General features: G+C 37.7%; 5 protein-coding genes across 5 annotated transcripts in view; 4 read left to right on the plus strand and 1 right to left on the minus strand.

The window, feature by feature from the left end:
* The window catches only part of Smim10l1 (small integral membrane protein 10 like 1), a 4,978-nt gene extending 4,484 nt beyond the window's left edge, over positions 1–494 (minus strand). Inside the window, exon 1 of the mRNA XM_028894472.2 lies at positions 1–494. This exon is cut by the window's left edge and continues 4,484 nt beyond it. Within this exon, the coding sequence (XP_028750305.1) occupies positions 113–316 (204 nt within the window). The 5' untranslated portion in view covers positions 317–494 and the 3' untranslated portion in view covers positions 1–112.
* A 7,410-nt stretch (positions 495–7,904) lies between these two features.
* Positions 7,905–8,843, plus strand: LOC114710342 (taste receptor type 2 member 140-like). The gene has a single exon (XM_028894465.1). It carries the CDS (start codon positions 7,905–7,907, stop codon positions 8,841–8,843), a length of 939 nt encoding a protein of 312 aa, XP_028750298.1.
* Positions 8,844–14,242: 5,399 nt separating this feature from the next.
* Positions 14,243–15,181, plus strand: LOC114710343 (taste receptor type 2 member 140-like). The gene has a single exon (XM_028894466.1). The coding sequence runs from the start codon at positions 14,243–14,245 to the stop codon at positions 15,179–15,181; it is 939 nt and encodes a 312-aa protein (XP_028750299.1).
* Positions 15,182–32,315: 17,134 nt separating this feature from the next.
* LOC114710344 (taste receptor type 2 member 125-like) lies at positions 32,316–33,888 on the plus strand. Its single transcript, XM_028894467.1, has 3 exons — positions 32,316–32,507; positions 33,191–33,210; positions 33,540–33,888. The coding sequence occupies exons 1-3, from the start codon at positions 32,316–32,318 to the stop codon at positions 33,886–33,888; spliced, it is 561 nt and encodes a 186-aa protein (XP_028750300.1).
* A 37,123-nt stretch (positions 33,889–71,011) lies between these two features.
* Positions 71,012–72,089, plus strand: part of LOC114710345 (taste receptor type 2 member 140-like) — a 2,836-nt gene continuing 1,758 nt past the window's right edge. The window contains exons 1-2 of the mRNA XM_028894468.2: positions 71,012–71,264; positions 71,692–72,089. The exon at positions 71,692–72,089 is cut by the window's right edge and continues 1,758 nt beyond it. The gene's annotated coding sequence lies outside the window, so the exon portion shown is untranslated. The remainder of the gene's footprint in view (positions 71,265–71,691) is intronic.

The following is a 72,089-nucleotide window of genomic DNA, read 5'->3' on the forward strand; positions in this document are numbered from 1 at the left end:
CCTGAGCGCGCTCCCGCGAGTCTGCGCGCTCTTCTCGCGCGTCTCGGCGGCGCCGCGCGCGGGGCGGCCATCTTGCGGGGGCCCCCGGAGGCCCGGCCCGGCAGGCGCGGCCCTAAATGTGTACCTGCAGGCGGATGTTGAGGATCACCGAGCCCGCGATGTAGAAGTACGGGAAGTTCATGCGCAGCTGCCAGGCCAGCTCGAAGAAGGCCAGCAGGGTCCGGGAGAGCCCCTTGCAGAAGACACCGTACGGGGTGGCGGCCGCGGGGCCCACAGCGCTGAGCGCCAGGGCGGACGGGACGTCGGCGGGGACCATGGCGTTGTCCCACCCGGCCCAGGGTCTCCGCAGCTCCGCGCACTCCCGAGCCAGGTCGGGCCGTGCCGGGACGACGTGGCCACCCGCTCCCCCTTGCCCTGCCAGCGGCCACCGGCTGCCGCTCCCTCCCTCGCGGCGCGGGGCTGCGTGGGCTCCGCCCCTTCCTGTCCGCTTCCTGAGGAAGGTCTGCTGCCGGGAGTTATGTAATTTGTGGGGACAGCTGCGCACAGATCGCTGTCACTTTAAAGGAAAGAGCTCAGTGAGCTGATGTAATTTAGCCTACAGGACACATTTTGCAAGGTTCAAAGGTGGATTAAGATGAATTCGTCTGCCCCGTGATCCTGTAACATTTCACTTTGATACTAAGACAAGATGATCACCTTACAAACGCTTATACAGGCAGCGTCTGCATTTGTAACCCGCTATAACTGTGAAAAGTCACCTTATTAGGTTATGGATTTACCTGTGTATTAGGACTATTTAGATTGCAAAGTGACTTTCAGTGTGTGTGTGTGTGTGTGTGTGTGTGTGTGTGTGTGTATCTATATGTGTGTAACCACACTTAATATAAACCCATATAAATACAGCTTTTTGCACGTAAATGCACTAGTGAAAAAAAAAAAAACCAAGGTAGTCTCTAAGGATGAGAGCACTACTATTATCTATTTTCATATCCTTAGTTCCCTTATAGAAATAGGAGTCTCCATTAGTCACAATGCTTTTTTGGCATTTATGTGATGCACTTTCATTTTTCCCCCCAGTAATCTCCCCCGTTTAGCTACATGCATGTATAATGTATGTATGTTAGTTGCTGGTCATGACTTTCAGAATACGGTGTTGTTTTACATGCCACTGTTAAAATGCTCCATATCTAACCCTTAACTGCATGTATGTGTTACATATTCAAAGCATCTTTGTGAATTAAAAGTGTCAGACCAAAAAGACACATCGATCCCCCAAACTTCAAAGGGAAGTCCAAATGTCCAAATATGAACTCAACCTGGACTGTAGGAGGATTTCTGGCTGTTTGGTAAAAACCAGCATTTTTCCAGAAACTTGTGAAGTGGGTTCCTTTCTGACAAAAGGTGTTACTGCCCTTACTTCTGGCCAGGAGGACATAGGGCTCCCTTGTTCACACATACTCATGGGCCCTATCAGCATACCAGGGTCCTTAGCCTCCAGAGTCCCGGTCCTACTCACAGTAATTACTATACATTTCAAAGCCCACATGCCCATCTCCTGGCTCTTCCCTCCCTCCATCTACTTACTCTCTGTAGCTATTGCTGTTCTCACTATACCTTATAACCAATACTTCTTAAATTGTTAAGAAAAAGAAACACAGTAACACTTTCAAACTTTTTCTACAAAGCCAGTATTCTAATACAAAACCAGATAAAGACACATAAAAAAAACCAAAGAAAATTACAGGTCAATATCCATGATGAATATAGATGCTATAATACTTACAACAAGGTTTGATATATCAACAAGACCATCTACCACAACCAAGTTGGGTATATTCTGGAGATGCATGGATAATTCAATATATATGTCGATAATGTAATAAATCATATCGATGGACATAAAGACAACTATAAAATCCTCTCAATAGATATAGAAAAGGTTTTTGATGAAATCCAACATACCTTCCTGATAACAGTCCTGGAGAGGACAGCCCTGGAGAGAATTGCAAAGGAAGGAAGCACCTGTGCGTGTAGCACTGTGGATAAATTCCATCAACAAAATGCTGGTCAAGATGCTAAAGTGAGAAGAACATAATATATTATTATTATACAAGGCAGGCATAGTAGTACACACCTGTAACCATGGCTCTTGGGAGGCAGAGGCAGGAGGATTGCCACAAGTTTGGCTTAGAAATCTTTGCCTATTAGAAGTTGTTATAAAGTTGTATAAGGATGTTTTCTCACTTGTCTAGAATTATTATTACTCTTTTGTATTTAGGTTTGTGACCAACTCAAATTAACATTTTGTTTGGTTTGGAATTTGAGTTGAAGTTCATTTTTCCTTATTGTGATTTAGTTTTTCCAGTATGATTTATTGAATAAAATTTTGTTTTCAAATTGTTTGGTGTTTTCCTTGAAATTGTGTGGAGTGCATAAGTGAGTGTGTCACTAGATACTTTATTCTATTTCTTGGTTCATTTGTATAAGCAAGTTTAACTACTGTGTTCCTACAGGTTGAAACCACAGGAAAAGTTTAAATCTTGATGCTGTGAATTGCAGATTATTTTAAAAAATTATTTTAAAGCTGAATGGACCCAAACCAGTAACTTTATAAAAGCTCTAAACATGAAGAATATTTGTGACAAACATTGATAAAGGGCTGAAAAGCCTGAAAGGCATGAAAGGTGCTTTGAATTTTGATTATCTACAAGAGACGCACATTTGAGATGATAGAACAATAATTTTCCTATGAGACATGTGTGCACCTGTGTATAACTAATACTCCTTCAACAGCTAGTTACTATGTGTAACTTTGTTTAAATGTGTGTACTCATGTACACATAGTAACTAGCTGTTGAAGGAGTATTAGTTTTCCTGGGTGACCAAGAAAACTGAATAATCTACGTATTGAAGCTAGCATTTTATTAACAGAAAACTAAAATTGTTTAACACAAATAATGGGGAAATTAAACAAAAGTGATCACAAATGTTGAAACAGCATATGTACCTACTTTCATGACAGTAAACAAGAATGCAGCTTCAATCCAAAGTCAACTGTGATGTCCATTGGTTTATAGGAGGAACATAGACTATATGAACAAGAGTTCATTTGAGCAGTTATGGGAATGTACTGTTTGTAGAAAGACAAGATTGAGTTCACCTACTAGCACACTGTGGTGCTGTTTGCTTGACATTGGTCATGGAATTATAAAGAATAACTTCACTATACATCAACAATCCAGGAGCACATATAAAGTAGATATATTAAAGAGGAGGCAGGGAAGACGACTTAGCTGATAAGAGCATCTGGACAACTGTGGGGATCTAAGTTCAAATCCACAGAGCTGATAAAAGGCATGGCATGATCATGTGTGTCTGTAATACCAGTGCTGGGTGGACGGGAAGTGGAGAAGGGAGGATTACTGAAGTTTGCTGGCCACCATTTCTGCTCCAGGCTCAGTGAGAGATCCTAGCTCAAGGAAATAGAACAGAGTGATAGATGAAGACACCTGATATCCTCTTCTGGTCTTTGCTTTGTGGGGCATGTAGATGATCACACACAAGTATGTATAGACCACACACATCCGCCATACACAAATTTTGCTAGTTTTGATTTTATTTTTATGGTTGTGAACATAGAAAATACTGCTCTGCTGAGTGAGTATGAGAGCAATTTGACTTGAAAGACCAAAATGAAGGGCATAACAGCTTTTCACATGTGACTATTGTGGGGGTCCACAGAAGTTCTCTAGTGAGGCCTTACTCAGGGTCAGAGAATCTGAGCTTGCTTTACCCAGCAGGGCTGCATAATGGGATGATTTGGTCACAGGTGTGGTTGCCAGGTGTTTGAACTACACTTGGCTGTACATTGTGCTTAGATCTTGCAAAGGGAAAGTCTTTCGCCTCTCCCCTTAGCATTGTTTAAAAAGCCCTTTTGGATAAACAAAGGGGGCTGGATATTGACCCAGGGCACTCCTGAAGCTGTCCCCTGCCTCTGTCTTTCTTCTATGTCTATCTTTCTATCTGATATTTCCTCATTCCTCTCTCCTCCACCTAAGGACTCTTTGAAAATTCAAGACTGGTCCTCCCACAGACTTCCCCACAACTGTCCTCACTGTAAATACTTCACACTCTGCACTGCATTCCTGCTCTGTGCTCTGGCGTTAATCTACTTCCTGTGCAAGAAGGCCAGGAAGATGTGACTCCACACAAAGGATGACAAGATCCAAGCATCATAGTCCACATGAAGGGCCTGAAAACTGTGAGCTCCTGTCTCTTTGAATAGGAGCGTTATGAAATCTTATCATTATTATGTAAAAATAAAGGCAGATGATCTCAGAAACAGAATTATTCATGTTCACCATTCATCTCCTCAAATACATAAAAAGCATCTTGGGAGGGGAAGTCATGTCAGTTGTTTGCTGATTACTCTTAGTACCTAAAAATCAAAACAAAATAGTTGTCAAAATATTTTACAGAATTAATAAACACATGAATGAATAAATGAATTATGTGGAGGTGGTCAAGATGACAACAAATAAAACACATTATGAAATATGCATGTAGAATAAATTTTTTGATTCTGTTTTCATTTTTAGGTTGCAAGCTTATACAGACAGAAACATTTCTCAGAGCAGAACACTGGCTATTGTACAATTTTAAGTGAAATATTAGTAGATTATTAAATTGCCAGAACCATGAACTGCAGCATGTTTGAATACCCAAGTAGATGGCATTTGTGATAATATGGTAGTTTTTGAAAATGATGTAAAAGATTTTAATAAAATCTAATATATTTTTCAACTGTGAGAGATGTTACTATCATTTTATTTTCTTATTATTTATTTTATATGCAAAATGCCATTTAGCATTATAAAATCTATCTAGTAAGCAGATTCCTTTCCTTATTTTTTTTTTATTTTTATGGCAGTTGAATTAAACCCAGGCTCTCATACTTGACTGACAAATATTCTTCCACTGAGCTATACTGAAGGCCTACCTTCAGTGGTAATATATTGTGTACCCCAATAAAGCTTACCTGGGGATCAGAGGACAGAGCCAGCCACTAAACTAGACATAGAGGTCAGGCAGTGGTGACACACACCTTTAATCCTATCACTCAGAAGGCACAGATCTGTCTGGATCTCCGTGAGTTCAAGGCCATACTGGGCTACATGAGAGAAACAGAACCAGGCAGTGGTGACACACACCTTTAATCCCAGGAAGTAATATGGCAGGACACAGAAAGGCGCGAGGAAACAGGAACCTGTCTCTTGAGGCTGAGGATTTTGTAGAGGTAAGTTAGTGGCTGGCTGTTCTGCTTCTCTGATCTTTCAGCTTTTACTCCCCCTACCCAAATAAAAAAAAAAAAAAAAAAAAAAGAAAGAAAGAAAGAAAGGAAAAGGAAAAGGAAAAAGAGGATATAGATAAGAGGTAAATTATTGAATCTACTCTTTAAAAAATAAAAAGGTAGATTATTGAATCTACTCTGAAAAGAAAAAGGGGAGGATATAGATACAAGGTACAAAGGTAGATTATTGAATGGCTATATAAATGGCTACCAGCATCCTTTCTCGATTGTTACTTTTGTACATTTTCCCCCTAACATTTCTAAACTGTTTTCAGGTATGCATATCATAAGCTCATCAAAGCCAAGTAACAAAATCTGTAATTCAATGGATATTTCCCCTGCCACCATATAGCACCTTGATGGTCATTTACAAAATCAGATCTCATGCTCACAGTGTTTCATTATAGTTCAAAAATGGAAGGATATCCTTGATGATACAGTTTAGAAAATAGAAAACAAGATATTTGAGGGCTCACGCAGATTCATGTCCAACATATTCAATGGACTGTGCCACTCAAACAGTGACAGAATTTATAAATACATGACTTACGGCGCCTTTGCTGAGTGCCCTGTGTTTGGGGTGGGAGCCTAGGCTTCCTCTGTAGCTGCTTTTGCTACTTTGTCTCTTGGATGTGGATTACTCCTCTTGTGAAGGAGTTTGAGCTCTTCTTTTCCTGCAGCTTTGTCAGGGACTTGCACAGAAATCTTGCCACTATCAATATAGTTGAAGTTTTGAATTTGAACAAAGCAACTCGGACAACAGAGTGCAGTGGCTGTAGCTATTCAAGTGGAACCTCCACGTTTCCTATCCAGAGTGGAAGGTGGAGAAGAGGAGCTCAGGGAAGCTCCTGGGGTGGTGTTACTCCTTCCAATGATACAAGCTCTGTCACTTTTCCTAAAGGCCTTGAAGCTCTTGTACTAGCACATGCTCCACACAGCCCCTCCTCCAATGTGTTTTGCATTTGTCCTCGTCTTCTATCTTTCTTTTTTTTTTAAATAGGGAAAGAGCCATCCCATGAGGACCTTTCTGTGTTCAGGTATGTTAATGTTTCTGTTCTTAGAAATTTTGCCTAAAACTTTTCATATGTTGTTTGGATTTATCTTCCCAGTATGTTTCCCCCATATGTGTAGGGCATTTATGAGAAATTCAAGATATTTTTGTGTTACCTTCTTTGTTCAATATTGCTCTAGGTTCCAGTTGTAAGCTATCTTTCACATGGGATAACCTATGGCTTTTCTTTCAATCTTAACATTTTTCTTGGTGTTATGTTGATACAGGGTCTCACCAACTAGCTCAGTTTCCTTTAGTGCTGGGCCACATATACCAGTGTGCACCACTATGCAAAGTTTTTGATGAATGTTTTTCTGCTGCCTTATTTTGATACTTCCTTTTTGTGTTACAGCTTCTCTGACTACCTTTAGCTGGTGAACAACGTTATAGCTCGTTGCTCCATTCTCTGGCTTGCCCAGGCTGTGTATTGTTCTTTATATGCCTTGATGCCTATGACATTACAGGAGCAGATTTTGGTGCAAATTGGAGGGAAATGAATGGTGTCTAATGCCCATACTGGTGAAGGAGTCAGATGCATTAAGAAAGGCAGGAACCATCGACAATGAAGAGGATTCTTGTTGTACAAATGAATTTCTGTAAGCTCATTGTCTGCTTTTTAACAGAACAGGAATTTTTCCAAATTTATTTACATGTATGAATAAGATAGTACCAACTCTTTAGAATATTTACATTACCACTGCATCAATTACAAATGAAAGCAATTTTATAACATCTCCTAACAACTATCATTGCTAATCTTAAGTGAAATGCATAATAAATTATAAGTAAATGATAAACCTGAATTATTGAAGTCAGAAATAAAAGGGATTATGGTATAAATAAGCACACATTTATGAACTAGTATGTATTAGTATATGCATGTGTATGCATGCATATATATATTTATATATGATCTTATAAAAAGTAAAATTATGAGTCTTCTCAGTCCCAGGTATTTGAAGAATAACTTATGACATAAGATTATTAGATAATTGTTTGCTTATAGAAAGAACTTTGGAAAATGCATATAGGTGCCTATACTGGCATCATTTGGAAATATTTGGTGAAATTCTTATGTTACATAAAAGTTAACATACTGGTGCCTTTTATGTGAGCTAGAATTTTATAATTTTGCTTGTCAGAAATTAAATGGTTTCAATTTAATATGTAAGCAGTCAAAATAATGCAAATACATATATTTATTTTGATGACAGCACATGAGAATTCTGTTTTCTTCAGCATCAACTATGGAGGACTCCAGACCATTGTGTGTAAGGTAGGCAGCATCTGGTTGAAGCTCAGCTGGCTGCCTTGCAAAGTATAAAATTTTCGTGAAGAAAACTGTAAACCAACTCAGTAAATCTTGATATTTACTTGACATTGTATATAAGAGTTTATTAGATTAGTATGTTATGAATTCTCAAGAATCAGCTAGACATACATCAGAAGACTGCATTAACAAATATTTAGCACTCTAGTGGAATTTTGAGCATTTTGGAAACAATGAATGGTGTCATACGGTACATATTATTAACTACTTTAAATGTAGAATTTATAATGGGATATTTAGGCAATGCATTCACAGTACTAGTGAACATTATGGAGTGGGCAAAGAGGAGAAAGATATCTTTCATAGATCAGATTTTCACTACTCTGGCAATTTCCAGAATTGGTTTGCTCGTTTCACTAATTGAAAGTTTATTTGTGTCTGAATGGTATCCAGATACAATATTAACTAGAAGACGTGTGAAACAAATTATTATTTTCTGGGTGGTAACCAATCATTTCAGCATCTGGCTTGCTACATGTCTCAGCATCTTTTATTTTCTCAAGATATCCAATTTTTCAAACTCTATTTTTCTTCACCTAAAGTGCAGAGTAAAAAAAGTGGTTTCAGTGACAATATTGGCATCTCTGCTCCTCTTGTTTTTAAACATTCTAGTCACAAACACACATATTGATGTCTTAATTGATGAAATTCAAATAAATACGTTCTACAATGCTCTCTCAAGTAACTATACTCAAGTTTCTAGGCTTGTTTTACTCACCAACACTATATTCACACTCATCCCCTTCACTGTGAGCCTGACCATGTTTCTCCTGCTCATCTTCTCCCTGTGGAGACATCTGAAGAACATGCAGCGCAACGCCGAAGGCTCCAGAGATGTCAGCACCACAGCCCACGTAAAGGCCCTGCAAATGGTGGTCACCTTCCTGTTACTGTATACCGTTTTTTCTCTGTCATTTCTCGTGCAGGTTTTTAACATGGAATTTCAGCAGAAACATTCAGTTGCTCTGCTCTTGTGGACTACTGAAGTTGCTTTCCCTTCAGGCCACTCATATGTCTTGATTCTGGGAAACACCAGGCTTAGACAGGCCTTCCTTTCCATGGTGTGGTGGCTGAGGTGCAGGCTCAGTGGTGCAGAGCCCTCAGGTTCCTAAAACTTAAAGTGGATCATCTTTTGTCTTTCAGAGGAACATCAGTTTCTAAGCAATTATTTTTGTATAAATCTGTACCTTCTATACTTCACTTGTAGCATTGTAAATTTGGCAAAATTTTTTGTAGATTAGGTACTATCCAAACTATTACAGCCCTGGCAAAAAATATGGAATTATCTAGATTGTTCTATAAGGATAGATATGAATATGAACTAAATAAATATATGAAAACATAATATTAGCAAAGTATACTTTTCGATATAGAATTAACCTCTTTAACATTTTTAAATGATTCATGTTAATATGTAAAATACATGTGTGTATGTATTCATGTAGCTTGTGTTAAGTGATGTTAAATCTGTAGTAAGGATCCTGTGTATCATTAGAAATAAACCCTTCAGATTACTCAGTTTGCTTTGTCAATATTTTTCTCTTCTAACATTATTTATTTGTTCATTGGAAAATGTTGAGTATATTATCTTTATGTCTTTCAGAGACAATTAGATAGGGCCACACATTTTATAAAAGGTAGACATGTGCATTAGGTTGCTACTTGAAGGAGGATGTCATAGTACTTATATATGACTCATTGATATTTGAAATTTTCAGCCTATTTTTGAATATTGTGTGAATGAATTCATTTATTGAAAAGATATTAAATGACTGAATTGGAAAACAGGAAAATTGTGTGGTGAGTAGTTGTCTGTTATTCTGTTGCACAGAAAACAATAAGAAAAGAAAATATGTATATATTCAGGGCTGAGAGAAGTGACTCTGATTTATAAAAAAATCTGCAGTTGAATGAGTTCTTAGAGATGTAATCTATGAATGTGAAATACTAACAATTAAAGATGAAGTTCAGGATAACATAAAAATAGCTAAGGGTCAAAGTATGGATTTCTTAGTGAAAATAAGTAAATAGAGTAAATATCAATAAAAGGTTAAATACAAATTACATGATGGTAACATTTCAAACACAATACAATCCACAAGTCAATAAAAATAGAAGTACACAGCAGAATTATCACTACAAGAACAAATCTCAGAGAAATTGTACATTTTTAATATCAATACGGAAGCCTGTCCACTTACCTTCTCCTATGCTGCCAAGGTACTGGTGGCGCACAGAACACAGCATTCAGCAGGCTTTTTTAAAGCACTACTTCAAATAACTTTATACAGAATACTTCCAGCAAGAGGCCTGTTAGTAGCTTTCATTTCACCAACACACAAGATTACTGCCACACCTAGACAGTGATCAGAGCTATGTTTGCTTGAATGGTGTCTTGTTCTCAGTCTTGGATTGGTGTGTGTGTGTGTGTGTGTGTGTGTGTGTGTGTGTGTGTGTGTGTGTGCTTCTTGGCTGTATATAATGAAGCCATAAGACATTAATTATCAGCAGATAATTGTGGAGAAGAGGAATTTTCCAAGAAGGTCCCATAGACAACAAGACACTTTAGAAAGAAAAAAAACTCTTCTACATGAACCCAACTTATCTGCTGAAATAAACTCTTTTTTTTTTTTTTTTTGGTTTTTTGAGACAGGGTTTCTCTGTGTAGTTTTGGTGCCTGTCCTGGATCTTGCTATGTAGACCAGGCTGGCCTTGAATTCACAGAGATCTGCCTGGCTCTGCCTCCTGAGTGCTGGGATTAAAGGCATGCACCACCACTGCTCGGCTGAAATAAACTCTTGATGTTGAAGGGCCATTCATGATATTTCCTGAGGATTGAAGCTCACCCATCTCTGCATTTACCATTCATTCATTCATTCATTCATTCATTCATTCATTCATTCTTTTTTTTTATCTTTGTAACTTGAAAACATTTAAAGATTTGCTGCCTGACATCCATACTTCATGAACTCAAATTTCATAGAGGATAGACAAGGGGAAATGTTTGCAAAACAGTGAAATAGAGTATGCCTTTATTTGCATATTAGTAAATGAGAATTCAGCTTTAATTTCAGCACCAGCAGTTGAAGACCGGGGCTTGTGGTGAAGGTGTACAGTGCATGGTTACAGTTGTTTTAGGATAATAGTTTTTTTTTTCCATGAAACCAGCATTGAACTTGGAGTTTGTCTTAGTTAATGTTACTTTTCTCCTTAACATTGTCCATAGAATATAAAAGTCAGTAGAACATTATTCAGACTGAAGGGTTTTATATGTATTGTGTGTGCGTGCATGTGTGTGTGTGTGTGTGTGTGTGTGTGTGTGTGTGTGTAACAAAATTATGGAAAAAACAGGTCATTAATTTGAAAGGGAGCAAGGAGAAGAATATTGAAGAGTTCAGAGGGAGGAAAAGGGAAAGAGAAATGATGTAAATATACTAAAATCCCAAAGGCAAATGAAAAAAATTAAAAAGACAGTAGGTCTTTGCTGCCCACCCAGAAACCAGGTATTGCTAGGACTTTTTGTCAGTTATAAACAGCAATAGAGGCTTAGTTTATACTTTTTTCCCGACTCAATGTTACTCCTGAGCATATTTTCCATCCAGTTAGTGAGAGAATTTGGTTTTGGAAAATCTGCCAATGTCTTTATAGCATTTGAAAATGGTTCAGGTATTACTGGAAGAAAAAGATGTTCCTTGTGATAGAATTCTTACTTCTTGGGCTGTCTCCAAAATTGTTTCCTTAGGGAAAGTTAGCACACTGTATTCAACTGTAGTTCATCTGGGTTCAAATAATGGACAAGTGTAGAAGGGTGTCCTTATAGCCTGTGTTGGAAGTGATCCTTGTAGCACCTGGTGTACCAATAGCCTCAGCTTGTTTTGTTTGTTCAAGATAACTAAGTTCTCCAGTCCTACATTTCTCTACCTAAGAAGCTTAGAGAAGAATTTGCTCTGTTGATGTACAGGGGATTTTGGTTTTGTCTTTGAGTCTTTTATTTTAAGAATATTTGTATTCATTCTTTGAAGATTTTGTGCAATGTATGTGCAATGGACATATGAGCTCACTGCCCCAACTGCTCCCATAACCATCCACGCTCCTCTATTTTCACACCCAAACGTTGAGTCCTCTTCATTTCTCTTCCCTTTTTGTTGCTAAACTTGTCTTGAGGTGGGGCCTGCCCCAGTGTGTGGTTGACCACTGGGGGTCATATAATTAAAGAAAACCATTGACTCTTCTCCCAGCAGCTATCAATGCCTGTAGCTTCTCAGCTAGAGGTAGGATTTTTGTGTCCGCCTTCCTCCCTCTGTTGGGATTTTGTCTGGCTTGAGCTTTTTCAGGTTTTGTGCATGTTGTTACAATTGCTGTGAGTTGTCCTGTGCAAATGCCCTGTTTTATTAAAAACAAAACAAAACAAAAAACCTTTCCTTGCCTTCCATGAAAATCCCCGAGGCTTGAGATGAAGGGTGTGTTATGAATGTTCAGTTTAAAGTTGAGAACACCACAGTCTTTTGTTCTATATGTACTGGTAGGTGAGGGTCTCTGTATTCATTGTCATTTACTGCAAGGAGAAGCTTCTCTGATGGGAGTTGAAATATGTTATGATCTATGGATATAGTAACAAGTCACTAGGAGTCTTTAAATTTATTTGGTAGTTTTTTCAACGTTTAATACAAGATATTTTGATCATATTTACCTCTCTCCGATTCTTCTCAACTCCCCCTTATACCCTCTATTCCCCCCAACTATATATTCTTCCTCCTTTCTGAGGAAATGATTCATCATGTTGCTCTTGAGATGAAATATGTGGGAACTGTTCTTGGTGCTGTCTTCCGCAGAGCAGAAGATGCAGAGGAAGAGCTCAGGAGTGCTCACTAGGGTGGTATGTGCTACTCTCTCCTGGTGGACACAAGTTCTGTCACTTTTAAAAAGACCCTGCAGTTCCAGTAGTAGTACACGCTCCACACTGCCCACAGCTGCAGTGGAGTGTTTTGCATTCTCTTTGTCTCCTTTCTCTTTTTTGTTGTTTGGAAGGAGCCATGTCAGGAGGACATTTCTGTCTCTGCAATGATGGTATGTATGCTCATGCTTCTATTCTTAGCAACTTCTACTAAAACTTTTCATATGCTTATGTACTTTATCTTCCCAGTATAGCTGACATGTCATTGTTGGGCCTTTGCTGCAGGGGGCTGAGGCTGTGTTCCATTCTCTACACTGGAATACCTCACGTCTTGCCTGTAATTTCTAATGGCTTTTATTTTAAACAGTGTCTTATTTATCTCTCAGGCTTGTTTGGATTAGTCATCCTCCTGCATCCATCTCTCCACTGCTAGACTAAGGTTACTAGTGTGCACCACCACACCAATTTTATTGCAGCCTTTGCCATCTATTTTTCCTCTTTTTGTTAGTTCTATTGACTTTCAGTTATGGTTCTTTGACTGCACTTAGCTCCTTAAGAATTTTAATGCCATACTTCATTTCCTGCTTGTCTAGGTTGTGCATCATCCTTGTTGTGTGAGATGTTGGTAATGGGAAAGATATTGGTGCAAAGTGAAGAGAGATGGTTGCATCTGAAGGTCCTAGGTGCTAAAGGTGGCATATGTACTAACAAAGGGAGATACAGAGAATGGGAAAGATCCTTTGTGTGTGTATAAATTCATTTAAATTCTTTGCTTGATACCACGATGGGACAATCTCCAAATTTGCTCATATACAGAGATGAAAGAATTACAACTTTAGAGAATATTTATATTCTTATTACATCAGTTTTACTTGAAAACTATTTTATACAGCAACTTGATAACTATAGCAGTATAAGCATGAGTTAGATGCACAAAAACACTAATGTTAAAAAGTTTTATTAAAATGAGTCAATGGCATTTGTGTTTCTCTACTAATGGCTGGTAGTGTGTGCATGCATGACCCTGCAAAAAGTAAGATGAATATTATTCTTAGTATAGAATATCTGAGGAACAATGATATCTATAAGACTTTTAGGCAACTCTGATAGCTTGCTATAAGAACTTTCTGAAGCATAAATAGTTCCCTGTACAGACATCATTTTGATGTATTTAATGGTATTTTTCTTTTATATGTCAGTCTAGATTTTGTTGCTAGCTCTGAGTTCCCTAATGTTACTTGTCTAGAAATCAAATATCTAGAGTAAGTTATGTATAAAGAAAAACTAGTAAAAACAACACATGTAAGTATATCTTTATTTTGATGACAGCACATGAGAATTCAGTGTTTCTTCTACATCAACAAAAAAGACATCAGGGTGCCCTCTGTAAGGCACATAATATCTGGATAAAGTCTAACATAGTTGCCTTGGAAATTGAAAAATTTTGTGCAAAAAACTATGGACCAAATCATTGGTGAATCTATATTTGATTGGCACTGTCTATAGGGGTTCATGACAGTCAATGCTATGAGAGTTCCAGAATTTCACATCATTTTAGAAGACTGATTAACACATCTTCATCAGTCTACAAAGAACTAAAGAATCCTTCTAGTGACAATGAGTCATGTCCTACATGTCACATTAACATTTATTTTAAGTGTGGAATTCATAATAGGAAGTTTAGGAAATGGATTCATGGCACTGGTGAACATCATGGACTTGGTCAATAGAAGAAAGATCTCTTCAGTGGATCAGATCCTCACTGCTCTGGCCATCTCCAGAATCACTCTGCTCTGGTCATTAATTGCAAGTTTACTGGTTTCATACATCTACACAGCTTTAATGATAACTGCAAAAGTGATTAGAATTATCAAAATTTTCTGGACAGTGACCAATCATTTCAGCATCTGGCTTTCTACGTGCCTCAGTATCTTTTATTTTCTCAAGATAACCAATTTCTCAAACTGTATTTTTCTTTATCTGAAGTGGAGAGTAAAAAAAGTGGTATCAGTGACATTGCTGGTGTCTTTGCTCATTTTGTTTTTAAACATTTTAGTCATAAACAGATGTATTGATGTCTGGATTGATGGACACGAAGCAAATATGTCCTACAGTGCTATCTCAAGTAAGTCTGCTCAATTTTCTAGACTTGTTTTACTTGTCAACACTATGTTCACACTCATACCATTCACTGTGTCCTTGACAATGTTTCTCCTGCTCATCCTCTCCCTGTGGAGACATCTGAAGAACATGTGGCACAATGCAGAAGGCTCCAGAAATGTCAGCACCACAGCTCATGTAAAGGCCTTGCAAACTGTGGTCACCTTCCTGTTACTGTATACGGTTTTCTTTCTGTCTCTTCTTTCACTATGTTGGTTTGTTGACTTCAAGCAGAAAAGTCTCATAGTTTTGTTTTTACAGGCAATGGGAATTGGTTTTCCCTCAGTCCATTCATGTGTCCTGATTCTAGAGAACAAGAAGCTGAGTCAATCCTTGCTTTCCATGCTTCGGTGGATGAGGTACAGGCTCAAAGATACAAAATGCTCTATTCCCTAAAGCATATTGGGGATCAGCTTCCATATTCTAGAGAAAAATCAGTTCACAGTTTTCATGTGTTAGGGATGACCAGGGTGGAGATCCTCTTTCAGGAAAGGGGTCTGTTAGAGATGCAGACAATATGAAGGTTTCTATTAATATGGGAGACAGTACAAGCAAGGTCAAAATGTGGGTACCATCTCCGTCAGAAGAACAGAGATTTTTCCCCTCTTCTAAGCAAGTAGGGAATGGGAAAAGTATTGTACCATTGCCTCTGTGGACCTGAGATTAGCTGACACCATCTAACTAACTAGACAGACATTATGCTTTCCTGTATTTTTGGGTAAGTAGGAATAACATTCCTGGAAAAAGGACTTCCCTAAGAATATTAGTATGTGATTCAACAGTGGCTACTCATCTGGCCTGTACCTCTTCTAGGGTGTTACTAAAGGACTCTTCCCAGGAAATGGAGTGAACTGAGCTCTTACGAGAGCTGTGAGGAGAGAAAGAAAACCTGCAGGCTGTAGTCCCCACATGTGTTAGTCAGCAGTGCCCAAAGGAAACAGAGTCTGCAATGGGTGTGGGATATAAAATAAGTAAGCCTTTTATGTATAAGTTTGTAATTTCTAAATTATTCAGGTATATGTAACTATGGATTTAGAAGATTATATGTAGATTAAGCACCACTCAATCACATTATAGCTCTGCAGACAAGATACAAGCATGTTTATTATTATACAAAGATGTGAATGTGAACCACTTAAATATAAGAACTGGCATCACTTTTTATCATCATTAATCTTTTAAAGACTTTAAAATGATCAATGAATAATAACATGTGAGATATGTATGTGCATGCATTCAAGTGAGGCACTGAAAAAGGAAACCTGTAGTTGTGTCAATATAAAAATGATTTTGTTTTCTCTAAAAATGTCATAAAGTATAAAATACAGACTTGGACATAAGATATACTTAATCCATCTATTTTTTGTTTGTAAGATCAGTTTAGAAAACTTAAGAAATTCTGAGCCAGTGAGTGATTGCTTTTACCTTTTAAGCCAGTTTCTTCCACTTTTAGGTGGTTCTGGGGATGGGATTGATTCCAAAATTTTCCTGTCATCTTTATAAGCATGTAGTGGGAGAGTTGCAAGCTTCACACACACACACACACACACACACACACACACACACACACACACACACACACACTACAGTTAAAAAGCAAATATATTTTCAGTTTATCCCAAGTTTCCTATGTATATTATTTAACTTGGAAATCAAGAATTCTTGAAACATGTTTGTCAATGGGAATGCATTGAATTTTTTACTTAGTTCTTCTGTATGTAGTATAATACATTTTTTTATGCTCATAAATGCCAAATGTGCCTATGATAGTGTCTAGGTTAAATGCCACAGTAAGAATTTGGTGGTAGTATTTTTTTTATGTGATCATGTACCTGAATTTTTTTAAGGTGACAAAAAATCAGTTTAGCATAGGCATGAAAATTTAGACTAATGTAGAAGTCACTAACATTTAATTAACACAAATTTTGTTGTTCATGTATATTATTAGTATAGAAAGTAGGTAAAACACACACAAACTTAATCAAATAAATGAATTATTTAAAATAAACTGAGTCAAAGATGGGAAGCTTAGAGAGCTTAGCATGGCTGAGTGGTTGGTCACGTGTCCTGCATTCAGTGCTGCTTAACTCTTAGTAAGAGACCACTGAGGATGTTTAGAAAATGTAAGGTTCCTTATTCAATGCTTATTTTCATGAATAAATCTCTTCAGACTGCTGGGTTTATGTTTTGCCTAGATTTTAATCTTCAATAAAGCTTTTTAAACTTGTAAATTTAAAAAAATGAGTCTATTTCTGTAGGTTTTTTAGAGATAATTTCATGAGAAACAGATGCTTTCAAATGAGAATTGAGAAATAAGAATCCACCAAAAGAAGATGTTATGTTATTAATTTGTAGGTCATTTGTCCACTCATAGTGGTAGGACGCTGTTTCTCATGTATAGAAACCAACATTCCTTGAAGTTAATTTGAGCAATAATCTTTACAGAGGGAGGCTCTCCTACAAAATTCAGGTGAGGTATTCAGGGGAAGAAGCTGCTCACAGTCACACTTGAATTCTGGTGGGATAACACAGAAAAGAATGGGAAGTCTTCATGCTTAATTTAAGCCTTCTCGTTTCTATGATACTTGATAAATAATTTGCACAGGAAGCACAGGGATTGCTTCTGTTTGATACACCAGTAGCTGTGATGCTCATGTTTTCTTGTTTCTGTGACAAAATACCTGAAAAGGGCAATTTAGGGAAGAAATCAGGATTTTTTTGACAGCTTGAGGGTACACCTTATGGCAGGGAAGGAATGACCACAGGACTATGTCCTGAATTCAGGAAGCAGAGATAAATTCTGGTGCTCTTCTTGCCTTCTCATTTTTTATGTCAAGAACTCAAATGATGGATGTTCTGATTCACAAGAAGAGTGAGATTCCCTACCTCAGTTAACCTAATGTAGAATGTCTCTCTTACACAGGCCCAAAGGTTTGTCTTCTGGGTAATTCTAGATCCTGTCAAGATGACAAGATGACAGTCAGCATTAACCTTCACAGAAAAGTTCAGTAAAGTGTGAAAGGAGTTTTGTGCCTAAAGTTCACTGTCTTGTCTTCTGCTGATACAAAATCATACCACCTGCATATAATTACTTATATCAATTATTTAGCTAAATAATACCCTTATGTATTTATCTTTGTCATTTGGTTTATGTTATGAAGCAACTTATACATGCAAAATGCTAAGTACTTGTAAACAGTTGCTAAGAGCGAGAACTGCTTGAGTTGTCTGCAGGATGTGTGTGGAGCTTCAGTGATGCAAGTTATGAGTTGTCACCCAGGCTGGGTGCAGGGTGGGCTTTCAGGGATGAAGCTGCCCTTATGTCTCCATGCTCTTGTAAGAAGCTCTCACCCATGTCCCTGCAAGTAATCCTAATAAACGAATTGGTTCACTGAACTAGACTTGAGTGGAGTCATTTCTTTGTTCTGTTGTGGGTGGTTTACCTGGAGTAAATAGGCATCTGTTGACATCTCCCTAGGAAAAGTCAGAGAAGAGGCTATATTGCAAGACACTAAGACCACCAGAATTAAAGTCAAATTCACAAAATATCCACAAACTTGTGGTTGTAGAAAGTATATTCTCATGAGAAATATTTTTAGAAAGTTGCATACTGGAAGGTAACTGACAGATACTCCTAAAGTGCTGAAGAAGGTAACTATAAACCCAATTTGTAGACAAAAATTTGGTCTTATGCATTCAGTTAAGTAGTGTCATTCCATATTAAAATACAAAACAAAACCAGTATTATTTAATATGTACCTTCTACTTGTGAATGCTATTAGTGGGCCAAGCACAGAAAGAATATGAGGGACCAGTTTTCTTGTCCCCAAACTGCCAGTGTTGATGCTATACTGTTCAAGGTACTCAGACAAAATTTATTGATATCCTCAAGTATAAATCAAGTATAAATGATATCATAGGGTGAAACAGTAATCTAATGGGACCAGTGTTCATATAAGAAGGCAACAGACATGAGGAATCTGTAGACATAGAGGAAGGTGTGTTAACTCATAGAGGAAGGCCCTGTAAGGAGATGATTTTCACACCCCAGCAAGATAGTCATTGCCAAAATGCAACACCCATGGACACTTAACCCGGCCTTTCAGGCACCTGAACTTCGAGGAAATAAATGTCTGTCATTTAACAAATCTATGTAGTGGTTTTTAAGTGGATGCTTAAGAAAAGCAAAAGGGAAAGTGCAATATCCATTTAATAGAACATTAATATGCTGAGAAAATAAGTCTTAACTTTGTTTAATTAAGAATAAAGTTGATACTAAAGAAAAAATGAAGTGCAACTTATCACCTCTTATAAGTTACAGAAGGCCATTGACTTCTCTCGGAGTGGAGTTAGAGATGGTTGCTAGCCGACATGTCGGTGCTAGGTATTGAACACAGGTCCTCTGAAAGAGCAACATGTCTTCTTAACCACTGAGCCAACTCTCTGATCCCAAAATATGCATTTTCCATTTTATTTCACATACTATGCATTATATAGAAGTGTCCTATAACAGACAAAATCATGACAATAGTTGAAAATTGGTGAATAAAGTTGTACAAGAATAAAGAATACAAGCTGAGTCTGGTGATGCAGAAGTTCCAGTTTCTTAGGAGAAAGAAGCAGGAAGCTACGGACTTCAAAACCTACTTGGTCAACTTAGAGAGGTTCTCTAAAAATAGGTGTGGGATAAAGGTAAAAACAGACACAAATGGTCAAATGACTGCCAGACATGGTCCAATGCAGACAGAAATTTCTCCAGTCTTGCCTTGCCCAGCAGTCCTGACAAATCTCTCTCACCTGAGGTCCTGCAACTGTTTATGAAATAATCACTCAGAGGCTTATATTAATTACAAACTATATGGATTTCCTGCCTGGCTGTAAGCTTTCTTGCCATAGGCCCAAACAACTTTATTTATTATCCAATGGGAGCCGCACATATTCACAGCATACAGAAAGACATCCCACAGTGCTTCAATATCCACGCTTCCTTTCTTGGTTAATGACAGAACTTTGGGGATGTTGGTGACCACACTACAACATTTAGGGTCCTTTTGTCATAATAGAGGCATAAAATTTTCAAAGAACAAATTTACTGAGGCTTTAATAGTGTTTAAGCTTCTTTTAAATTTTAATTAGTATTTTGACAATTTCATAATACGATATTTACATTATTTACACCACCCTTCTCCTACTCTTCCCATGTCTCCTGTCCATCTTAAATTTCTGACTTTTAAAAAATAACTTTATTTTCTTTTAATAGTTATTCATATGTATATGAATATATATTATATATTCTGCTTCGTCCATTTAGTATTGCTCATATGCATATGTCTTTCAGAATGAACATTTGAAATTGGATAGCCTTGCATTGAGATGTTCCTAGAGAAGATTCATTCTCTCTCTCAGCAGTCATAAATTGCCTATAGCTCTTCATCTAAGGATGGACCCTTGTGAGATATCTAGAACCAGCATAATGTGTAGGTTAGTGTTATCACTGTACAGGTCCTATTTAGCTTCTTAATGAAGATGAGTTCGGAACTACTATAACAATGAACCAAAAGTTTATGGAATAGTTATATCAGATGAAATACTCTCAAATGTAAAAAATATGGAGTCAATTGAGACAGTTGGAAGCACTTACATGCAAGTATTGGATGCTGTGGCATGCATATTTAATCCTAGCATTTCTTAGGAGATATAAGATGAGGATACAGAAGAGTTACCTGAAGGTTCATAAGTCAGCCATCCCAGACAACCAGTGTAGTGGAGGAAACTACAAGAGAAAACTTGCCTCAGAACAAGCTGGAAGGAGAGTATCATCTCACAAAAGTTGTTCTCTGACCTTCACTGTGGCATATAAGTGCCTGCACACACACACACACACACACACACACACACACACACACACACACACACACACAATTGTAGTTAAAGTAATAAGTAAAAATTAAAAATATGAAGTGTATTTAGACAAAGATTATATTAATGAAGTAAATGAATAATAAGGCACAATAATTAAATCCATAATATCTCCTTCAAATTGATAAACTGATAACTAATACACAGTAAGAATTTTAAATATTTCACAAGGTTTGGTGAAATCTGTAAACAGGCACAAAGTAAAAATATAAAGTGATAACATTACAAACACAGTATGGTCCACTAGGGAGTAAAGAGAACTTGTAGGCACAGATTTTCAATAGAAATTACAAATAAACTGAACAGCCTGGTATCTAGATTCAGAGCTTGCCCAACTTCTTCCTCAGGACTTCCAAGGTACTGGTGGAGCACAGCACTATGCAGACTTAGTTTTTAAGAAGTTCCTTGTGATATTTTACACAGATCATCTCTGACAAGACATCTGTTGTGAGCAGTGTTCAATAACACAGAAGTAGGGTGGGAGCTGAACCTCTAACCTGGATTTCAATCTCTAGAACCCTCAGCTGGGTCTTGAATGATGTTGTTCTTAGCCTTTGAATATGTGTGTGTGTGTGTGTGTGAGAGAGAGAGAGAGAGGGGGGGGGAGGTTTGGTTGTGAATAATAGTGCTATCACACAAACTGATTATCTGTGGATCTCTGTAGGGAAGATGGATTTCTCATAGAAAATAAGGAGGTCTTGAAAGAGGAACTGTTCTTCATTTGCCCACACAGCTGCAATGTGCTAGCTGAAGAAGCTAACAATGTTGAGGATCACTCTTGTCATCTGAGGACTTTAGTTATTAGTCATTCTCTCACTTTACTTATTCTCTGCACCCCCCACACAATTTTTAAAGTTTTACCAGCTAACATCTAAGCCTGATGAATTCAAATTGTACAGAAGCTATGCAAGGCAAAACTTTGCAAAACAATGAAAGGGAATATGTCTTCCTTTGCATGCTAGCAAATGGGAATCCAGTAATTGAAGACTGCGGCTTGTGGTAAGAGCACACAGTACATGTTTAGAGTTATTTTGCACTTTTTTTTGGAATGATGTTTTCCATTAACAACAATTCACTTGTTCATTGTCCTACTTTATGCTGCATTCTTCCTTAACTCTAGCCAGGACTTCATTCCCTACCCATCTCCTGTTAAGATGTTGGCAGAACTTTGTCAGGAGACTGGTGATACTGGGCTTTTCTTTGCATTTCCCCCTGATTTAAGGCCAACGCTGGATACACTTTCTATGCAAATAGTTGAAGGATTCACTTTAAGTAAATTTGCCAGTGTCTCTATATCATTTGAAAACTGCTCTGACTTTTTTTTTCCAGGAGAAATTTTATGACCCCAGGTGATGGAAATCTCACTGCTCTGGCTCTTTTAAATTTAGTTTGCTTTGGCAAAGGAAGTGTTCTGGTATTCAACTGTAGTTCATTCAAGTTCATCCAGTGGGCAAGTGAAGCTGAATGTTCTTACTGTCAATCATGGAATTTATCATTTTTAAAAAACATAATAAGTTTTACACTTTTGAGAATTTCATGTGAGTAATAGTTAAATCATTTCCTCACTGCCTTTGCTCCAACTCCTCCCATGGCCTCCACTCCCTTTCAAATTCATTGCCTCTTATTCTTTAATTATTATTGTTACACATACACACATTTAAATTTATAAATACAATCTGATGAGTTCATTAATGCTGTTTGTGTGTATATGTATTTAGGGCTGACCATTGGGAATTGGATAACCTATGAAGGAGAAAGCTGGATTGTCTCTTTCTCAGCAACCATTAATTGCTCTTCATCTATGGCTGTGGCTTGTGAGATTTTCTCCCACTCACAATGGCATGTAACTTGGTGTCATTTTCAGGCCTTATTTAGGATATCATATTGCTGAGATTTCATGGGTGCCACTTCTCCTGTCATATACAGAAGACATTATCATGCATGTCCTGGTCACAGATCATACAATCTATCTGCTCCCCTTTTCCATGAAGTTCTTGGAGTATTAGGTGTAAAGGTTGTGCTGTAGATGTATCAAATGACATTGTTTACCACATGGGTGCTTGTTTTCTGCACTTTGGCCAGTTATAGTTTTCTCTGATTATCTCTATCAGCTGCAAAAAGAAGCTTCTTTGATGAGGGAGGAGCCACACTTACCTGTGGGTATAAGCATAAGTATTTAGTATGCAGTTAGAAATCATTCTGATTTGGGAAAGTGGCAGTGATAGGTTCTCCTCTAGGGTCCATGGTTTTCTCATACATGGCTAGCTTCTGGTTTCCAGTACAAAGGATTATTTCACTCCTGCTCATCATTCCTTAAGTCCAATTAGATGGCTTTGGGATATTATTTTGTTCTGGTCATTGTTTTTCACTAGTGTGATAGTTGGATAGGACTACTGATTACTTTTCTCTCTTGGCAGCTTTCAGAACTCCTTCTGTACTATGAGTCTCCCAGGTCAGAACCAGCTCGTTTCCTCCATATTCTGTGGACATCTACAGCTGCAGCAATAGGGTCTTACCTTCAGTTTCTGAGAGGCGACCAAGGGCAATGGCAATATCCCACATTTTTAAAAGGGGGATTTTGTAGATTTCCCTAACCAACAATCTGAGATGTTTCCCATTCTTGGCACTGGGGCTTTTCATACATACATACATGTATATGATGTATGTATGTATGAATATATATATATATATATGATGTGTGTATACTTATAACTTATACCTATGTATGTATATGTCTGCACATACCCTTATATTAGTATATGTAATTTTAAGTAAACATAAACCAATATGATTTGTAGCTAGAGATTTCCTGCCTTGCCCACAGTCAGGACAAATCTTTGTCACCTGCCACTCAGACCCAACCAAGTAAACACAGAGACTTATATTGCTTACAAACTGTATGGCCATGGCAGGCTTCTTGCTAACTGTTCTTATAGCTTAAATTAATCCATTTCCATAAATCTATACCTTGCCACGTGGTTTGTGGCTTACCGGCATCTTCACATGCTGCTTTTCCTGTCGGCAGCTGGCAGTGACTCTGACTCAGCCTTCCACTTCCCAGAATTCTTCTCCTCCTTGTCCTGCCTATACTTCCTCCTGCTTGACTACTGGCCAATCAGTGTTTTATTTACTAACCAATCAGAGCAACACATTTGCCATACAGAACATCCCACAGCACTTCCCCTTTTCTTTCCTTTTTTTTTTTTCCCAAAAGGAAGGTTTTAACCTTAACAAAGTAAAATTACATATAATTTGGGAATTTGGGCGTAGCTTCTCTTACTACTTCCTGCTGGAGGGGGGCGCTGTATCTTATGTGGACACAAAGAAAATTTTAGGATTATGGAATAGTCCATGAGGCTGTATTGTTTGAGCCAGTTGCCTTCAAACTATTCTGGATGTTAGATCATCTGGGCCATGGTGTCATTGGAGACCTTCCAGGGGGCTCTTGGCTGGTCAAAGCTGATGTATCTTAATCTGGAACAAATCCATAGCCTCTGGCTTTCTGTGGGAACAAAAGCAGAGCCTCCTTTCCAAAGCAGCACATCCTTATATCCAAGTTTTAAAGTCAATGAATCTTTAAAATATACACATTGGTTTAACTCAACATGTTTTGCAATCAAATGTTTTTCTGCAGTTAAAAATTCCAAAGACAACACAATCCAGATTCTCTGTGTAATATTCATCTTTACGTGGCTTATTTTTTATATTAATTTTACTGTCTCTTTAAAGACTTTATTTTTTAAAACTATGTATTTGTTTATATAACTGTATATATCACCTTTTTTGTCTCTTTCAAGCCTATGTATATTTTACACACATTGTAAACTATTACGTCTGAATCTGTCTTATTGTGAATCTATTGTTTTAAACTATAGCATTTGTAAGACTGAAATGGTACTATGGCTGCTGGCTCTGCTCACCTCAGCTTCCCAACATGGCGGTGGTGCGTTTACTGCCAGCTCTGGGAGCTATCGTGGGTTTATGCTTTTATCCAAGCAGCGTGTAGCCCAGAAACCTCTTTTTTTTTCTACTAGTAAAGGCTAAATTCACTATGCAGCTTAATGTGCCACTTGCAGAGGCCTCATTCCTGCCATACTGCAGGTCAAGCACTCACACCAGGAACCCACAAGAAGCTCAAACTGGCAGCTGCTACTCATTTGAGAGAGACAATTAGGAAGCTGTTTTTAGCTCTGTTTTAGAATCTTTTCTCAGGTTTTAGGTGGAAACTCTTGCCCCACATTGGGTGCCATATGTAGCTAGAGTTTTCCTGCCTGGCCCACAGTCAGGACAAATTTCTCTCACCTGCTAGTCCCACAGCCGCTCAGACCCAACCAAGTAAACACAGAGACTTATATTGCTTACAAACTGTATGGCCATGGCAGGCTTCTTGCTAACTGTTCTTATAGCTTAAATTAATCCATTTCCATAAATCTATACCTTGCCACATGGCTTGTGGCTTACTGGCATCTTCACATGCTGCTTGTCCTGGCTGCGGCTGGCAGTGACTCGTTCTGCCTTCCTGTTCTTTCTTTTCTCCTCTCTTTTAGTCCCGCCTATACTTTCTGCCTAGCCACTGGCCAATCAGTGTTTTATTTATTGACCAATCAGAGCAACACATTCGCCAAACAGAATATCCCACAGCAATGATTCCCTATAGCTTTTTGAACAGCCTTAGTGTGATTTCTCCCCACTCCCTCTCCCTCTATATTGTCCTCACTCTACCTTCTTGTTAAAGTCCCTCCCACCCTGTTTTATCCCATCTACCACTCCACAGAACTCCTTTTAGAGCTTCTTCCCAAGCCCCATTGTCACAGGTCATGACATAAATACAACAGATGGCAATTAATAATTCAGGCATCATCTACCTACCAGATGAATAACTCTTTGATGGAGGAATCTCATTAAGCAAGGCTTATGGGACCACAGACTATGAAAACCGGTTGCTTCTGCCTGTAATTTTTCTCATCTGCTGTCACAATTCCTCCCTAAAAAGAACAGTGGTGGGGTTCTTTCCACAGCCCATTAGTGGTGGGTTTTTTTGTACTCTTTGGGTACATATATCTGTGGATAGTCAGAGAGATGGTTTCTTCTTACGCTATGCTTTTGATGAATAGAAGTAATACTGGGGTATTTTCCCTAGATCTGACTGACATGAAAAAGTGGCAGTGCTCTCAGCTACAAAGATAGCTTTTTGCACATTTAGCTGATTTGAGACCTTAAAACAAATTCAAAACAGACTAGTTGCTCCTGCAAATGAAATGCTCAGGGACAGATTCCCAGGTGTCTGTTTGTAGAACCAAGGTCAGGCATGATGCAACTTTAGTAGACATAATTCTTTCAGCAACTGACTTTCTGCACATACTCCTAACCTCACTTTTATGACACAAGGCTCAAGGTTTAGTCAACTAACTGTTTAATGATTAGGTAGTGAAATTCAATATCAATCTCTGTGATGTCTCTGAGGCTATGTCCCTCCCACCTGCATGGCCAAGTGTTGCCATGATTAATCACTTCCAGCCAGCAGTGAGACTTCCCTAGCCTGAAAGAAACTGTGTGATCAGAATGGCTCTGTTTCTTATTGTTTATTCAAGAAATGCTTTGTGACCCTGAATATGTAATTCATGTATTGTCTAGAGTTTTCTGTTGGGAGCAAGATTTTTCAAGATGTGTGAATAGAGAGATGTAGAGAGATATGTAGAAGAGAGATGTATATTTCGAAGAGAGCCTTGTGTAAAAAAGATGTGTAGCTGTGCAGAAAGAGCTGTATGAGAGAGTTGTGTAGAGAAAAATGTATGAGAGAGCTGTGTGAGAGAGCTATGGAGAGAGCTGTGTAGAATAAATGTAGCTGTGTAAAGAAATGAAGCTATGTAGACACAGAGAGATCAGCAGAGAAGATTTTTTAAGATGAAGAAAAGAGAAAGTTACCAACAGAAAGTGTGTGTTTCCTTTTTTAGTATTCCCTAAGATAGAAAAGTGGATTTATTTTTTGCATACCTTGGATGCTTCCTGGAGGCTGGAACTCTGGGCAGTGATACTCATCATCCCTTTTTACTTTCCTTGATTTTAAGGCTGCTGCAGATTATATACTCATATTTAAATATTTGGTGATAGGAACCACAAGTTGAATGGCATATGGTATCTCTCTTTCTGGGTCTGGGTTGCCTCACCGAGGAATATGCCTTCTAGGTCCATTCTTTTTCATGCAAATTTCATAGTTTTATTTTTTTCTATGCCTGAATAGTATTTCATTATGTATATGCACCACATTTTCACTATCTATTCATCCGAGGATATTAAAGTTGTTTCCAGTATTCAACAATTATGAATAAACATTGTTGAGCAAGTATTTGTTGAGTAGGATGTTTCGTACTTTGGACATATGAGAAGGAGTGGTATAACTGGGCCATAGGGTGTATCTATTTTAGCATTTGAGAATTCTTCACAATGATTTCTATAGTAGCTATACTACTGCTCAGCCCTGCCACTTGTATGCCAACAATTGTTATCTGTTGTTTTCTTGATCTCAGCTATTCTGACTGGGGTCAGAGGAAATCTCAAAGTAGTTTTAATTTGCATTTTCCTAATTACTAGGGTTGCTGAACATTTTGAGACATTTCTTCTGAGAATTTTCTGTTCAGATACATAGCTCATTTTTAAATTGGGTCACTTATTTTCTTGATCCTTTGTTCTTTTTGAATTCATTATATTTTCTAGATACTAATCCTCTATCAGACATATAATTGGAAAAGATTCTATGCTACTCTGTGGGCTTCCTACTCACTTGATTGACTGCTTCCTTTTCTATCATTTAAAAATTTATACTTTCCCATTTATCAATAATAGTTATTATAAAATTAATATGGTAAATTAAAATATTACAAAATATCAAACTGATAGCTTGGAACACCCTAACATGCAACTGTGAGGTGAGCTACAGTTCTTATTAAATAAAAGCTCAACTATTTGATATTCCTCAATATTATAATACAACTGAAAATTATAGCCACATGAAAAATGATTTAGAGGTGATATTCTCATTCCAAGTGAAGATTCTGTGTCTCAAGAAGCACTTGCTAGTTCAGAGTAAGTATACAGCAATCTCCAGTCACCCTCTATTCCACCTGTCTATGGTGGAATCAAAATATATTTATTTAATAGTGATGAGGAAAGGACACAAGATATTTGTAATTTGCCATAGTAATTACTTTCTTTGCAGGAGAATGTGGGTATTACTATTTAGTCATTGTCTACCAGGAGTAAGAAGAGATCTGGAAGCCTGCCGTTAGTCTTGCTTGCAATAGTGTCCCTCATTGCACAGGACAAGAAGAAGCATGATTGTATTTGGTCAACTGCTACATTTATGAATTTCCATTATGTATTCAGTAGCAGATTAACACAAATCCACTAGATTTTCGGTGGTTTACATGAGCCAAAATTCTCAAGACCATTGGCATACAGAAATTGAATTTCTCCATGGAGCACAAGCTCTTTTGAGTCTCCATCATATAATTTTAGATTCCATTCCTGGAAGTCTAAGAGAGTATGACCATTTACCTTCCCAGGGAAATGTTTTCTTGTATATATCTAGATACAGATCTCTAGAACATCACAAGATAAATTCATGAACAGTCATTCATCACCACATTTGAAATATTTCTGTGGTTCATTTTCACCAAGGAGGTTTAGAATTCCTGAGGCTCTGAACTCTTTTTTTAAAAACAATATTAATATAATTTAATGTTTCATTACCTATTGTGAAGAAAATAAGAAATACATTAATTACATTAAAATATCATTTATATATTTTATACTTTAAATTTACTTCATAATTTGTCATGCAGAGTCAGATATGATTATATCTAATATTTAAGAAGCACCTCTTCTAGACAAGAGACATTTATTATAGCTGGAGGTAGCAAAATGCAGATCCCTTTGCATAACCTTAGACCAACTGTCATATTGAATTAAAATTACACACTATCCCAACCAATATATACACTAAATAGGTAGGCACACATAAGAGGCACAGAATTGATGATGTGCATCTTATCAGAGAATTGTGTAAGTAAGCACAGTTGGAGGCTTTAGACAAAGGTTTCTTTGTGGTTGAGGATAAAGCATTTAAATATTAAAACACAACAATTAGGGTAAGGGAGTTGATTTGTTTGGATGTGGAGATGGATATGTTCAGATACCAATTTGGTGCTCTGAGACAGAGAGTAATGTCAGGAAGCTATCAGTGACAGAAATGAATTTCACTGAAAATTTAAATTTCAGGTGACTTAAACATTATTTGAGGGTTTATATGTTGTTTATATATTTTAATGCTTTTTTTCAACACCACAATATATCCAAAATATTTCTTCTTGTAAAAATGCTGAGAAAATAATACCATTTGGAGTGTTAAATAAAAATGTAGAAACTGTCATACAGAAAAGCAGGAAAATTGTGGAGATCCATGGCTAGGCCCCAGGTGGAGCTCCGGGAGTCCAATTATCGAGAAAGAGGAGGGTTTATATGAGTGAGAATTATTGAGACCAAGTTTGGATAAAGCACAGGGACAAATAGCCAAACGAATGGAAACACATGAACTATGAACCAATGGCTGAGGGGCCCCCAACTGGATCAGGCCCTCTGAATAGGTGAGACAGTTGATTGGCTTGATCTGTTTGGGAGGCATCCAGGCAGTGGGACCAGGTCCTGTGCTCAGTGCATGAGCTGGCTGTTTGAAACCTGGGGCTTATGCAGGGACACTTGGCTCAGCCTGGGAGGAGGGGACTGGACCTGCCTGGACTGAGTCTACCAGGTTTATCTCAGTCCTTGGGGGAGACTTTGCCCTGGAGGAGGTGGGAATGGGGGGTGGGCTTGGGGGAAGAGGAGGGGGGTGGGAGGGGGGAGAACAAGGGAATTCGTGGCTGATATGTAGAACTAAATTATATTGTAAAATAAAATAAAAAACTCTGAAAAAAAAAAAGCAGGAAAATTACCGAGTTAACTGCTCCCTGTGTGTGATATATTTTGGTATCATCAGATCCCTTGGGCCATATCCTACATACAAAACTACCATTCCTCGTATAGCAGCTTAACTCTTTTTTTAAATTTTTGAAAAATTAGTTCTTTAAGAACAAAGCATACCATGTTTTGACCATATTCGTTTCTTCCTCCAACTCTTCCCCAAATCTACCCCTCTTCCCCACCACCCTTTATTTCCCTTTTATCTTTTTTTTTTATCTCCTTCAAGACCATTTTGCACCACCCAAATAGTCCCAGATGCGTGGTTTTTTCACTGGATCATAGTCAAATTACCAGGAGCTACACTCTTAGAGAAAACTGTCTCCCCATCTCTTGGAAGCTGGCAATCAGCCAATAGCTGCCAAGGTAGGAGTGGAATTGTGTCTGTTCTGGAATCACTGTTGAGGTGAAACTTACAGTTTCTATAAGGGGCCTAAGGTGCAGAGAAAGGATACAGGGAAGCTCCTCAGGGTGCGTCTCATTGGTTAAAGTTTGTCACTTCTCAGAAAGACCTTGATGTTCCTGCCGCAGCACCCATTCCGCACAAGCCCTCTCCAGGGTGTTTTGCATTCCTCCTTGCCTCCCTAGTTTTTTTTTTTTTCATTAAGTAAGGAGCCATGTCAGGAGGACCTTCCTGTCTCTGCGATGATGTTATGGTTATAATTCCCTTAATTCTTAACAGGTGGACTAATTTACCTTCCCACTGTATCTGTCCCCTCAATGTTGAACATTTCCTCCAGGATTATGAGATTGTGTTCCCTTCTTTACACTGGAATATACCATTTCTTTCCCCACTGTATCTAAGAATTTGTGCTTTTAGATAATATCTCACTTATATCACAGACTGGCTTTGGATGGTTAATATCCTGTGTCCACCTCTTCACTGGTGGGCTTGGTTTACCAGTGTGTACCACCATACCAGTTTTACTGAAGTCTTTGATAACTATTTTTATGTTCTGTTTGTTACTTTTGTTGCACTTGTATCTTTGATTTTCTGATGACCTTTAGCTCTTAAACAATGCTAATGTCATATTTCATGTCCTTCTTGTCTAGGTAATGCATTATCCTTTACCTGCCTTGATGCACGTAGTGAATGTAAATGGAGCCGATGTTGGTGCAAAGTGATAGGAAATAATCAATACCTTCAGCTCTTGGTGCTGAAGTGGGAAGTACATGTTCAAGCAAAAAGACATAGAGAATGGAAAGGATTCTTGGTGTGCAGATGAATTCATTTAAGCTCTTTGTTTTATAGCACAATAGGAAGACTTCAAAGTTGTTTACATACACGAATTACAGAATCATAGGTTTATAATACATGTACACATAATACACTGTACCTAGTGTTACATGGATTTTGAAAGGTCTTAAAATCTGGAGCTAGATATTGGGGTAAATGCTGAAAGATCAGAGGAAACAAGCCACAGCCATTTCTCATCTCACCAACTCCTCAGCTGATCCTGTCTCAGCAAATCCTGATACTGAATTCCTCTGAGTCCTTAACCAAAAGAACTTCTAATTCCTGTCTCCTCATGCCTTATATGCCTTTCTCTGCCCAGCCATTTCACTTCTCATCTCAACCTTCCTAGTGTAGGGATTAATGGCGTGTGTGCTTCCCAAATACTGGGGTTAAAGGTGTGTGCTACCACTGCCTGGCTCTCTTTCTTTCCTAGACAGGCTCAATCTCATGTAGCCCAGTGTGGCCTTGAACTCACAGTGATCCAGACTGATCTCTGTCTTCTGAGTGCCAAGATTAAAAGTGTTTACCACCACTGCCTGACCTCTGTGTTTAATCTAGTGGGTGGCTCTTTCCTCTGATCTTCAGTAAATTTCATTAGAGTACAACAAAATACCACCACAATCACTTATGTTTTAATGTAATTTTATACAGTGTCTTGAGAGCTATTATGTGAGTTAAATGCACAATAAATGCTGAGTAAAAAACAAAGCTATGTTATTTGAGGTGAAGAATGAAGAGGATTTCAATCTAAATAAGTGTTTGTTTCTGTGTTGGTGGGTATTTGGGTATGCAGAACCATGTAAAAAGTAAAATGATTAGAATTCTTAGTAGCAAGTATTTGAGAAATGAAGATGTCTAGGAAATTATTAGGTAGTTTGTTGGAAGATTTTTGAATAACATACAAACTCCCTATACAGAACTAATATTGATGTATTTAATGAAGTTCTTCTACATTTTGTTTGCTGAGTTACAACTTCCAAATGTTACTTGTCCAGAAGCCAGATGAAAATATGTAAAAGACAAAAGTAGAAAAATAATGCAGGTATATGCATCTTTATTTTGATGACAGCACATTAGAATCCTGTGGTTTTTTTCAACAATTAAAAAAGACTTCAGCTCACATGTAATGCACACAGCATCTGCATGAACTTCAACTGGCCTGCATTAGACTATGAAAATATTTATGGAGAAATACACAAACCATTTCACTAATGAATCTTGGTATTTGGTTGACATTATATATGGAAGTTCTTAAAAGTGAACGTGTTATGGATTTTCAAGAATCAGATACATCTAGACTTTAAAAGATTATAGTAACATATCTATAGTAGTGTAAAAGGAAACTGGAACATCATGTTGACAATGTGTGATTTCCTACAGTTCATGTTGACTGTCATTTTAAGCATAGAATCAATAAGAGAAAAGTTAAGAAATATATTTGTGGCTCTAGTGAACATTATGGACTGGATCAAGAGAAGAAAGATCTCTACAGTGGTTCAAATCCTCACTGTTCTGGCCATCTCTAGAATTTCTCTGTTCTGGTCACCCTACTCAGTCTTTACCCATCCTTACTTATAATTGGAAAAGTGGTGAGAATAATCAATATTTTCTGGATGGTGACCAATCATTTCAGCATCTGGCATGCTGAATGCCTGGCATTTTTTATTTTCTCACGATAGCCAATTTTTCAAACTCTTAATTTTCTTCACCTAAAGTGGAGAGTTAAAAAAGTTGTTTCAATGACATTGCTGGCATCTCTGCTTCTTTTGTCTTTCAACATTTTAGTCATAAATGAGCATATTTGTGTCTGGATTGATGGACACAAAGCCAATATGTCCTATAGTGCTATTCAACCAATTTTAGTCAATTTCTAGGCTTATATAATTCACCAACTATAGTGGTATTTTATTTGTACTAAAATGTGATTTGTATGTTAATAAATAAAGTTGCCTGGGGGTCAGAGCAACCCATAGCAAAAGCTGGGCAGGCGGTGGTGCATGCCTTTAATCCAAGCACTTGGTATGCAGAGCTAGGCAGATCTCTGTGTGTTCAAGGATACAGCCAGCATGGAGACACATGCCTTTAATCTCAATACCAACCATAGAAGACCTGGAGGTCTGTACAGACAGGCAGTGACAAGGTGGTCATGTGATTGGGTTTACAACCAATGAGAAGGCAGAACAGAAAGTCTTTATAAAGACAGACACACAGGAAGTGGGTCTCTTTGGGAGAGGTAGGACCACCGTGAGAGTGAACGGTAAGGTTTTTAGCTCTTAGCTATTGCTCTGACCTCTTGGCTTTCATCTCTGTATTGGCTTTGTGTTTCTTATTTAATAAGAGGGTTGGCTACATCTACATTTGGCAGAGACACTGCCAGCCGCCGTCATGACAAGCAGCATGTGAAGATGCTGGTAAGCCATGAGCCACATGGCAAGGTATAGATTTATAGAAATGGATTAATTTATGATGTAAGAATTAGATAGCTAGAAGCCTGAGCCATTAGGCCAAACAATTTAAATAATATAAGCATCTGTGTGTTTATTTTATAAGTGCACTGTCAGACTGCTGGGGATTGGTGGGACACAGAGAAAAAACTCCAGCTACAACCAACACTATGTTCACACTCATTTCCTTCACTGTGACCCTGATTGCTTTCCTCTTGCTCATCTTCCTCCTGTGGAGACATCTGAAGAACACACAGTTCATTGCCAAAGGCTCCAGAGACACCAGCACCACAGCCCACATAAAGGCCCTGAAAATGGTGGTCACCTTCCTGTCACTGTATACCACTTTCTTTCTGTTGCTTTTCCTACTGTTTTGTAACAGTAACTTTAAGCAGAAAAGTCCAATAATTTTGTTTTTACTAGCCCTGGGATTTGCTTTTCCCTCAGCCCATCCATGGGTCCTGATTCTAGAGAACAAGAAGATGAGATAGGTCCTCTTTCCATGCTCTTTGGCCTAAGGTATATATATAGGTTCAAAGATGAGAAATAGGCTGCTTTTTAAGATGTATTTTGATTCTAGGGAGTACTCAGTTCATAAGTATTATATTTTAGAGGTGACTCCAGGAATGGAGGGAGAGGGGAAGAGATGGGTTATTTTTCAGGCAAAGAGTTTATTAGAGTCAGGCAGAACAGTGGGGTTTGTTAACATGACCAGCTGCAGAGACAAGGTCAAAAGTACCAGCCTCTCAGGGAGAGCAGGTTTTCTATTTTTAAAGTTTTATTTTCTATTTGTGGGAGGGAGAGGGAATAGAGAAAGTGTTTGACCAGGATTTAATGGGTCTACTATTAGCCAATATCATCTAACATGGCTTAGAGATATTATACTTGCATTTATTTCTGCCTGAAATAGGTTTTAAAAGGGCACAATGACATAGCTGGATAAGGGGTCTCTGCAAGAACAGAGGGCTTAGTGAGTTAGTCCTGTATTAGTGGTCACTTTTCCTGTCTGAAGCACATCTCCTTCTAAGGTCTCGTTCTTTGGGAAGGCCTGTTCTCAGGTGGTGGGGAGAACTGGGCTCTTCTGGGTGCTGTGAGGCGGGAGGGAGAGACTGCAGGCTGGAGTCCCAAGTCTATGAGGAAGCACACCTGAACAAGATGGAGACTGCAGGGGCATGTCTAGCAGTAAGAAATTCCTGTATGTTTATATTTGTGATTTCTGAATGCTTTTTGCTTATATGTGACTTTATTAATTTTATAAAATTATATGTAAAATTAAGCACTCTCAAAACATATTGTTTTGGCAGAAAAGATGAAGAAATGTGTATTGCTATACAGAGAACAATGTGAATATTGACAACTTAAATATAAACATTAATATCAGTTTAATTTTGTATCAGTTCTTAATGATTTAAGAATTTAAGAATGATGGATGAATAGTATGTGAGATACATATCTGTACACAAGCATGTGAAATTTAAGACTTATATATCAGCATTAGAATAATTTTATAATAAGAACAATACTTTTTATGTACAATGGTGTTTTGCCTGTGTGTTTATCTGTGTGAAGGTGCCGGATCCTCTGGAACTGGAGTTACAGGCAGTTGTGAGCTGCCATGTGGATGCTGGGATTTGGACCACAGTCCTCTGGGAGAGAAGCCAGTGCTCTTAACTGCTGAGCCATCTCTCCAGCAGAAATAAAAAAAAACACTGATAAGAAAAGATGTATAAAATGTAGACTTAGAAGCTAATTTGCTATTTCAATATGATCAATTTAGAAATGTTAAAAAATTTTTTGGATTAGTGAGCAATTGCCTTACTCCACTGAGCCCTCTCCTTCTTCCTTCATGAAGCTTCTGAAGATGGAATCAGTTTCATAAAACTTGTCCTCTGATTTTTTACATCCCCTTTATGAGAGGGTCACACACATACACACACAAACAAACACACACACTTACATATATAATAATATGAAATAAAATTAAAAATATAATAATTTTGTTAATTTTACATTTTCTACCTACATTATTAAATGTGAGATTCAAGAATCTATGAAATATATTTATCACTAGGAAATACATTATATTGTTTTGTGGAGTTTTTAATGTATGAAGTGTAATTTTTATGTTAATCAATGTCAAATCATGTATAAGAGAGTGTCTTAATTAATTATTACAGTGGAGAGGTGATGTTTCTATTTTTCTTTTTGTAATCATGACTTTTTTATTTTTCTAAGGTGGAAAACAAACAAATACCACAGAAATCAAAATTTAGAGTAACTGAGAAACAACTAACATGTGATTAATATTGTACACATATATTATTAATATTGAAATAAAAGTAAAATACATAAATTTAATCAAATAAAGTATCAGTTTAAAATAGACTGGGTTGAAGATGAGAAGGGTGAGAGCTGAGCATGGCTGAGTGTAGCCAGCATCTTTAGTGAGACCAAACATTGTGAATGTTTTGAAAAGTAAGATTCTTTCTTCATAGTTATTTTGACAAATAAGCCCCTTCAGACTCCTGGGTTTAAGTTTATTCATTGAAAATATAAATGTTGAGAATATTCTTTCTATGGTTTTTTTGGTGGTAATTTGATGAGAAATGAATGCTATAAAAAGTGGGCATGTGTAGTTGGCTGTCACGAGAGGAAGGTGTTATACTGTGTTTACAGAAGAGCATGTGTGCACTTCACAGCTCTTATAGGTGTGATAATATTTCCTATATGCAGGAACAGAGTCTGTGGTATAATGAAAATGCTATGCTGTGTTTATAGAAGATCATCTGTGCCCCTCACAACTCTCACAGGTGTGATGTTATTTCATTTGTGCAGGATCAGAGACTGGTATGGTAGCCAGGCTCATAAGACCTACAAGAGGGATACTTTGCACCAAAATCAGATGAAACAATAAGAAGAAACTGCACACACAGCCTGGTGGAGAGAACACCTAAAAGTGTATGAAATGTTTATGTGAAAATGTACACGTTTCTTATTACATTTGATACCTGGGTAATGTGTACACAAGAATGTATAGGTGTTATTTTTATTTGTTTGAATCACTAGAAGCTGCAATGATTGCTTTTTTAGTTTATGTGACAAAATGCCTAAGAAAAAAATTTGAGGAATGAAGAATATTTTCCCACACTTTGAGAGTCTGCTATGGAAGGTAAAGGATGGCAGCAGGAGGTTCAGGCAATGAGTATGCATATTATGTGCACACATACATAACTCACATGTATACATATTGTATCTATAATCATGGAAGCAGAAATAAATGAATTCTGATACTGAGCTAGTTTTTATTCTCTCTCTCTCTCTCTCTCTCTCTCTCTCTCTCTCTCAATATCTTCGATCCTCACTGACTGAATGATGTGACTTACAGGATGAGTATCTCTACCTTAATTACTCTAATCTAGGGTGAATCTCTTAGACATACCTATATGTTTGTCTTCTAGGTAATTCTAGATACTATCAAGATGACAGTCAACATCAACCTTTACAAAAATACCTATTTAGAAAAGTATGAAAGGACTTTTGTGCCTAAAGCTCATTCTCTTGCCTTTTGCAGACACCAACTTGTACTACCTGCAAAAAGTTACTTGTGGGGTTTATTTAGCTAAGTAATACTCTTTTTAACCTTTTAGTTTGGTTGGTGCTATGAAATGGCTTAAACATGCAAATGTTAAATACTTGTAAAGTACTTGCTGAGGGGGAATTGCTTGAGCTGTCTTCAGGATGTGTAGGGAGCTGCAGTGATGCAATTTTTATGAATTGTCACCCTTGCTGGGAGACAGGCATTCAAGGATGAAGCTGCCTTTTTGTCTCTGTGCTTTCCTAAGTAATCCTTATTCATGACCCAGCAAGCAACACCAATAAACTCACTGATTTATATGGTAGTTTGAATATAATTGACCTCCATAAGCTCATAGGGAGTGGCACTATTAGGAGGTGTGGCTTGTTGGAGTGGGTGTGGAATTGTTGAAGGAAGTGTGTTACTTTGGGGGTGGGTTTTGAGATCTCATATATGCTCAAGCCACACCCAGTGTTTTAGACCACTTCCTATTGCCTGTGGGTCAAGATGTAGTACTCTCAGCTTCTACCTCAGCACCATGTCTGCCTGTCCTCAACCATACCCCCAGCTGCCATGCTCGCCACCATGATGATAATGAACTAAACCTCCAAACGGTAAGCTGCCACATCAATTAAATGTTTTCCTTTATAAGAGTTGCTGTGGTCATGGTGTCTCTACACAGCAATAGAAACTCTAAGATAGTTCACCAAACTAGACCCAAGTATATTCATTCATTCTGTTGTGGGTGCCTTCCCTGGAGTAAACAAGTATCTGTTGACATCTCCCTAGGAAAAATAAAGGAAGAACATATATTACAACAAACTGAGACCACCAGAATCAAAGTCAAATTCAGAAAGTATCTACAAAATGATGAATTTGTAGAACATGTGTTCTAGGGGTGAAATAATCAATTTGAGTCATTTGAAATATCTTTTAAAAAGCAAGATTACAGAAGGTAACTGACTCACACTCTCAAAGCACTGAAGACGCTGACTATAACTCCAATTATTGGAGAATATTACCACTGAGGTACTACTGAGGTACTGAATCCCATATTTAAACCATCTGATGTTATTTCATTTGTACCTTCTCACCATTAGTTCCACATTAAGAATATTAAGGACTCAGTGGCTTATTCCGAAATTCCAAATGTTGAAGATGCAATGCCCAGTGAAACTACTGGGCTTTTGCTAATGTGCAAGGGTAAATGAGGTGACAGTGTAGAACTGTAATCTAATGGGACCAATGGCAATATGGGAAAGGGTAACATAAAGAATTTGTGTATAGAGAGGAAGCCCACATGAGCTCACAGAGTAAAGTCTGTGACAGCATGCTCTTCACAACCTGGCAGAAGAGACCTCACTGAAATTCAACATGCTAGACACCTAAACTTGGACATCAGCCACCAGAGTTCTGAGGAAATCTCTCTGTTCTTTAACACATCTAGTATACAGTTGTTTTTTTATTATTTATTATTTATTTTAATTTTTTAATACAAGGTGATTTGTTCTGCCTCACAGTTTCAGGGTCCAAAAGTCCACCCTTGTGGGGGAAGTTACAGTTGCTGAGGTTGCTCTTTCTGTGACAGCGGGAACCTACACAGAACCTGTTCACATTTTGACAGACCAGGAGGCAAAAAGAGTCACTGGTAGGTATGCAATACCTCAAGGATCCACCACACTGACCTCCTTCTGCCAGTGAGGTCCTCCCTCCTAAATATTGAATAGTCTCTCAAAATTCATAAGCCAGCTGGGAAACGAGGTTCAAAATGTGAGCCCTTAGGGAACATCTCAGATTCATTTGTAACCATCCATTTCTGCCTCTAAAGGCTCATCACTGCTTTGTGTCCCACTTTAAGAAACTCAGTCTTACTCATTATAACAATGTTCAAAAGTCCAGAGGATTCATGCTCCCATGACGGGTAAGATTGGAGTGTTGTAAGGAAACACCTAAGACAGGCATGGTCATCTGAAAGACTCAGTGGAGTCTTAAAATAAATAAAGAGGGAGGAACTGTGGGAGCCCACAATTGACTCATTTTCCCAGTTTGAATCTGAAGTCTATTCTGAGTCAATAGAGTCCAAGCTTGCTGCTCCAGGGCTGTGAGGAAGTCCTGATTAGCCCACAGAGTCTCCTTGAAGGGCTGTGAGAAGGTTCTGATTAACCCACAGGAAGGAACACACTATCTAGCTGGATGTAGGCTGTTGATGCCAGCTGGAGGTACAACATTTATAGAAAATGAAACTGCTTGCTTCTTGATGCAAGGCAGGATAGATAGTGGCTGAATGACTGTGCTGTGCATTGTTCTTCTTCTGTCCTTCAAAACTATATATAAGTTGGCTGTGAAATAAACTCAGGGCTGTCCATCATTGACCAGCAGACCTCTCGACTCTTTTCTATCTTCTTCATTGTCTCTTCAGTCTACATGTTTCTACCCAGCTACCCAGCTGACTGTCAGCATGCACCAACAAATACCAACTCTTAGCAGTGAGCACATGGTCCTGAGGTTTCTTTAACCAGTGGATCAAAACTCTCCCATGTGCTTCTTGGAAAGCAGTGCCTGCCCCCTTTCTTTATTGAAGAAAAATGAATTTCCTTTTTGTTTCATGCACTTCAAAATATTTTTTCCTGCTCATGGCTTCCTAAAAGTTCATCTCTTACACATTGTTTTCTAGTCTCTCATGATGTTGCTTTTCTCTGCTTTTTTCACCCACAAACATTACCTCTCAAACTGCCAACCACTGTCTCACACTTTGTTTCCAGTTTCTAAACATTCTACATAACTGCTCTTTTCAAACCAGTCAGATAATCTTCCATCCCTAGGAGACTTTGGGCAAGCATTCTGGACATTTTCCTTTATTTCTTGGGGTGTTTCTTTTTCTTCTACATGGCCTTTCTCTGCTTTCTTTCTTTTGTCTATATTATTTTCTCTTTTCTTTCTGTTTTTCTGACACAAGATTTCTCTGTGTAGACCAGGCTGTTCTAAAACTCACCTATAGTTGTTTTTAAGTAGGGGACTGAGAGAAACATGAGGAACAGAATGATGTTTATTTAACAGAATATGATTATGTTAAAAAATATATAAGTATTAGCTTGGTCAGCAATATTAAAGTTGAAGTTTTGAAATAATTTCTTGTCTTTTGAGATATTATAATTACATAATCTTCTTCCCTTTCCAAACACTCCCACACACCTCTTTGCTCTCTTTCAATTAGTTACTTCCTTTACTTTAATTATTGCATACATACACACATACATATATACACATTCCTAAACATTTTAATATAATCTATCCAGTCTATATAATGTTACTTTGTTTTGCAAATGTTTTCATGTATGACCATTTGGTATTGGATAAAAAACATAGGGTAACTTTGTTGAGTCTATTAATATACAAAAAAGTACAGATGGATTCTATAAAGTTTCTGAGTAAAATACAATACCTATAATGTCCGTTGGATATGTGCTATTGTTTCTTATTTATTGAATAGTAAAATGGCTCACAGTATTCTTAGTATGATAAAAGGCTACAAGAAATTGTACCAGTCTAGCACAGGGCTGAAAATGAAAATTTTCAGATAAAAAAGAAAGCACAACTTAGAACCTCTGATAAGTCACAGAACTTTCTCAAACATAACAGAAGTTCATAAATGAGTTTCCTTAAGTCAAGACAAAGCTCACATTACAATTGTAGACTAGTACATATTTACTAAGCCTTGCATTCGTGTTATAAATAACATGGTATATTGAACAAAACTGCATATTTTGCACATTTTTGATTATATATATATATATATAATTTGTGGAGGCCCACAAAGGTTTCCTAGTAAGATCTGAGCTTGCTTTACCTAGTAGGGCTGCATTAGAGTATTGCTTGACCATGTGTGTGGTTACCAGGTGATTGGAAAGGGTCTGCACTTGGCTGTGCTAGGGGGAGGTCTTTTGCTCCACCCCTTGGCATTCCTATAAAAAGCCCTTTAGAAGAGACAGAAGGGGCTGGTGGATAAAGATCCAGGCCCTCCCAAGGCTATCCTGTGTTTCTGATTCTTTCCCCTCTATCTTTCTATCTAATATCTTTTATCCCTCACTCCTCAAGTGTACCCTGCCATAAAAGGTAGGAGCTGGTCTCCAAGCTGGGCTCCCACCTAACTATACATATATGTTATATAACTATACAAATTATAAATGTATGAATTATATAAACAAATTATATCTATAAAGCTATATACACATGTATATGTATATAGCTATAAAGTTCATTTACTATGTCATATGTAGAGATGTCCTATGGAAAAGAAAGAAATGAAAAATAGTTGAAAGTAGATGAATAAAGTTGTAATAAAATAAACTTGAGTCCAGTGGTGCAGGGACATAGTTCCAGTTTCTCAAGAGACAGAGACAGGTTTGTGCTTCTTCCAGGCAGCTGATCTGATATCAGAATTTGTTTTGCAGCTTAGCTTATCTAAGAGTTTTCTTTGCAGCATAGTTTGAGTTTTCTTGGCAGCTCATGCACAAAATGATAAATGCATTAGAGAAATTGTGCTAATGAATGAAATGAATAATAAGATACTACAATTAGCATCATAATTTCTTCATCTGATTCTTGAAACTGATAATATTTATAATTTTTGAAATTGATAATCAATATACAGTAATGATTTTAAATGTTTTATAGCCTTGATGAAAGTTAGTAAATAGATTAAAAAACAGCCAAATACAGATGAAAGTTAAAAAAAGTTGAAATAATGTTAAAGGCACAATGTAGTCTATGGGGAAATAAAAATAGAAGTACATAAGCATGACTTTTCAACAAAAGGTACAAAACTCAGATTATACTGTACATTTTTGGTGTCTAAAATAAGAACGTGTTCAGCTTTTCTATGCCTAGCTCTCAAGATCTTGGTGGACCAACCAGAGAACTTATATCAGTGGACTTTGTTTTAGTGGGTCCTACATAATCTACAAGGAACACCCTGACAAGACATATGTCTTTGAGCAGTGCTCACCAGTCCACAGCAGAATTTGTGGTCAGACCTTGAGAATAGATCTCTGTCTCAGTGAGCCACAGGCTTTGGTGTTTTGGACTGCTATATGTATATATGTGTGTTTCTTGACTGTAAATAGTAATGCTATAACATAAACTAATTATCTGCAGATCTCAGTAGGGAGAATGCAATATCCAGGGGGAATCTCAAATAAAACAAAGTGGCATTAGCAATGAAAATGATATAGTTCCTTTAAATTTATCCCAATAAGGGTAATACATTTGTTGAAATAAACTATAGATTTTGAAGAATCACTCATGTCATCTCTTGAGGATCAAGGCTTATCCATCACTTTAGTTATATCCTGTACCTCCATAAGCTAGGTTTTAAAATTTTACTAGCTGACTTCTAAGCTATAAATTCAAATAAAAAGGAAGCTAGGCAAGGCAAAACCTTGCAAAATAGTGTGAAAGAGAATATGTCCTTATTTGAATGCTAGCAAATGAAAATTAAGCTTCAACTTCAACACCAGCAATGGAAGAATATCATTTGTAGTAAGAGCATACAGTGCATGGTTTGGAGTTATTTTGCACTGTTTTGAGATAAAAAGTGTTTCTCCTAGCGGACACTGAACTTGCCGTTTGTCTTAGTTGGTATTCCTTTCCCCCTTATTCTTGGCCACAGACTGTAAAAGTGGCAGGAACTTCATATCCCTCCCAAACCAGATAATGGTAGAACTTGTTGGTCAGGAAATAGTAAATTACATCCAGTGATGTAGGGCTTTGCCTTATATTTTAAAGACTCAATGTTACTATTGAGCATGTTTTCCACCCAGTTAATGGCAGATTTTGGGTTTGGAATTTTTTCTTTCATCTCCATAACGTTTGGAAATTTCTCTGACTTTGTCAGAAGAAAAAAAAATGTGCTCCTAGATGGTGCTATTTTTACTGCTTTGTCTCTTTTCAGAATGGGTTTGCTTTGGGGGACCTCATACACTAATATTTAACTGTAGTTCATCCAGGTTGATATTATGGACAAGTGAAGATGAATGTTCTTGCAGCTTGTGATGGAAGGGACCTTGATAGCAATGTTTGCTACTAACCTTAACCTGCTTTATTTGTTCAAGATTCTGAAGTCTCAAGCTTTTTTCATCTGAAAGGAGAGATGAAAATGTTCTCTGGTGAAAATTGCCTCTTCATTTCAGTGTGTGTGTGTGTGTGTGTGTGTGTGTGTGTGTGTGTGTGTGTGTTATATGGGTTTGTGTATACAGAAACATGCCTATGGGTACACATGTGTGTCTGAGCTTGACTTTGAATGTTTTCATCTAGCTTCACACATTAATTTTTGAAACAGTGTCTTTCACTGAAACTTGAACTCACTAATTGGCTAGAGTGCATGGACATCAAGCTTCCAGAACCTCTTGTTCAGCTTCACAGGGATGGATTAAAGAGATTTCACTGTTCCTTTCTTTACTTTGGGTCCTGGGATATAAATGCAGGTCTTCATGCTTATACAGCAAGCACTTGATCCACTGAGTCACACCACAGTTCAACTTCCATATTTTCTTGCTGTGGATATTGTTCTATATAAATAAAACACTGATGGCCAATGACCAGGCAGGAGGTAGGTGGGACAAGGAGAGAGGAGAATTGTGGGAAGCGGAAGGCTGGGGGAGAGAGACTGCAGCCACCGCCAGGACAAGCAGCATGTAGAGACTCTGGTAAGCCACCAGCCACGTGGCAAGGTATAGATTTATAGAAATGGGTTAATTTAAGATAAAAGAACAGTTAGCAAGAAGCCTGCCACGGCCATACAGTTTATAAGTGATATAAGCGTCTGAGTGATTATTTTATAAGTGGATTGTGGGACTGTGGGGCTTGGGGAACCTGGAGAGAAGCCCTCCAGCTACAAATGGCGCCCAACGGCTCGAGTTTCCACCTTAAACCTGAGAATATTTAATAACCAATTCTAAACAGAGCCAAAACCAGGTTCCTGCTTCTTGTCTCATATGAGCAGCTAGATGCCGCAAAACGCAGGTTTGAACACTGGCGGGTTCCTGGCGAGTGCGTTTGACCGGCAGTATGGCAGGAATGAGGGGTCTGCCAGCGGCACATTATGCTGTGTAGTAGATTTAGTCTTTACTAGTATTTTTTTTAAAAAAAGGTTTCTGGGCTACATGCTGCTTTGATAAAAGCTTAGACCCACTATTTCTGAGACTTGATGACTCCCAGAGCTGGCGGAAAACATACCACTGCCATGTTGGGAAGCTGAAGTGGGCGGAGCCAGCAGCCACAGCGCTGTTTCAGGCTTAGAAGGATGCAGTTTAAAGCAATAGGCTCACAAAAAGACTGATTCAGATAACATCGTTTACAATGTGTGTAAAATATACGTAGGCTTGAAAGAGACAAAAAATTAATGTAAAAAGACACGTAAAGATGAATATTACACAGACAATCTGGATTGTGTTGTCTTTGGTATTTTTCACTGCAAAAAACCATAATAGACATGTATGAGACAATGCATGTAAAACCAAAATGTAGAGCATTGGAAATGTGTCAAATGTTACTGTATTTATTCTAAGAAACTCTATACCCTCATTACATCTCTGTTCTGTTACTTACTGCTAAGATATTCCCTGTGTAAATATTTTAGCTATATGAGGCTTCATTGCAAATAGTTTCAAGATCCTAGGGCTGTGGTCTAGGGTGAAGGCCTTGAAATCTGTGCGCTCCATCCTCTTGCTACTTGTCATATACTTTTGTGTGCAATCACATCATGTATGATTGATGAGTTGCAGAATGAACTGGGCAACTCAGTGCCAGGTAACCATCATTTTGTTTCTTTAAGCCATTTGTTGTCCTGATTTAGGAAACAAGAAGCAGAGAGAAGCCTGTCTATTATCTAAGTCACAGGTAAGGTTATTGAAACCTTCAAGTTTAAGGATCAATAAAACTACGAAGTACCTTCTAGTAGGAATCAGGCTGATGAAGCCAGATGAACTCTCTGCAGTTTTTTTCTGAAACTTCTCCAGTTAGGGTTTATTTTTATTTTTATTTTTAATGATTTCCTAAGCTTTACCTTGATTTTGTTTGCTTATTAAATAAAAGTATTGAATATATGTGTGTTTGTGGTTGTGTAAATCCGTAATAACATAGGGAATACCTGAGGCAACATATAATTATTTATTTCACACAAGCAATTAAAAATGTAAAACACTATAGGAAAAATTCACAATTACAAAGCTGTTGCTCTAACTCTAAGGGTATCCAATGCCTCTGACCTCTTTGGGTTCCTGTACTTATGTACATATATCTCCACACAGACATATGCACATAATTAAAAACAATAGAAATGTCTTTAAAATATTATATTACATTTTGTGATTCCTTAAGAATAACCAATGGCAAATATTAATTGGAAATTACTTAAATTACATTAAATTAATACAAGTAATTTGAAGAATTGTAGCTAGAGTTTTCCTGCCTTGCCCATAGTCAGGACAAATCTTTGTCACCCTCCAGTCCCACAGCCGCTCAGACCCAACCAAGTAAACACAGAGACTTATATTACATACAAACTGTATGGCTGTGGCAGGCTTCTTGCTAACTGTTCTTATAGCTTAAATTAATCCATTTCCATAAATCTACACCTTGCCACGTGGCTGGTGGCTTACCGGCGTCTTCACATGCTGCTGGTCATGGCGGCAGCTGCAGTGTCTCTCTGCCTCAGCCTTCTGCTTCCCAGAATTCTCCTCTCTCCTTGTCCCACCTACTTCCTGCCTGGCCACTGGCCAACCAGTGTTTTATTTATTGACCAATCAGAGCAATTTGACATATAGACCGTCCCACAGCACTTCCCCTTTCTTTTTTTTAAAAGGAAGGTTTTAACTTTTACACATCTCCAAAGTCAGCTTGGTATATTTGGGAACTTGGGCGTAGCTTCTCTTACTACTTCCTGCTGGAGGGGGGCGCTGTATCTTATGGGGACACAAAGAAAATTTTAGGATCATGGAGTAGTCCGTGAGACTGTATCGTCTGAGCCAGTTGCCTTGAAACGAATCTGGATGTTGGATCATCTGGGCCATGGTGTCATCGGAGACCTTTCAGGTGGTCTTGGCTGGTCAAACCTGATGTATCCTAATCTGGAACAAATCCATAGCCTCTGGCTTTCTGTGGAAACAAAAGCAGAGCCTCCTTTCCAAAGCAACATATCCTTACATCCAAATTTTGAAGTTAAGGTGCCTTTAAAATGCACATTTTGGCATAACTCAACAGCTTTTGCAATCAAATGTTTCTCTTCAGTTATGAATATCAAAGAGAACATAATCCAGATTCTCTGTGTGGTAGCCATCTTTATGTGGCTTATTTTTTATATTACCTTGAGCCTATTGCTTTAAACTGCAGCCTTCTAAGCCTGAAATGGCGCTGTGGCTGCTGGCTCCTCCCACTTCAGCTTCCCAACATGGCGGTGGTACGTTTTCTGCCAGCTCTGGGAGCCATCGTGGGTCTGTGCTTTTATCCAAGCAGCATGTAGCCCAGAAACCTCTTTTTGTTTTGTACTAGCAAAGGCTAAATCCACCACGCAGCTTAATGTGCCACTTTCAGAGGCCTCATTCCCGCCATACTGCAGACCCAGCTCGCACGCTAGGAACCCGCCAGTAGCTCAAACCAGCAGGCTGCCGCTTATTTGAGAGAGACAATTAGGAAGCTGTTTTTAGCTCCATTTTAGAATCTTTTCTCAGGTTTTAGGTAGAAACTTTTGCCAACACGTTGGGCGCCATTTTTTCGGGAAGCTGGGACACCGCAGGCGGAAGGGTGAGATTTTAGCTCTGAGCTCTGACCTCTCGGCTTTCTCTTTTACATTGTTTCTGTGTTTCTTATTTAATAAGATGGTTGGTTACATCTACAAAGAATATTCAATGCTCATTTTAAAGAACTTCATCAGGAAATAAGGCTTTATAAACTTCCACAGTATTATCTGTTATTTCTATCAGGAAGTTGATAGATTCTGTTTCTTCATGTTTTATGTTGAATACGACTAATTATATTCTCCTTTACTTGTTGAACTACATTAGATTTCAATGCATTCCTTTTCCTGGACCATGTCTCATAATTAAATTTGTACCCTTGTAGTCATACATTTGATGACAAATATGTGCCATGAAAATGTTTCCAATAAATACACTGAACTTAAAGAAAGAAGCTGTGCATACACATAATGTATAGTGCTCTCCATTCATGTTCCCTAATCTGTATTTACTGTGTATCTGTGTTGGCAGAGAACTGGAGAGAAGAGGATCTCTTAGTTTTAAAAGCCTACAGCCGTCCTCCATGTTCTGTGAGAGAACTCATCTTAAAGGAATAAGACAGAGAATGAAAGAACAGGACACTTGAGATCTTCCTCATGTCTACACATGTGTGCATCGGCACTTTTTCCTGAATACACATGTGCATATACCATATATGCAGGAACCATATTCATATTATACAAACACATTTACACCTAGAAACATAAAAAGTAAATTAGAAGAATCACATTTGGTAATGTTAGACAGGTCCTATTCCAATTCCCACTTCTTTAGTCAGCTGTGTGAATTTATTAGCAAATATATTGCTTCTGATTTTAGTAATGGCAGAATTTTCCTGGAATCTTTGCCAATGTCTTTGCTGCATTGGTGAACAGCACTGACTAAATCCAAAAGGTGAAAAGTCCTTCCAAGTGAATGAATTCTCAATGCTCTTGTCTCTGTAAGAGGCTTGCTTTGGGTAGGACTAATATACTGACATTTAACTGTATTTAACACAAAAGCATGCACACACACACACACACACACACACACACACACACACACACCAGATAGGAAAGAATTGTTGGTCAGATTGCCTGGGGATAACCAGTCATTTTAGTACCTGGCTTTAGACAACACTCAGGATTATTTTATCTGTTCCTTATATGTTTTTTAAAATAACATTTTAGTTTTCACCCAAAGAAGAAATCTGAGAATGTTATTTTTAGAGAGTTTGATTTCTAGTTTTGGGTTTAATTTTTGTGTTGAACACAGCCATGTTTGTTCAGGTGAGTGAGTATGAAAGCAATGTGTCTGGAAAGACCCAAATGAAGGCCAGGACAGCTTTTCACATGTGACTGTTCTCACTCTTGACACCACACCCTGCTTTGCATTTGTGATCTGTTCTCTGCTGTTAATCTACTTTGTGTGTAAACATCCAAGGAAGACTCAACTTTGACAAAGGATGCAAGATCCTAGCACCATGATCCATAAGAAGGTGTTGCAAACTGTGATTTTTTTTTTAACATTGAGGTGGTGTGAAATTTTATCATTGCCATACAAAAGTGAAGGCAGATCATTTCAGGACCTGAATTATTCATGTTTGTCATCCATCTCTCTCAGCACATCAAAAGCATCACCATACAGGCAATCACTTCTGTTTTGTTTGCTGCTTGAAGCCAACATGAAATAGTTGACAAAGATATTTTACTGAATGAATGAATAAATGAATGAATGAACTATGTAAGGGTTGAAGCCAAGAAAACTAAAACAAATCATGAAATCTGCACGTGGCATAAAATTTTGAGGTGTGTTATTTTAAAGTTATAAACTTATCTAAATAGAAATATTTCTCATAGAAAATATGCCTCTCCCACAATTTGAAGGAGAATGTTGGCAGATTATAGCCATGTGTAGCTGAGTCAGAAGTGTGAAATGCAGTTTTGTTGAAAAGGCAAAACAGATGGCACTTGTGTTAATATGACACTTCTTAAAACTTCTATAAAAGATTTGATTCAGTAGTATATATTTCTTCTATTGTGAATAATATTACTGCCATTACATTTTCTTGTTGCCTGTTTTGTGCTTAAAATGGCATTTGATGTTATATAATCTAGTTAGTAAGTGGCTTCCTTTGCTTATTTTTTCTTTTTTGTGGGTTCTAAGGATCAAATATAGGCCCTTTATCAAGGTAGACAAATATTCTACCACCAAGCTTCTATTGCTGTAGAATTTCTCTCCAGCTCCCACCGCCCAGTCCCACCAGTCCCAGAGCCCACTTATAAAATAAACACACAGACTTTTACATTATTTAAACTGCTTTGCCATTAGCTCAGGTCTATCATTGTCTAGCTCTTACTCTTATATTTAGCCAATTTCTATTAATCTTTACTTTGCCAAGTGGCTTGTGGCTTACTGGTAGTTTATATCTTCCGTGTCCTGGTGGCGGCTCCAGGCAGTCTCTCCTATCCTTCCTCCTTCCTCAATTCTCTTCTCTGTTATTCCTGCCTATACTTCCTGTCTGGCTATTGGCCAATCAGTGTTTATTTACATACAGTGATATCCACAGCAAGCTTCTAATACCCTTTCTAAACTACTTTCAGATGTCCATTCTATAAGATAATTAAAAACTGGACAATTAAGGCTGTACAGTCCAATGGCTATCTTAGCTTGAATTTTTAAAACCAGATCTAAGCTGTGGGAATAATGAAACACCAATTCCTTGTGCAGTGAAGCCTGTGCCGAAGTGTGTAGGACAAAGACGTGGAACAATGTGAAGGAAGAGAATTCTTCTGGTGACCACTTCACAGTGAACTTAGAAGTGCAGTGAGACAGTGAGGTCATCTGAGGAAGGCTCAGAGCTTTCTGGATTTTTATAGTGGAGCCCTGGATGGAAGCAGATCTAGACATAGGACCTGGAAGAGAGAAACAGTAGCAATCTGTGTTTTCAGATCTCTTTTTTTCATCTCTTGACTAGAGTCTACCTAAGTAGAACAAATATGTATACCTTGTGGCCTTATCTCACCCAGCCTTTTTTGGATCCTTTATGAAATCAGATTACATGTTTACAGTATACAATTTCACACTAGTTTAAAATGGAGTAACGATCTGGGTCATACAAGAGAATATGAGCTAGGATATATGAGCACTCACCAAGATTTGAGTCCAATATAGTCAATGTGTTGTGTCACTTAAATAGTGACTGCATGTATAAATACATGACTCATAAAATCATTGAATGGCATGTTTCAAGGGAGATATTGAGGACCAATTTTGATTTAAAGTTTTGTTCCTGCTACTTTGTTTCTTAGGCACAGGCCATCCCTCTTCTGAAGGATTCAGTTAGTCTGGGGGTCATCTTTCATATGAATATTTCAGAGAAACCTGCAGTGATCTTGTCACAACAAATGGTGCTATAGCTGTTTTGAATCTGAACAGAACACATGGGACAACACATTGTGTTGTTATAGAGCCCTCTCATTCTCTAGAGTCCACTGGAAACTAGCTGCCTTTACAGAAACTCCCAAGATGAATCTGATCAATGTCCCCAAAATATAGTGTATATTATGACTTGGGTTGAACAGGATCAAAATCTCTGTGACACTGATCTAGTTTTATGAAACAAAAGAGCAAAATTGCACTTACTTTACAACGGATGTTTTACATGTGTGTTGGCCCAATAGATCTTTAAAATTCTGCCATTGTGATCATATGGGTAACACAGTTGGGACATTTGAGTTCTTTCAGGATCAGCTCTGATCTTGTAATACTTGCCTCTCCTCTGTTTCAGGAATGGACTATATCCTTTTTGTAGATCCTGATTTATCACTGCCTAGGCAGCCAGCCTCCAGCAGCACAGGTTTCTAAGGGATATCCACAGAGTCAGTACTTACTATGACTTTTCTGTCTGAGGGAGTTAGGAAAAAAGAGACTCACACACTCTCTTAATGGTTTTCCTCAGCCCTTTTCTTTATTCTTCTTTTTCATTCTCCATTTTCCTTCTGTCATTCTTAAAGTTTTTCTTCTAATTCCTTCTGACTTTCTCCTTCACATCTTCCTTCTAACTCTCCCGTTCTTGATGCCTTCCTTCTAATTTATTTTAACTATGTTTTTTATTCTTTCACTTCTGGCTTATATACCTCAGCACAATCTTTCAGGCAATATAAAAATTACAATGTAGTTACATTCTGTTTATCAAGTGGATGATTATAATGAGTACAAGTAAAAAACAGCATATTCTCCATATCTCTTACATAATTAAACATTTTATGTGTTACATGTGAAAACCAAATTATCCTAAGAACCCACATAAATTCATACCTAAGCAATTTGTTATAGATTAACTGTAACCAAGCAGTTCTTTTATTGGCAGGCTGTATCTTGCAGTTATAAAGAAAGGACCAATCACTTTATTACTTATCTTGAAAAGCAATCTTATAAGGGATCTTAAAGGACTCACAAACCTAAACTTTTATATATTAAAAAGAATTGGTCAGCTCTACTTTAAATATTTAGGGTGCAATAGTTCCTTATATCAGGAGATTGAAGGCAGAAATTGGTATAAGGAATTAAGCAAAACCTTTGATCATCAACCAATCCTAGCAAGAAAGACACATCAGCTAATAATAATTGGGCTGCTTTGTTCTTGTTCCCTGACCTTAACAAGTTCCTCACTCAACTATGTGCCTTTCTAAAACTTTAGATCATCCTCTTGGGTTTTTCACCTCAAAGATATTTGACAAAAACATTTTAGTTTAACTTTAAGTTATTTTCAAAGCTTTGTTTCAGTTGTGATGCACTCTGAAACCTGTGAACACATCTCTCAACATTAAGGTTAGAAGAATTTAAACAGATGGGTTTCTGGGACCCAATTGTTTTCCTTAATCATTAACCTAAGCTACAGTCTATATGACTCCTCAGTAGAAACTCATGTGTTGTAGCAGTGTGACACTTCCTTGTTTTATTTTTTAATCATCAAAACTCCATCTAAACAAACAATTATTTTTGTTTGATATTTATAATAATCAATTAGACAGAACATCTTAGGAAGGAATCATCTTCATAATAATCCACAGATAAAAATGCCCAGTAGAATGGGATGCTTCCATGGGATAGGCATGCTACATTACAGGCAGTGGGGATCTCCTCACACCCATTCACACCATGCCAGATACCAGAGAAAGATAGCTGTGGCAAAATGTAAAGACACAGAAGAAGTAAAAAACATTCTGGAGTCTGTGATCTTAGGGCCTTGCCTATCCAATATTCACCTATCAGTGATTCTCCTCCTGTGAGCTGACACCCTGAAGTCAACTGCCATCTTTTGTTCCCCTGACATGGCCACTGGCATCTATTTATATAGCATGATTAATAATCTATATTCAATGTGTTATGAAAGGTTAATGAAACCAAATATAAAAAGTGACATAGTCCTGCCATAAGTGTATGAAGTGTGTGTCATATAGTTTTTAGAAATAAAAGTTAAATTACTTGATTTACTCCAACCATGGCTAGAAAATAAGTGAAAATCATTCACCACATCAACAGCTACATGAAAGAGTTCCAGAGAGATAGCCTTTCTGATAGGAAAGCTACCCCTCTCAAGGAGTTATCTAACAGTGCAAAGTAAATCTACAGTGATTAGCACTCAATCTCTCTTCCATCTTGCTATGATAACCCAGGTATTTTGATGTAATAGTGGTTATAGAAATGACACAACTCAAATATGGTTGTCATCTACTCCACTCCTTGGAGAATTAGATTGTTACAGCTTATTCATTATCAAGAGTAGGATAATCTAGAGTCTTCTTTTTCATTGCTTATGCTAATGTCTCTCATGTCATAGGCTAGGAAACATTATGCTTATCTCAGTTAGGGTTTCTTTTGAAGTGAAAAGGCACCATGAACATTGTAACTGTTATAAAGGAAAACATATCATTGGGGCTAGCTTATAGTTCAGAGGTTTACTTCATTGTCATCATGGAAGGAAACATGGAAGCATGCAGGCAGACATGATTCTGGAGAAGGGGCAGAGAGTTAAATATCTGGATTCTTAGGCCACAGCAAGAAAGAGTGACATTGGGACTAGCTTGAGCATCTGAAACCTCAAAACCCTGTGACACACTACTTCCAACAAGGTAACAAAAACTACTTCAATAAGGCCATACCTCCAATAATGTCACTCACAATGAATCATGGGGGACATTTTTATTCAACCCCCCACATTCCACTCCCTGTCCACCATAGGCTTGTAGCCATGTCATAATGCAAAATGCATTTGTCCAACTTAAGTCCCCATAGCCTTCATTAATCTCAACCCTGTTTTAAAGTCCAAACTCTCTTCAGAGACTCATGGCAATCTCTTAAGTTGAAGCCCTGTAAAATCATAATAAAAAAGCAGATCACATACTTCCAACATACAGTGGCATAGAATATACACTACTGTTCCAAAAAAGGAGGAAAGGGAGCATAGTGATGAAATACTGAACAGAAAAAAGGCTGAAAATCAGCTAGTAAACTCCAAACTGTATCTCCACGTCTGATGTCAAAACACTCTACAGGTCTCCAACTCCTTTCAGCTCTGTTAGCTGCAACACACTTCTTTTTCTTGGGCTGGTTCTACTTCCTGTTACCAGCTTTCATCTGCAGGTATTCTATGACTTGGAATCTCCAACATTTTGAGGGGTCCAGAGTAATCCAGGCTTCATCTTCACAGCATCACACAATGACCTATTTAGTCCTCCATATAGGGACAGCCCTATTACACATCTGGCACCAGAAACTTTAATTAGTGGCAGAGGGAGATGCCATAGCCTCTTTATTCTATTCTTGATTCCAAAACCAGAACTGTATGACCAAAGCTGCCAAGTTCTGCTGCTGGCTAGAGCTGGAACATGGCCCTCTCATTCAATCACATCTTCACCAGCTTTCTGTATTCAATGGTTTCCTTCACTGCCTAAGCTTGGATATTCTGAATCTTGCTCTGTAGACCAGGCTAGCCTTTAACTCTGAGATCCACCAGCTTTTGCCTTCTGAGTGCTGGGATTAAAGGTGCTGAGAATAAAGGACCATCATGTCTAGCCATAAGAGTTTCTTTAATTCGTTTTCACAAGTTGGAAGTTTAGCTGGGTGGGGGGCTTGCTCTGAAGTCACCACTCCCTCCCTTTATTCCACTTATCATCATGTTTTTCTTTAATCTGTGTACTCTTCCTGATGCTCCTTTCCTCTTCCAATTGTACATTTTGTATTTTTCCTTGTTCAGCTTGGTTCTTTTCATTATATATCTGCATAACACTGGCCATTAACAGCCAAACAGCATAGTCAATGCTATGTTGTTTTGAAATGTTTTCTGTTAAAGCTGTTAATCCATAATTCTTCAATTTAACCTCAGGCAGATTATTTTGGGCAAGGACAAAAAGTAGCCATGTTCTTTACCAAAATATCACAAGACCAGTATCTAATACACATATTAATATTCTTCTCCTCTGAAGCTTCTTGAGTCAGGTCCCCACTGTTCACATCACCCTCAGTACCACTGTCTTCCACGTTCCCACAAGTATAGCCCATTAGACTCCACTTGAAGTGTCCAATTGCTTTCCTAGACCAAAGTCCCGAAGTGTTCCATATTCTTCCAAACAAAAGCATGGTCTGGCCTATCACAGCACTACCACAGTTCCTGGTATCAATTTTGTCTTAGAGTTTCTATTGCTGTGAAGAGACACCCTGACCATGGCAATTCTTGTAAGGAAAAGCATTTAAGTGTAACAGGCTTACAGATCAGAAGTTTAGTCTGTTATCATCATTTCAGGAAGCATGGTGGCATGCAGGCAGACATGGTGCTCTGGAAAATGAGTAGAGAATTCTACAGCTAGAACCATAGGCAGCAGGGAGAGAGAATGACAGTGGGCCTGGATTGAGCATTAAAATCTCAAAGCTCACCTCCTGTGACATACTCCTTCCAACAAGGTCACACCTAGTCTAACCAGGCCACATTTCCACTAATGCCGCTCACTATGAGTCTATGGTGGGCATTTTCATTCATTCATTTCATTCACTCACCACAATGAGACTTCAGCCAGCAGTCACATCTGTGCATTTGAATGACATATTCATCATTATATAAATAATGCCAAACCTGATAGATCACTGTGGGCTAGACATGAGTCAAAACTGTCACTTAATCCATAAATTTTTCTTAAGTCACAAATATGTGTAACTTGAATGCAGTTCCAAAGAGTGTGGACTTTCTCTCTCCTTAGTGAAATATTTTCTTTTATATAGTTTCTTAAGAACACTGCACAAATACGTCACCAGGCTTAATTTATAATACCTTGGATATTCAACGTCTTTTATCAAGGGGTCATTTTCCTGGTCTTTTATCAAGGGGATTTAGACATTCTTAATCTCTGGGTCATTTAATTAGCAGAATAAGGGACTTGAACACCTTTTTTCAAGGAGCAACACAGGAATAACTCCCAGCTTCTCTGTCTTTCTGTCTCCTTGTCTGTCTGTCTGTCTGTCTGTCTCTCTTCCTATGTTCCTGAGTACTCTCTCTCCCCTCTGTTCTTGCATTTTTGAGACAAATTCTCATTGTAGATGAGGCTGACCTTGATTTCACTCTATATCCCATCTATTTATTTTATTTTTCAGACATGAAATAGTATTTGGCTATTTGCTCATGAAACAAGTTCTTAGGCTCTTACTTTCACCACTTAATAACTTTGACCTTGATGGGATAATTGGAGAATCTGTACAGTCTGTGCTCATGTTCATCATGCTTTACTCAGCAGAACTGGAGAGGGCTCATTTCCAGGACAGTATTCTCTTCTGGTTTACATCCTTGTCCACTGAGCATAATACCCAATTTTTATAGTTTTACCCTTCCCCAAAAATATAAACACTAGGGGAACCAAAGGTTCAATTTCATAAATTGTAGGGGTTGTGTTATTCTGATCTTGCTGGATATCTCACACAAGTTCCCTAACTGAGAACATAGCTAAATAGTTCCATAAGTTCAATCAGCATATCTGTTTGTCTGTCTGTATACATGTATATATGCATCTATCAACTATCTATCTACCTATCTATCTATCATCTATCTATCTATCTATCTATCTATCTATCTATCTATCTACCTATCATTTATGTATCTACCTACTATCTATCTATCATCTATCTATCTATCTATCTATCTATCTATCTATCTATCTATCTATCATCTACCTATCATCATTATCTATCATCTATCTATATGAATAGTCTTATGTATCATCCTAATTTATAAATCTCTAATATATATGTATCTATTCTGTAGGAGAAAGCAACATAAATTAAAACAAAACCCAGGGAACAGCTAATCATTGGGTGCTAATTTGCAATAAATACATCTACAGTACAACTCCTCTACCAAAGGTTCAGGAAACATTGCAAACCAAGAAAGTTAGCTGCAACCAAAATATAGGCAATAGATTACCTCATACCAGTAAATCCCAAAGAAGGGAAACACAAACACACACACACACACACACACACACACACACACACACCACCACCACCACCACCAACACCACCACCACCCAAACCAAAAATAGCAAGAAGTAACAATCACTGATCATTAATATCTTTTAATATCAATGGATCCAATTCACCAATAAAAAGACAAAAGCTAACAGAATGGGTACAAATCAGGATCCATCCTTCTGTTGCATATAGGAAACACACCTCAAACTCAAAGACAGACATTAACTCAGAGTAAAGGCTTGGGAAAAGATTTCCAATTTTACAAAACAAGCTGGTGTAGCTATCCTAATATCTAACAAAACAGACTTTAAACTAAAATTAATCAAAGAGGTAGAGAAGAACATTTCATTTTCATTACAGGAAAAATCCTTTAAGATGAAGTCTCAATTCTGAATACTTGTGCCTGAAACACAAGGGCACCTACATTTGTAAAAGAAATATTACCAAAGCTTAAGTCACATACTAAAACCCACATACTAGCAGTGGGAGACTTCAACACCCCACTCTCATCAATGAACAGGTCTGCTAGGCAGAAAATAAATAGAGAAACAAGGGAACAGATATTATGACTCAAGTGGACCTAACGGACATTTACAGAACATTTCACCCAAACACAAAAGAATATACCTTCTTCTCAGCACCTCATGGAACCTTCTCCAAAATTGACCACATACTCTATAACAGAGCAAATCTCAACAGCTACAAAAAAGATTGGAATAACTCCCTGTGTCTTATCTTAACCATGGCTTAAAGTTAGAATTCAACAACAACACATTTGCAGAAAGCCTACAAACTCTTGGAACCTAAACAATGCTCAACTGAATCATCACTTGGTCAAGGAAGAAATAAATAAAAGATGTCCTAGAATTCAATAAAAATGAATGCACAACATACTCAAATTTATGGGACATTATGAAAACAGTGCTGAGGAAAGTTCATAGCACTAAGTTCCTACATAAAGAAAGTAGAAAAATCTCACACTAGCAACTTAACAGCACACTTGAAAGCTCTAGAACAAAAAGAAGCAAACTCACCCAGGAGGAGTAGACTACAGGAAATAATCAAATTGAGGGTACACAAATAAAATAGAAACAAGGAGAGCAATACAAAGAAGCAGTGAAAATAAGAGTTGGTTCTTTGAGAAAATCAACAAGCTAGACAAACCCTTATCCAAACTAACCAAAAAGCAGAGATAGAATATCAGAAATGAAAAGGGTGACATAATAACAGACACTGAGGAAATCCTGAGAATCATTAGGTCATACTTCGAAAACCTGTACTCCACAAAATTGGAAAATATAAAAGAAATGGACAATTTTCTGGGTGGGTACCACATACCAAAATTGAATCAAGATCAGATAAACAATTTAAATAGACTTATTTTTAAGGAAATAGAAGCAGTCATTAAAAGTCTCACAACCAAAGAAAGCCCAGGACCAGATGGTTTCAGCACAGACTTCTACCAGAATTCTAAGGAAGAGCTAATACCAATACTTCTGAAATTGCTTCAAACAATAGAAACATGGGAGCTGCAAGCTTCACTGGCTGTTTTTTTCCTGTCTTTCTCCAAGTCCTCTGGGTGAATCTGAGTTTTTCTTATTGCAAACTCTACAAGCCCAAACTGCACAGGCACTGGGCTCCAAATGCCACCATAGTTAGCCCCTCACCACCAGTCTGCTCTGTCTTTAGGTAGCTCCTGCCACATGTACTTCTTCAGCATGATCCTCTGTGTGTGTTTTTTCAGACAGGTGGCTCCCTCTCCCCATAGGCTATGGGCTTAGCCGGGACCCCTTCCTTGGGCTGCTGCCACACTAGGTAGCTGCTCTGACACCCTCTTGGGTTATATTGTTGTTGAAACCTCCACACACTCAGCTTACAGCTACACATGAGCAGCTGCAGCTGCTCTCAGGCAAGCTGGGCACTATCTGTGTTCTTTGCCCACAGCAAGCCTCACACTTCATAATCATCATCATCATATTTGTAATAATCCAAAAAGAAGCCCCCTGCCCTCTGTAATATGCAGAAGGTGTGGCAAAGGCTGACATCGTGCCAGTGAATGCAGATCAACAAAGGACAGACAAGGTAAACCTTTGCTATCAGGAAACATGTCAACTTTGGTTCTGTCATTCCCTGTCCCCATGGTGGAAACTCCTCGACAGAGCAAATAAAGGATTTAATGCCTATTGTAAAAAGCCATACTGCTCTGAATGATAGAACAGCTTTAGAAGATAAAACAAAAATGTCAAGATAAACCATAAAGCAAATATTTTGACATGCTTAATAAACAGAAAGGAATAATAATGAAGACTCTCAGAGATGGATTACACAATGCTTTATTAATTTAATATTCTTTGAATATTAAATTAAATTAATTTAAAATTTCTCAATTTAATGAAATTGAATGAAAAAGAACAACAGCTGCAGAGAACATTGAATAATAGAAAAAACTGCTGAATTAAATCAGCCTATATACTTTAAAGATGTGTTGACCTTAGAATGAAAACTAGGATATGTGTTCCATTGGAGAAGAGGTTTTGCTTTTCTTTCCACAGGGGAAGAAAAGCTATGGATACCATCAAGATTGATAAAGATTAGATTCAAACAAGAGAGACCTCTTGATTAGAAGAGGCGATATATCATCAAAGAGTGTGACCATTCAATCTAAACTAACTTATAAAACTAACAAATGCTTCTCAATTGATCAGATATAACTTGCCTAAAGGGAAACTTCCAAAAGTTGAGGTTGAGACAGGGTTTTGTTTTTGTCTTTCCAGGAAAAAGAAGGCATCCAACTAAGGAATTTAAAGACCACTGGACAAATGAGACATCTGAAGAAAAAGGACAAATCATCCACAGAAAATGTTCCAAGAAGAAGAATAAATAGGCTTTTGGCATATCAAATCTCCAACAGGATAACATTTCATAAATCGTCCTAAATGCTTGTTTCTACTGTCCTCTATAGACATAATGCAATGTTTTTTTTATAGACCCAGTTCAATTAAAAATTAAAGGTGGGCTTTGGAGTGGGAGCATGGCTCTCTCCTTCTTTAAACCCAAGTATGCTTGTTAACAGAAAATCTAAAATCTTTGTCTTATGTCAGAGGAGCCACCTGATATGGGATGGAAGAAAAACCAAAATTAAGAAACTATTCTGTCGCCACTAACCTCACAATTCTTTGGTTTTACTTAGACTCTTTAAAACTTTCTTAGGGTATAACTATATCAAAATTTATAAAATTTATATATATATATATATATTACATTTTTGTCATAATATTAATGGTCAAATAGAATATTAACTAATTCTAGAAAAAGGGTTTGTCTAGCTTCCTGTACATGATTTCAGGCTTGAGTCTCTATCAAATAGCTTGGAATTAAGATTTTGTAGTCTGGATGTACTTTAACCTCTTTGAGATCTGCTGCATATGACATTTAAAATGTTTAAGTTTTCTTCAGTGAACCATGACCATGCCTAAAAGTGACCTTTGAAGTCTCCAAAAGGAGGGTGCTGCCTCACAAAGATGATTACACCTGGATTTTGGTAATGCCACTAAGCTGACAAATACCACCCAAGATTGGCTTTGGACCACAAACTGCTCAGACCAATTCAAGGTGGCTGTGGGATAATGTTTTTGTGCACTGGTTTAATAAAATGCTGACTGGCCAGTAGCCAGACAGGAAGTATAGGTGGAATAAGTAGACAAGGAAAATTCTGGGAAGAGGATGGCAAAAGAGGAGAAGCAAGCCCGCTGTTCAGGGAGCAGCATGTAATGGCACACAGGTAAAGCCAGAGAACACATGGCAACATATAGACTAACAGAAATGAGCTGAGTTTAAATATGAGTTAGTCAGTAGAAAGCCTGAGCTAATGGCACAGCAGTTTTAATTAATATAAGCCTCTGTGTGTTTACTGGGTCTGAGAAGCTGAGAACTGGGCAGGACACAGGAAAACTCTGGCTATAATCTGAGACGATCCAGCCTCATGGACTATTCTATCTAGGATTTAAGATAAGCCCTGCACTTTCTCACTACATAGAGCCTGGATAACAAATGATACAGCTAGCTCTCCCAGGACTTGACAATTACCCCAATTTTTTTTCAGGGTTGCCTAAAGATGCCATTGACCCAGACAGCAGGTAGTAATTTTAAGAATGTGACACCCACATTCCCAATAGGTGGGGTGGAAGTTTTTTGGTAGTTCAGTGGGTTCTGGATATTTGTCATCATTTTAGGCGGCGGGGGGGGGGAGCGTTGATTACAAGTTGTTATTGGTAATGGTCAGGGAAAAAGCTGAACAAAAAAGCTTAGATTCAGGGATCTTGTTCTGATAAGAAAAAGGGAGGTATATAGAAATTAGATAAAAGAGTAGCTTATTGAATCTACTTTTAAACCAAAAAAAGCAACTATTTGTCTTAAGTATCATATATTGTATGGATTTTGTATATTGATACAAATTTTTATTTTATTGATTCTACTCTTGTTTATGATATTTTTTATATTGACACAAATTTAAGGTTATTTTTGTTGAAATATACTGTATTTATGTTCCTACTCTTGTTTAAGATATTGTATCCATGCAGCTCATTTAAAAATGCATTGTAAATTTCTAGACCTTGAAGATTATTATTATTATTTAGAATAATAAAGAAATGCAGGTTATTAGTCACCTATTACAATCAAACTTGTAGTCATGTTAGGTCTGTTTTCAAGGTCAAACAGATAAATTTTGGATAGACAGGTGATCTTCAAACATTTCAGAGACATTCAGAATATGGTATTTAGGATGTTTTAATGACATAAAGCTTCTTTTTTTTTAATGGCAGCGAGACATGTTTGCTCCTGGCAGCACCAATTTACTTCAGAGATGATTATGAACATCAAAGAAACTCTATATGGAGTTTGCTTTCTTTGTGGTAAAATTTAGCCACTGGACACTGGTCAAGAAACTGCCCTTGCCTCAACTGTGACAGTATGCTGTCCAGAATGGACAAGCAGTCACAAAAGAAAGTGACTGCCAAACTTTGCAAAGACAAGGCAGGATAGTCCTTCAAAAATCCTGCTTCACAGAAAAGTCTGTCAGCTATTCTAGGCCTGTAGGCTAAAGATGGATACCCCAATGTTACACAGGAACCTTGGGTGACTGTCCAGGTAGCCAGTTGTTTCTGTCATTTCTGAGTTTTGGAAGTTATTTGTTCTGCACTTCCTGATTACTCAGGTAATATTATTTTGTTCTCATGTCTTTAATAGAGTTGAATACTAGATAGTTATAATTTTCCTTGTTACCAAATTCGGAAAAGAAAGTAAAAAAAGAGGAGTAAAGTGTATGAGGTTGAGAGGTTAGTAATACAAGTTAGTACAGAAGTAAATTAGTTACAACACTTTGAACTCACCAAGATAGGATAGATAATGAAATATTTTCTCTGAATTTGTCAAATGCAAGTGGACTAGACATTGTTAATGCATTTCTTGTCTGTATATATTCATATATAGTTATTGTGCTTATTTTATTTAGTTTTTCTGTTACTTAAAACCTTTGCTTTTTTTCCCATAGCCAGTAGCCATGTCTGAGGAATAGCAGGTGGCAGCTGGGGTTCAGGATGTCAGTTCACTAAAAGAAAAAGTCTCTGATAGGAATATCTTGTTTCAGCAAGCCTTGTGAGACTACAGACTCTAGAATATCTTTTGCTTCTGATGTACCTTTTCATGGTTTTCCCTGGTATCTGATATGATGTATATAAATGTGGGGAGTCTACCAATACCTGTATTGTAGTGTGTTTATTTCATGAAAACATCCTGATCTACTAGGCATTTATATCTATGAATTGTCAAGAAAACGATTCCTTCTTAAACTGTATAATTTCGATGAATAAAAATGAATGCAAGAATAGGCTACATAGTCAAGGCCCATGAATTCCTTCCAGAAGCTGATTCTGATCTCAGCTCAAATTAGTGATTAACTGGGAGCCAGAATGGCTCAAATTCCTTTAATTTTATTGCTGAGCACCACTAGATGATACAAAGCTTCAAAATAGCTTTAGATTAGATCAGATGCCTTGCTAATGGTTTTTAAGATAAACACTCCCAATATTTACTTCACAAGGACATGGGCTGAGCTGTCTGGCTAGGTTGTAAATACAAAATAGCCCAATTATTGCTAGCTGGCAAATGATTAATTTCTTGTACATATTCCTGACCTCAATTTGTGAAAATAAATTCTGACTAGTTGTGGCTATAGAAAATAATTTGATTCTGTAGCCCCAAATGAAGGCTGCAGGTTTTCTTGGATAGTCAGAAGTTACACACAGGGCAAAAAGTACATTTTAAATTTTAGGTGTTATGGTCACAGTATCATGAAAAGTGCCAGCTGAGCTTATACTAAAAGATATACAGTACTTGAGCCTGAATTAGAGATTATATGACACCCTTAGTTTCTTTTTGTCTTAAACCCAGCACACACCAAGCATCTCAGAGACTTAAAGAGAATTTTTGGAATTTATGATTCCTGATTAGAGTGTTAGTTTAAAATGTTTACATAGTCATGGGTTAGTATGATTTGCTTTTCCCCTGCCTGGGACATATTTTTATCTATAATCACTCACTTGATAAATGGTACATGACCTTTATATGACTCTTGTATTGCCTGTAAGAGTATGTTTAGATATATAAGCTGTAAAAAGACATGAGAGGTTTGAGCAACAAGAGAGAAAAACATGAAAGAATGTAACACAAATTGTTAAATGGTCTTATTAATTAAAAAAAAAACACCCAGAGCAAGATATTGTGGTGAAAGCTGAAAGATCAGAGAAACAGAACAAGCCAGCCACAAGTTCTTACCTCTATGAAATCCTCAGCCTTAAGAGAGAAAGTTCCTGTTTCCTCATGCCTTATATACCTTTCTTTGCCTTGCCATCTTACTTCCTGGGATTAAAAGCATGTGTGCTTCCCAAGTAAAGGCATGAGATCTCCAGTAGGGGGATTAAAGGCATGTGCGACCTTGGCTGGCTCTTCCAGTGTGGCCTTGAACACCCAGAGATCCAGATGGATCTCTGCCTCCCAAGTGATAGGATTAAAGGTGTGTGCTACCACCGCTTGGCCTCTATGTTTGATCTAGTGGCTGTTCTGTTCTCTGATCCTCAAGTAAGTTTATTAGGGTACACAATATATGGCATTTCCCCCATTTTTGTCTAAAATAATAAAAGAAGCTTATAACTAATAAGAAAAATTATATACAAGTATAATAACTATAGGTAATATATATAGTCAAGAATTACATTTACAATGTCCACTCCATTAACATTTGACAAATTCAGAGAAAAACTCCATTATTTATTCTATATTGGTGAGTCCAAAATGTACCTAGTTCACTTTCTATCCTAACTTGTATTACCAACAGAAAACTATCTTTTGATGTCTTTCAAAAGTATACATTTTACACCTCTTCAGTGAGTTTCTGTTCTGAATTTGTTAACAAGGAAAACTATAACTATCTAATTTTCAACTCCTTCAGAGACCTGAGAAGGAAATAATATTAACTAAGTAAGCAGGAAGTGCAAACAAGTGACTTCCAAAAAATGTGAGAAATCACAGAAACAGCTGACTATCTGGATATTCACCCAAGATTTCTCTGCAATGTTGGGGCATCAATCTTTGGCCTATAGGCCTAGCACATCTGACAGACATATCTGTGAAGCAGGATATTCTAAAGGGCCTTCCTGCCTTGTCTTGAAAAAAATTGGCAGTCCTTTCTTTTGTGTCCTGCTTGTCCATTTTGGGCAGTGTACTGTCAGCAGTTGAGGTAAGGGCATTTTCTTGCCTAGTGGCTAACTTTTGCCACAAAGAAAGTAAACTTCATAAGAAGTTTCTTCAATGCCCATCATGTTCTGAGAAGTATATTGGTGTTGCCATGAGCAGACATGTCTCATTGTCATAAAAAAAGAAAAAATCTGTTATTAAAACATCTTAAATGCCATATTCCACAGATCTCTGAAGTGTTTGAAGATGACCTGAATATCTAAAGCATATGTTTAACCTTGAAAACATACCTAATATGACTTACAAATTTGAGTGTAATGACTACTAACTTGCATTTCTTTATATTCTAACTAGATGGTAATAACAATTTTCAAGGACTAGCAATATGATTTACATTGTTGAATGAGATATACAGGTACAATAACTTGAACAAGATTAGAAATATATGTACAGTATTTTCTAACAAGATCAATCTCAAATTTGCATTAATATACATAATTTGTATACAATACACAAAAATCCAATCCAGTGTAAAATACTTAAAACTTGTAGTTGCTTTCTAAAATTAGACTCAGTAACCTACCTTGTTATCTTATCATATCCACATTCTCTCTTTTTTCTTTTTAGAGTAGATTCAATAATCTAACCTTTATCCATTATTTCTATTTTTCAGATTAGATTCAATAATCTACCTTTTATCTTATCATATCTATATCCTCTTTTTTTCAGCATAGATTCAAAAAAATCTACCCTTTAACCTATCATTTCTATATCTTTTTTTCAGAGTAGATTCAATAATCTACCTCTTATCTATAGCCTCTTTTTTTCTTTTCAGAGTAGATTCAATAATCTCCTTTTTAATCTTATCATATCTATATACTCTTCTTTCTTGTTTCTTTCTATTTTTTTAAAATAAGAACTCTGAATCTAATCTCCTTTGTAATCAAACATCCTAAACATTGACAATTATCTATAACCCATTGAATGACCAAAAAAATCACCCACCCTGCCTCTTGGGAATGTGGACTTTGTGTTCTTGAAATTACTTCCTGCTGTCTGGGGATGACGGCATCTTTAGGGGATCCTAAAAAGAAAAATTTTGGGTTAATTTTCAAGTCCTGAGAGAATTAGCTATATCACTTGTCCAGTCTCTGCATAATGGAAAAGTGCAGGGTTTGTCTGAAGTCCTTGTTCCAGCAAGGATTGTCGGCCTGGATCATCACATCTAGCCATCTGTAAATTGTCCTGAGCAGTTTGTATCCAATGCTGATCTTTGGGTGGTGTTCACTCTGTAGTTTGGGGCAATATCGATTGTATCTGTGGCAGGATCATATCTCACAGCCAGTCCCAAGTTTGCAACACAACAGGTTCCATTCTTCTTCATGAAGATATTCTTTCATTTCCAATCTTTGTGAGCAATAGCTGGATTTCCTTGGGTATCAACAATCTCCATGTGAAGATGGGCAAGACTGTTTGCTATGGACAAAATGAGTTTGATCATCCCTTTCACTGTAACAGTATCTATTCAAATAACCAAAAAGGGATCCATGCTCATGGATATCAGACAAAGGCCACAGCTGAATCCATGTGCTGCTGTCTTTGTTGTCTGCTGCCTTAAATCCTAGGAAGTTTTCATGGCATAACATCACAGTCTGATAAATCTCTGCTTCTCAGAACCACAGATATTCTTCCCTAGAAGAGAATATCTTCACAGCAACTTCTTCTCCCCAATACTTTCTTCACCAAACTTCTCCAAACTGACCTTTGCCAATGCTTTCTTGTAACCCAATGGTCCTGGCAATTGTTCTCTGAACATGCAGCTGTAAATCCTTTGTCCCTGGTAGCAGCATTGCTGCTGCCACCAACATGATGAGAAGTAGCCGGAAATGTGGAGCAGCAACCACTGCCTCCATGGTCCTGCCACCACCATTTGTGGCCTGGCCCTGGCCACCTTTTCTCCTCAGCAAGCTTCCCTGGCTGGCCTGGAAATCAGGATCCTTCTGCCTCTGTCTCCTTCAGCAAACACTACTGTTGTGTACCATCACAACCAGTGGTCCTGAGCTGGCAACTGCAAGGCCACAGGCAAGTGGCTTTTTTGAGTTTGTGCTACAAACGTTAGGCTCCAAATGTAACACAAATTGCTAAATGCTCTTATAAATAGTAAACCTGGAGCTAGATACTGGGGTGAAAGCTGAAAGATCAGAGAAACAGAACAAGCCAGCCATGTTCTTACTTCTGTGAAATTCTCAGCCTCAAGAGACAGAGTTCCTGTTTCCTCACACCTTATATACCATTCCCTGCCTTGCCATCTTACTTCCTGGGATTAAAGGCATGTGTGCTTCCCAAGCAAAGGCATGAGATCTCAAGTGCTGGGATTAAAGGCATGTACCATTTTGCCTGGTTCTGTTCCCAGTGTGGCCTTGAACTCACAGGGATCCAGATGGATCTCTGCCTTCCAAGTGATAGGGTTAAAGGTGTGTGTCACCATTGCCTGGCTACCACCTTTAATCTAGTGGTTGTTCTGTTCTCTGATACTCAAGCAAGTTTATTAGGGTGCACAATATATCACTACAGAAGAATAAGGAAACCATCAAGAGAGTTTGTGAGTGGACTTACTTTCCCTAACCTCTCAGATAGAAAAGTCATAGCTTTGTCATGCTGTGGATTGCCCTTTGAGTCCCAAGTGCTGTCTTGGGGACCTCCAAGACAGTGTTATTTTTTATTTAGACAAAAAGGAGGAAATGTTGTGTGATATTTTGATTGTGTTCTGACAAATAAAACTTGCTTGAAGTTAGAGGGTGGAGCCACCATTGGCTGACAATAGAGGTTTGGAGGACATAGAGAGCGGAGACAGGAAGTGGTAAGGTGTGGCAAAGACAGAATCTCAGCCCTTTTGCATGGAGGAAAAGGCAGAGATAGGAAGCTACTGGCAGTTGTTCCTGGTTCTCTGATCTTTCAGGTTATTACCCAGTACTTGACTCCTGATTTTTATTGATATAGATTGATTAGATTAACACATCAAAAAGTGTAATCAGGATATATTATATGAGAAAAAATCTACTTTTAATAAAAGGAAAAAATGATATACCCATATAGATACAAGAAGCACACAGAACATAAAATATGACAGAAAAGAAACTCCCCATAACACAAGATAATTAAAACACTAAATACACAGAACAAGAAAGAGTATTGCAAGCTGCTAAGGAAATGCCACAATCATATATGAAGGAAACCCATCAGAATAATGGCTGACTTCTCAATGCAAACTTTATATAACAGAAGATCCTGGAATAATGTGCTCAAAATTCTAAAAGATTAATGATGCTAATTCAGATTCTTTACACAGAGAATCTATCTTCCACAGTTGAAGGAGAAAGAAAAACTTTCCATTATATTTGCAGGATCTAAGCCTTCATGTCCACCAAACCAGCCCTTCAGAGAATACTGGATACAATACTTCAGACTGAAGACAGGAATTTACATAAAAGCAAGACTTTCCAGAAAAGAAAACTGCAATTGCTGAAACACAAAATAGGGTTATTATCACAAACAGAGATGGCAGCTATCAATAAGACCTTTCAATAATAACCATAATATTAATGTATCAACTCATCAAAAGGTACAAACTAGCTGAATGGATTAAGAAGCAAAATTCTTTGTATGTGTGTGTGTGTAAGTTGTTTGTGGTAGGCATTTGTGTATGCATGTTTGTGTATTTGTATGTATGTATTTGTGTATGTGAGTATGTTTATGTATTTGTGTGTATGTGTGTGTGTTTGTGCATGTGTGTATGCTTGTGTGTGTGTTTATGCATGTGTATTTTTGTATATATGTGTTTATGTGTATGAGTATTTATGTATTTGTGTGCTTGTGTGTGCTGTGTATGTGTGTGTGCAAGTTTATGTGTATGTGTGTTGGTGTTTTTGTGATGTGTGTATTAGTATATGTTTATGTGTGTGGGTTGTGTGTGTTTGTGTGTATGTATGTGTATAATGTGTTTGTGTTTGCATATATGTATGTGTGTTTATAATTGTGTGTAGACAGATTTTCTCTGTGTTTCAGCAGCTGCTCCCAAATAACCACACAGAAACTTAATATTAATTATAAATGCTTGGCCAATAGCTCAGGCTTATCTAACTAGCTCTTACAACTTAAATTAACTCATTTATATTAATCTAAATTTTGCCATGTGGTGATTCCTTTCTTCCATCTTGCATCTCCTGTTTTCTTTCCATGTCTGGCTGGTGACTACTTTGACTCTGCCCTCCTTTCCAGCATTGTCTCTGCCCCAAAAATCCTGCCTAGCCATTGGCCAATAAGCCTTTTATTATCAATGTGAGAAATACATATTTACAGTGTACACAGATTATTCCACAGTGTTTGTGTGCATATGTATGTGGGTTTGTGTGTGTATATGTGGGTGTTTTTGTGTATGTGTGTGTACCTGTATATATTGGTATATATGTATGCTTGTGTATGTATATGTGTGTTTGTATATGCATATGTGTATACGTATTTTTGTATATATGTGCATGTGTATGTATATTGTTTATGTTTGTGCCTTTGTGTGTACGTATGTGTGTTTTTTGTGTATACATTTGTGTATGTGTGTTTATATGTATGTGTGTGTTTGTGTAAAATAAGACTTAAGAGTAGATTATGGAAGTTTTAGTTAGGCTTACTAATACTATAATGAAATTCCATTACCAAAAGCAAGTTTGGGAGGAAAGGGTTTATTTGGCTTATAGTTCCACATTGCAGTCTATCACTGAAGAAGTCAGACAGAAAATCAAGCAAAGGCAGGAACCTGGAGGCAAGAGCTGATGCAGAGACCATGGAAGGGTGCTGCTTACTGGCTTGCTCAGCTTATTTTCTTATAGAACACAGCTCAGGGACGGCACTGCCCACAGTGGTCTGGGCCTTCCTCCATCAAACACTAAGACAATGCTTCACAGGCTTGACTACAGATTGATCTTATGGGGGCATTTTCTCAATTGACATTTTCTCCTTCATGACGACTATATCTTGTGTCAAGTTGACATCAGAACTAACCAGCATAAAAGATTAGGGAGGGAGGGGGAAGTGGTAGACTTGAAGTGAATGAGGAGAGGCACTCTGAGAGGAGTTTAGGAAATGCCATGTTCCTAAACAGATGTAATTTCTAAATATTTAAAAAATATATATCCTTATACCCACACATGAAAATAGCTTTCCCCCTTCATCAGGAGTTTCTTTTTGCAACAACAGATGGAGAAGATTTCAGAAATCCAAAGCTGGGTGAAAATGCAGATAATAAGGGTCTGTGGGCTGTTCAATCCAATAAAGTTTAGGGGAAATTACAGAAGAGGAGACAGAAAGATTATAAGAACCAAAAGACAACGATGTTGGCTATAAGATAGTATCTTTGATACATGACAGGAAGCTGTACCCATGAACTCTCAACAATATTATTTTCTGAACAAGAATGACATGACAACACCAGTTGACATGGCAACATGAACAAGAAATTTCCACATAGTCTCATTCACTAGATGAAAGAATTATGTGCGGTAAATATCTGGTGAGAGAGGAGAATCAGTCTTCTCCAGGAACAAGTTTCACAGAGGTTATCCAATATCAAGTTGTTAACCCTCAGTACCTGGGCATACAAGCAAAGCTAAACAGACCAACAAATTATAAGCAGTTATGGGGACCTTGCTGGAAAGGTAGCACAGTCTCCTTACTGAGAACATAGTTCTGTAGAGATGAACAAAGCTGACTCTTCAAATCTGTCATCTGTCTACATGTGTATATATGTAAAAATTATCTATTTATCTAACCTATCAACTATCTAATTATCTATATATTATCTGTCATCAATTATGTATCATCATCTAGAAAATCACAATTTTTCCCTTAAAATCTGAAATTTTACACTAAAATCAACACTAATTATGAGTTGGCTGTTTGAAAGTTGGGGCTTATGCAGGGTCGCTTGGCTCGGTCTGGAAGGAGGGTACTGGACCTGCCTGGACTGAGTCTACCAGGTTGATCTCAGTCCTCGTGTGAGGCTTTGCCCTGGAGGAGGTGGGAATGGGAGGTGGGCTGGGGGGAAGGGGAGGGGGGTAGGAGGGGGAGAACAAGGGAATCCGTGGCTGATATGTAGAACTGAATTGTATTGTAAAATAAGATAAAATAAAATAATAATAAAAAAAATAGGGAGAAAGGAATTTCAATGCATTTTCTCACATTTCTGGTAAATTTGAGTATTATAATTGAGAGTCTAATCTATTTTTATTTAAAAAAAAGTATAGGCATTGGAGATTCATAGGTAGAAGATTATAATAGTAATATAAATAAGGGGTACATAAGTGTCCCCACCAGAGGGATCTTCAGCAGAGACCCTAGAAGGAAGAATGGCGAATGAAGGGACAAGAGACACAAAGAATTGACAGCAAGACAGTATTCTGATCAAGCTGCAAAATTTTATTTTTCTCAGGTGGGTTTTATAGAAGCAGACCAGGAAACTTTCTTTGGGAAAAGATCAGGGGACTGTTGAGTTGCCAGGCAACCCAACCAAGCAACCTAACCACAAAACACTGTTACTAATGGTCACTGTAGCAGAAAGATAAGGAAATGTTATTTTCTAATAACTCACATCTTGTCCAGGCATGTCAAAAGTTTCTGGTTGGTGGCTCAATACTGGACAACAGAAACTTAACTCAGGCAGGCAATATGGCATGGCTCTTGAAATTGTCCTTGGCACATAAGGAGAATTTAAGTTTGCTAAATCTCCTTTTCAATTACTTGTATTTAATGAGACAATAAAACTTGTACCTAATACAAATATGAAATACACTGATTTGTAAATATATATCGTAGACATAAATATAAAATTTACAGGGACATTCATGCTTCTTAGGAAGTGATCTGTCATTTTGCTCTATAGATGAATTATGTGGGAATGATTCTTGGTGCTGCTCTCCTTGTTTGAAAGCACTGTCTTTCCTAGCAACTGCTGTTCAGGTGGAACTTTCTCTTTTTCCCACCCAGAGTGGAAGATGCAGGGGAGGGGTTTGGAGAAGCTCCCCTGAGTGGTTGCTGTTCTCCCAGTGGATACAAGTTTGTTCACTTTTCTAAAAGACCTGGCAGTTCCAGTAATAACACTCACTCCACACCCACTCCAGGGTGTTTTGCATCTCTCTGTCTTCTCAGCATTGTTGTAAGGAAGAAGCCATGCCAAGAGGACCGTCATATCTCTGCCGTGATGGTATGCCTATGCTTCTATCCTTAGCAGCTTCTCTTAAAATTTCAATAGCCAGGCTAGTTTATTTTCTCAGTATGTTTGTTTCTCCAATGTTGGGTAATCACAAGAAATATCATTCTTTACACAGAGTTTCTCCATGTGACTGGGTTTGTGGTCTGTCTTCAACAAGCAGAATTCTGTGTCTTTTTCTGCAATCTCTATAGATTTCTGTTGTTGCTGTTGTTTTGAGACGGACAGGATCTGTAATCCAGGCTGTTTTCAGACTTGTTATCCCCCTGAGTCAACTTTTTACATGCTGGGAAGTGTGTACCAGTGGTATCACAGAAGTTAATTGTAGTGTTCTCCAGTCTTTTTTTCTGTTTGTGTCACTGCTTCTTTGACTGTATTTTAGCTTTTGAAGAATGCTATTATGTCATGCTTCATTTTCCAGTTTTCCTAGGCATTGCATCATCACTCATCTGCCTTGATGCCTATAGTGATAGTAATGAAGAAGATATTGGAGCCAAATGAAGGGAAATGGATACTATCTGAAGCTCCTCAGTACTGATGAGGGAAGTGGGATGTACTACAGACAGAGATACAGAGGGTGAGGAGGAATCTTGTGGTGTAGATTAATTTATATAACCTCATTGTCTGTTCTGTAGCACAATAGGAATATTTCTAATGATTTTTTTGTACATGGATAAAATAGACACATGTTTGCAGAATGTTTACTGCACCTATTACACCTGAAAGCAATCTATACAATATCTAAACTGCTACCACAGTACTTAGAATGAGTTCAATGCATAGAAAATATTCATTAATGGTAAATAGGAATTATTGAAA

The sequence above is a fragment of the Peromyscus leucopus genome, chromosome 3 (assembly GCF_004664715.2).
Source record: "Peromyscus leucopus breed LL Stock chromosome 3, UCI_PerLeu_2.1, whole genome shotgun sequence".
NCBI classification, from domain to species: Eukaryota; Metazoa; Chordata; class Mammalia; order Rodentia; family Cricetidae; genus Peromyscus; species Peromyscus leucopus.

Coding starts and splice junctions, on each gene's coding strand:
- LOC114710342 (XM_028894465.1), top strand. CDS start 7,905: ATGAATGGTGTCATACGGTACATATTATTAACTACTTTAAATGTAGAA.
- LOC114710343 (XM_028894466.1), top strand. CDS start 14,243: ATGAGTCATGTCCTACATGTCACATTAACATTTATTTTAAGTGTGGAA.
- LOC114710344 (XM_028894467.1), top strand. CDS start 32,316: ATGTGTGATTTCCTACAGTTCATGTTGACTGTCATTTTAAGCATAGAA. Junction 32,508..33,190: donor TGTTCTGGTCACCCTACTCA/GTCTTTACCCAT, acceptor TGGGAGAGGTAG/GACCACCGTGAGAGTGAACG. Junction 33,211..33,539: donor GACCACCGTGAGAGTGAACG/GTAAGGTTTTTA, acceptor GGTGGGACACAG/AGAAAAAACTCCAGCTACAA.